General features: G+C 39.8%; 2 protein-coding genes across 4 annotated transcripts; one reads left to right on the forward strand and one right to left on the reverse strand.

The window, feature by feature from the left end:
- Window positions 1-859: 859 nt before the first annotated feature.
- On the forward strand, window positions 860-46,684 carry E2F5 (E2F transcription factor 5). 3 transcript variants are annotated; one of them, XM_010381746.2, is made up of 8 exons: window positions 860-1,352; window positions 34,496-34,605; window positions 35,461-35,622; window positions 38,091-38,134; window positions 39,339-39,403; window positions 41,055-41,322; window positions 44,030-44,077; window positions 45,923-46,684. In XM_010381746.2, the coding sequence occupies exons 1-8, from the start codon at window positions 1,122-1,124 to the stop codon at window positions 46,030-46,032; spliced, it is 1,038 nt and encodes a 345-aa protein (XP_010380048.1). In that variant the 5' UTR covers window positions 860-1,121; the 3' UTR covers window positions 46,033-46,684. The 3 variants fall into 3 exon arrangements, with proteins under 3 accessions (XP_010380048.1, XP_010380049.1, XP_030793757.1); XM_010381747.2 differs by having other exon boundaries at window positions 44,033-44,077; XM_030937897.1 differs by having other exon boundaries at window positions 880-1,352; window positions 41,193-41,322.
- RBIS (ribosomal biogenesis factor) lies at window positions 46,666-52,897 on the reverse strand. Its single transcript, XM_010381744.2, has 4 exons — window positions 52,756-52,897; window positions 49,851-49,967; window positions 47,087-47,203; window positions 46,666-46,800 (listed from the first exon to the last, which is right to left on the reverse strand). Exons 2-4 carry the CDS (start codon window positions 49,962-49,964, stop codon window positions 46,729-46,731), a joined length of 303 nt encoding a protein of 100 aa, XP_010380046.1. The 5' UTR covers window positions 49,965-49,967; window positions 52,756-52,897; the 3' UTR covers window positions 46,666-46,728.
- Window positions 52,898-72,089: the final 19,192 nt, after the last annotated feature.

The raw sequence follows: 72,089 nt of genomic DNA on the forward strand, positions 1-72,089 counted from the left end.
TGGTCTCATTCACCTAATCTTTATTGTCTACTATATTCAAAGTGTTCAGTGTGACACCAAGTCATTTAAAATTTAGTCTGGATTCTCAAGAGTTTGTAATATCATGAGGAAAAAATTCCCAACTTTCTTTTACTCATATCTCCATGATGTCATTTGCCACCAAAGGTTTGGAATATCACTGAAGTCCAAAGGCCTGTGGCTACCCAATATTCCAAATACAATATAATTTGGTTCAAATAAGATACTAAGAACTTTGGTCAAACACAGGAGATCTGGAATCTAACGGCATGTCTTTGTCAATTCACAACTTCTCTCTCTACGCGTTTCTCTATGTAGAAAGTAAAGGCCTTAGAAAGGACTGATGAAAACTAACCTAACACTCCACGATGCCTTTTCCTGTACTCGGAATCTAAAAGGATGAGCTATGAAGTAAAACGTTGCACTTGGTCCAAGTCATTGAAGTATTTGCAAACGATGCTAGAGCTCGAAAAGAGCAAGATAGCAGAAACCGTCCAGAGAAAGTAAGTAACCGACTGCAGAAGCTCTGCAAACTGAGCAGTCAACCAACTTCACGGCTCAAAAAAGTTTGGCCGCTGGGCGTTGTGACTTTCTGCCCAGATAAAAGTCTTTTTTCTTTTGTTTCCTTTTTTTCTTTCTCCCTGCTTTGCCGCGAGATTACCATTCCTCGGGTCAGCTCGCGAAAGCCAGGGAGGCGAGTGTGAAACACACGCGCCGACACCCCTCCTCCTCCTCGTGCGCTCCTCCTTCCTACAGAAAAATGTGTTTCTAGGCAACGGCGGGCGGCGGCGTCACTTCCTGCCATTTAAACTCAGGTCCCCACCCCTCGCAGCCCCTTCTCCTCGTTTCTACCCCCTCCCCCCACGGTCGTGGGCCTCATTCACGCTTCCCCGGGCTTGGGGAGGGGGCGGAGGCCCGGCGTGACAAGCGGCCCAGACTCCCGTGGGCTCCGCACACCTGTTGTTTGCAGCAGGCAGCGACCCGTACTGCCGCTCTCGACCGGCCAGGAAGCGGCCGCAGCGGAGCCGACCCGGCAGGTGGCCGCGGGCGGGGCCGGCGAGCGAAAGTGCGCGGGGGCCCGACCACCGAGGGGCCGGGACGCGATGGCGGCGGCAGAGCCCGCGAGCTCTGGCCAGCAGGCGCCGCCAGGGCAGGGGCAGGGCCAGCGGCCGCAAGCGCAGTCTCCGCAAGCGCAAGCCCCTCAGCCGCCGCCGCTGCAGCTTGGGGGCGCCGGGAGCGGCAGCAGCAGGCACGAGAAGAGCCTGGGGCTGCTCACTACCAAGTTCGTGTCGCTGCTGCAGGAGGCCAAGGACGGCGTTCTGGATCTCAAAGCGGTGAGCTCGGGAGGCGGGGACGGGGGCGGACTTCGGAACCCGTGGGTCCCGGGGAAGCCCAGCCCCTTGCCGCGTGGGTCTAGCGGCGTGGTGTAGACGCGCCTAGCGGGGACCCAGGACCGGACAGTCCGAGGACCATGTGGCCAGCGCCCAGGTCCTGGACGCCGGGATGGGGGAGGGACGAGGGACCAGGATGGCCCCGAGCGGACGCGTAACCAATAGGGCCCGGCGCCACGCCGGGCCCTCGACAAAGAGCCCAGGACCTCGAGCGCGCCCGCGTGGCTTCTGTCTCCGGGCGCAGGGACCTGAGGGCAACCCTGTGTCTGTTGCTCTGCGTCCACCTGTGGCAGAGGCTCACGGGGTAACGGGCGCTTTGCCCGGAGACACCGTGGATATCGATTTTGCTGTTAAGAATGGATGGTTTTAATAGGCGATTCCAGTTGGAACCATGTTCCTGTAGTTTAAATAAAAAGGAGGAAAAACAAAACCCAGTCTGCCATCTCTACCAGATGAAAGGAAAAAAAAAAAAAAGACTACTTCTTTCCACACCCCTCCCCGATAAAATAGTATTGTCTTCCTTATGCACTTCTTTCATCACCCTGATAGTTAGGAGGGGTATTTGATTTGTGACTTCATGTGGCATGTGGCATGGGTTTCTAAAAATGAGATCTGCTGTCACACAAAAAGGGCATATTTTACAGCTTTCACCCAAAGAGGTGGAAGTGCTCAGTAAACTTTCTCCTTGCGTCGTCCTTTACTGCGTTCAGATTTTTCAAACAGGAGCAGGCATCAAAAGCTGTTCTGTCATACAGAATGACTTAACCGATCTAGGAAGGATTTGGAAGAATTCAACAGCGCTCAGGATAAAGAGAATGTGGTCACTCTGCGCGCCAAGTTTAAGAACCAAAGTTTTAGAAACAAACAAAAAGTACTAACCGGTCAGCAATCACTGCAAATCCCCTTTGACTCCCTAAATGTGGCCTTACTTGGAGGATTGGGACCAGCACCCAGGGGAGTGCCTGGACCACCTTACCTGGCTAGAGAGTGTCACTGCATCCTCCAGGCTCTGCATAAAGCAGTGGCAGCTCCCTGAATGTAAGGGCCAAGACTTGCAGGGGCCAACTCTTTTGCTAGAGGCCCTCCTCCAGTGTAGCCCAAGGGGAAGTAGATCTTTCAGTCCCCTCTCCGTTCCCTGGATATAGTTGATGTTCAGTCAGTGATTGTTGAACTGAATTATCTAAATTGTTCAACTTCATACAAGTGAGGCATGCTGCACATAATTTGCATTTTGGTAAGTAATTTCTACAATTTTCTTTTTGAAATATTATTCCTGGAATTTTTTTTCCCACCTCTAGAAATTCCTCGTTCTCTTTTTTCCACCACAGCCCCTTTTTCCTTTCTCTCCCTGAAAGTGATGTATGGCATGTGTAGTATTTAAACTGTAGTGAATTAAAATGGATTCTGTTTAAAGAATTTCACAGGAAGTCATGACGTTATCAGAGAAAGCCAGGAATGTTACAAAGTACAGGTTGCAAACTGCTGTTCAAAATCTAGAAATTCAGTTGTAGCCTGTGACTTTATTGTAAGAAAATCAGGGAAGTTTGGAGTTTTCCGGATGAAACTGAACTCTGATGACCAGACTTTGAGGTCTTCTCCCTCAGCTTGCCTCAGGATATGGTGTAACTTTGCCCTTTCTTGACTTGAAATTCTTTAGCTTCCTCCTGTTTCATCTGTGGCCATATAATTGCCCTACAGAAGTCACAGAGGCAGTAAGTGGGATATAAAGTTTGATATTTCATAACAATAATTGCTTTATTCATTCTGGAACTCTCTTAAAAATTCGAAGGTTTCTACAATAACACTATGTCTCATATTAATGACTTTATACTCCTAGAAAAGAGTTTGAATGTCATTAGTTTTTGTATATATGTATGAAAAACATACATTTTATGTATTTTACATCTTTTTCATTTATTTATATATACTTATATATGTAAAAATCTTACATTGAAATCTTTCTAATGATATTTCTTATTGTACACCATAGTAAAAGATCGTTAAGAGGTTTTTTTTTTTTTGGAGATGAAGCCTCACTCTGTCGCCCAGCCTGGAGTGCAGTGGTGTGATCTCTGCTCACTGCAGCTTTTGCCTCCTGGGTTCAAGCAGTTCTCCTGCCTCAGCCTCCCAAGTAGCTGGGATTACAGGTGCCCACCACCATTCCCGGCTCATTTTTGTATTTTGCATTTTGTATTTTGCATTTTTGTATTTTTAATAGAGATGGGGTTTCACTATGTTGGCCAGGCTGGTCTCGAACTCCCAACCTCAAATGATCCGCCCGCCTTAGCCTCTCAAAGTGCTGAGCCACCATACCCGGCCCATTAAGACATGTTTGATAATACATATTAAAGATGGACTCCCACTGACAATTATAAATTTCCTCTAATTTGAAATGATAAAGACACATTTTCTTTTTCTTGTATTCTTACTTTGGTAAGACATGTTTGATAATACATATTAAAGATGGACTCCCACTGACAATTATAAATTTCCTCTAATTTGAAATGATAAAGACACATTTTCTTTTTCTTGTATTCTTACTTTGGTAAGACATGTTTGATAATACATATTAAAGATGGACTCCCACTGACAATTATAAATTTCCTCTAATTTGAAATGATAAAGACACATTTTCTTTTTCTTGTATTCTTACTTTGGTAAGACATGTTTGATAATACATATTAAAGATGGACTCACACTGACAATTATAAATTTCCTCTAATTTGAAATGATGAAGACACATTTTCTTTTTCTTGTATTCTTACTTTGGTGGGGGCATATATCAGCATAATTTTTTTGAAACTTTTAAGTTATACACTTGACTTTTTAAAAGCAGTTGAAGGAACTATGTATATATATGGTTTTTTGGTTGGTTTTATTTGTTTGTTTGTTTTGAGACAGGGTCTCATTCCGTCGCCCATGCCAGAGTGCGGTGGTACAATCTCAGATCAATGCAACCTCCACTTCCTGGGCTCAAGCGATTCTTCTGCCTCAGCCTCCCAAGTAGCTGGCACTACAGGTGTACACCATTATGCCTGGCTAATTTTTGTATTTTTAGTAGAGACAGGGTTTTGCCATGTTGTCCAGGCTGGTCTCGAACTCCTGAGCTCAAATGTATTCGCCCACCTTGGTCTCCCAAAGTGCTGGGATTACAGGCATGAGCCACCTCACCCAGCTTTGAAGAAACAGTTTTTGAATATCCCAAATAATAAAAAAAAGTATATCAAACTTCAAGTAAAATATTCAAATATTTTGGATATCATAAAGTAGCCTAGACCACATAGATGCTATTTCTTTTCTGTCTTATACTGCTGGAGAATAAGAATGTAAGGTTGTATATTAGTGACACATTTCTTCTTAATAGTATAATTAATTGAAAACATGGCTTGGCCAGGCGTGATGGCTCACACCTGTAATCACAACACTTTGAGAGGCTGAGGCGGGCGGATCACCTGAGGTCAGGCGTTCGAGACCAGCCTGCCCACCATGGCGACACCCCTCTCTACTAGAAATACAAAAAAATTAGCCAGGTGTGGTGGTGGGTGCCTATAATCCCAGCTACTTGGGAGGCTGAGGCAGGAGAATTGCTTGAACCCAAGAGGCGGAGGTTGCAGTGAGCCAAGATCGCACCACTGCACTCCATCCTGGGCCACGAGCAAAACTGTGTCTCAAAAAAAAAAACATGGCTCAACACAGAAAATCAATTTTAATAAAGCTGTTATAGTGTAACTTAACAATTAGGAAGCAATAGAAAGAAATTGAAAGTGATTTGAGGAAAGTTTATTCATTATCTCTGCAGCTTCACCCACACCATATAGTCTCATTTACAATAGTGGAGGTGGGATAGTTATTATTTCTTTATTCCAGTGAGATAAGAAATTATATCATGGTTATTTCAAGCTATGTGGTTTGCCAGTTTATGCTGTTAATAGCTAATATATATCAAGAACTTACTATATGCAAAACATTTTACATGCCCTTAGCTAATGTTATCCTCTTAACAACAGTGAACATTTTGGCAGAATAGCCCCATTTCACAGCGTAAGAAACTTCTAGTTAAGTAGGCCAAGATAGGTTAGATAACTTGCCTGAAGTTATACAGTAGAAAGTGAGAGCTAAGATTCAAAACTAGACCATTTATTGTTATTCTCTGTGTTATACCATCTTTCAGTCATCTTCAAAAATAAATGTATGTAGGTAGGTTTCCATTTGTGTAAGGGCATGGAAAAATGCATGATTATTCTTATTCCTCTGCCCATTGTGGAAAAGAGGGAGGTACTGTGCTCCTGAAAATGAGGGTATTGGTGGCAAATTCTGTTATTGCATAAATTAAGCTAGGATTCCACTTGTTCACAGTTAAGAATTTGAATAACTGTTAAGATAGTCATGACTATGTATCTGTATGTTGTTTTGAAAATTCCTATTAAATGTAAGTTATAACTAAATTTATACATCTTATTTGCCAGTTTGGTGTCACCTTGAGCTTTTTTAAGCTTGATGAAGATTGCTTATCTCCTTTATTATAATTCTTTAACTTACAAATTACCTGAATGATACCTGAGTTAATGTGATAAAGTATGGTGCGTCTTATCTGACAGGTCCCTGATGCATACCCGTTTATGATAGCCTGAGTTACATACATCCTGGGATAAATAAATAATTTAAGACCCTAGTTTGGCCGGGCACGGTGGCTCATGCCTGTAATCCCAGCACTTTGGGAGGCTGAGGCGGGCGGATCATGAGGTCGGGAGATCGAGACCGTCCTGGCTAACACGGTGAAACCCCGTCTCTACTAAAAATACAAAAAAACATTAGCCGGGCATGGTGGCGGGCGCCTGTAGTCCCAGCTACTCAGAAGTCTGAGGCAAGAGAATGGCGTGAACCCGGGAGGTGAAGCTTGCAGTGAGCCAAGATCGCGCCTCTGCACTCCAGCCTGGGTGACAGAGCGAGACTCTCTCTCAAAAAACAACAACAACAACAACAACAAAAGATCCTAGTTTATAATACCAGGCAAACATTTTAAGGTAGAATTAGCCTAAGGAGAGATATGTGGGTACTACAGCCACAACTTTAGTGTGTGCTTACAGATTCTCAGGACCCTTCAACTCCTGGGTGTATACCCAAAGAATTGAAAGCAGGGCCTCAAGAAGGTATGTATACACCTGTGTTCATAACAGCAGCATTCATAATAGCCAAAATGTGGATGGAATCCCAATGTCCATCAATAGATGAGTAGCTTAACAAAAGATGGTATATATACAATGGAATATTCTTCAGCCTTAGAAAGGAAGAAAATGCTGACATATGCTGCAACATAATGAACTTTGAGGACATAACGCTAGGTGAAATCAATCACAAAAAAAGATAAATACTGTGTGATTCCACTTATGTGAGGTACCTAGAGTAGTCAAATTCATAGAGGCAGAATGTAGAAGGGTGGTTACCAGGGGTTGAGGGAAGACAGAATGGAATTTGTTGCTTAATGGATGTTAGAGGCTGAAATATGTCCCCCAAAATTCATATGTTGAAGACTTTACCTCCAAACTTAAGAATGTGATTGTATTTGGAGATAGGGCGTTTGAAGATAATTAAGCTAAAATTAAGTTGTGACCTGATCTAATCTGACTGGGGGCCTTATGAGAAAGGGGAAATTTGGATATACAAAGAGACGCCACGGACGCTCCCACCCGGAGAAAAGACCATGTGAGGACACAGCAGGAAGGTGATCATCTGTAAGCCAAGGAGCAAGGCCTCTGAAGAAACCAAATGGGCCAATGAATGCCTTGATCTTGGACTTCTAGCTTCCAGAATTGTGAGAAAATAAATTTCTGTTGTTTAAGCCACCCAGCCTGTGGCACTTTGTTTTGGCAGCCCTAGCAAACAAATACAATGTGTATAGTTTCAGGTTTGCAGGATGAAGTGTTCTGATGATTGGTCGCACAATATTGAGAATGTACTTAATACTACTGAACTGTACACTTAAAATGATTAAGATGATAAATTTGATGTTTTATGTATTTTGCCACAAACTATCAACAAGGGGATACCACTGCATATTTATTAGAATGGTGAAAAATCCAAAAGACTGACAACACTAAAAGCTAGCAAGGATGTGGAGCAACAGCAACTCTCATTCATTGATGATGAAGACTGCAAAATGGTATAGCCACTTGGGAATAAAATTTGGCAGTTTCTTAGAAAACTAAACATACTCTTACCATACAATCCAGTAATTGTGTTCCATGGTATTACCCAAAAGAGTTGAAAACTCATGACTACACAGAAACCTACACGTGGATATTCATAGCAGCTTAATTCATAATTGCTGAAACTTGGGAAGCAACCAAGATACTCTTCAGCAGGTAAAAGTATAAATGTTGTACATCCAGACAATATAGTATTATTCATGAAAAGATATGGAAGAACTTTAAATGCATATTACTAAGTGAAGGAAGCCAATCTGAAAAGACTGTGAACTCTATGATTCCAACTATATGACATTCAGAAAAAGGCAAAACTAAGGAGACAGTAAAATATCAGTGGTTGCCAGAGGCTAGAAGGTAGGGGGAATGAATAGATGGAGCACAGACTGTGTTTAGGGTAGTGAAGCTATTCTGAATGGTACCATAATGATGAATACATGTCATTATGCATTTGTCAAAACTCATAGTGTAAAACAGCAAGAGTTAACCCTAATGTGAACTATGGATTTTGGATGATAATCATGTGTAGGTTCATCAACTGTAAGAAATGTACCACTCTGGTGCAGGACATTGATAATGGGGGAGGTTGTGCATGAGCAGGGACGGGGGCATATGGGAGCTTTCTCTACATTTTGGTCAATTTTGATGTGAATTTAAAACTGCTTAAAAATACAAAGCCTTTGTTACCTGTAGAAATAGAACTAAAATAAAATATGAAGCCTATTAAAATACATAGATAAAGATACATCTATTCCAGGGTCTAATCATTAAACATCTATCAAATGCAAGGCGTTTGGCTAAATGGAAGAAATAATTCTCAGGAGACAAAAGCTATATCATAGTGAAAAATATGATACTATTACTAAATGACTGGCACTATGCCAGGTACTTTCCTTGTGTTCATTTAATCCTCATAGCAAAAGTATAAAGGAGATACTATATCTCCATTTTCTGATTAGAAAATCAAGTCATAAAGAAGTTAAATGGCGTACCTGATATCCACAGTAAGTGAAATATAAACTCCAATAATCTAATGCCAGAATTGATGCCATGAATCAACATGCTAAGCAAATGGTATACCTACCTCTGAAGTTTTTTTTTGTTTGTTTGTTTTTTTATGAAATGGAGTCTTGCTCTGTCACCCAGGCTGGAGTGCAGTGGTGCCATCTCAGCTCTCTGCAACTTCCACCTTCTGGGTTCAAGCAATTCTCCCACCTCAGCCTCCTGAGTAGCTGGGATTACAGGCTCATGCCACCACACCTAGCTAATTTTTGTATTTTTTTTTTTTAGTACAGATGGGGTTTCACCATATTGGCCAGGCTGGTCTCAAACTCCCAACCTCAAATGATCCACCCACCTCAGCTTCCCAAAGTACAGGGATTACAGGTGTGAGTCACTGCTCCTGGCCCTGAAGTTTTGGCATGATTTGAAAAAACAACTTTAATAGATAAAAGAAGAAAGGGAGTCAGCCATCTCATTTTTCTAGTTCTGGACAAGATAAATTGACTTAAAACTTAAGACACCAGTTCTGAGTTTTTGGTCCTTATCCTGGCACTTCCCATCAGTGAACATGGCCACAAAATGTTTGGATGAGATACCTATCAATGTGCTTACACATATATTTGACTGGGTATGTATATTGTATTATGCCATTTCTTTAGTATGATAAATATTGGTATTTTAAAAAATATTGCTTTAGTTTTTCTGTTTGTATTTTTTAAATTGATAGATAAAATTGTATATATTTATCATATACTGTATGATGTGTTGTATATATACATTGGAGAATAACTAAATCTAGCTAATTAATATATGCATTGCCTCACATAGTTACGATTTTTGTGGTGAGAACACTTAACATCCAGCATTTTTTTTTTTTTTTTCTTTTTGGGAAGAGTGATTAAAAAACTTTATTACAGAAAATCAGTGCATCTAGCGTCCCCAGATACATTTGTGACAAGAACAGACACACACAGGAGACACAGACAGTAGTCACTACATCGTAGCCTTGTTCTTTCCAAGGGATAAAACATCAAGAATGGGGTGAGGTGGTTAGAGGGAGCAGGTACTATCCTTTTAAATGAAAAAAAAAAAAAAAAAAAACAAAAAAAAAAACAGGTTGACATCTTAAGAGCACATATGCTGGACCCAGAAATCAAACTAAGCCTAAGCATTAGGTAACATCATGCCACTTACAGCATCTCCGAGAAACTAGGGCATTACTCCAGTAGAGGAGCAATCTTGTGGCAGTATGAAAATGTTGAGTAGTGGTCTTGCTGCACCAGCTAATGGACCAAGTGGCCTCAACTTGACAGCCTCTTTAAAACTCGGTGTTTGCCTAATCAAAGATCATTTGACAAAACTGCTTCCCCACTTCTGCTTAGCTACTTTGGAAGCACAAAAGTTACCCCATTCCATGCTTTGCCCTTCCCTGGTTGGTACGTCTAGTTATGAGATAGACAGGTACCACTTAACAAATCACTCCCTTTTGACTACAGGTTGTTTCTCTTCCATATTTGATGAGGCTAACATCCTGCATTTTTCTTAGCACATTATAGGCTGGTGCAAAAGTAATTGTGGTTTTTGCAATTTAATCACAAAAACCACAATTACTTTTGCACTAACCTAGTACAATATGTTATGATCTACACTCACCATATTTTACAATAGATTGCTTGAACTTCTTTCTAATTGAAATTTGTATCCTTTGACCAATACCTCCCCAACCACTCCTCCCTGCCCCATGCCAGGCCCAGGTAACCATCATGCCACTCTCTACTTCTGTGAGATCAACATTTTTACATTCCACATTTGGGTGAGATCATGTGGTGTTTCTCTTTCTGCGCCTGATTTATTTTGTTTAACATAATGTTCTTTAGGTTTATCCATGTTGTTGCAAATGACAGAATTTTCAGATTTTTTTTAAAGGGCTTAATAGTATTCTGTTGTGTATACAGGCATACCTTGGAGATATAGTGGGTTCAGTTCCAAGCCACCACAATAAGATGAATATTGCAATAAAATGAGTCCCACAGATGTTTTTGTTTCCCAGTGCATAGAAAAGTTACATTTACACTATACTTTATTAAGTATGCAGTAGCATGTCTTAAAAAGAAGTGTACAGACCTTAATTAGAAAATCCTATATTGTTTAAAAATGTTAATGATCATCTGAGCCTGCATTAAGTCATAATCGTTTTGATGGTAGAGATCTTGCCTCAATGTTGATGGCTGCTGACTAATCGGGGTATGGTGGCTGGAGGTTGGGGTGGCTGTGGCAATTTTTTAAAAGAAGACAAAAATGAAGTTTGCAACATCAATTGACTCTTCCTTTCACAAAAGATTTCTCTGTAGCATGTGATGCTGTTTGATGGCATTTTACCCACATTAGAACTTCTTTCAAAATTGGAGTCAGCCCTCTCAAACCTTCTTGTGCTTTATCAACTAAACTTGTGAAATATTTAAAATCCTCTGTTGTCATTTCAATGGTGTTCACAGCATCTTCACTAGGAGTAAATTCCATCTCAAGAAACCACTTCCTTTGCCCATCCATCATAGGCAGGTATTCATCTATTAAAGTTTCATCATAAGATTGCAGCAATTCAGTCACATCTTCAGGCTTCACTTCTAAATCTAGTTCTATTGCCTTTTTTTTTTTTTTAACTGAATCTTTAGTTTCTTCCTCCACTGAAGTCCTGAACACCTCAAAGTCATTCATGAGGGTTGCAATCAGCTTCTTCCAAACTTCTATTAATACGGATATTTTTGCCTCCTCTCATGAATTGTGGATGTTCGTAATGGTATCTAGAATGGTGAATCCTTTCCAGAAAGCTATACTTTGTCCAGATCCATCAGAGGAATCAATATCTGTGGCAGCTATAGGTTTACAAAATGTGTTTCAAAAGAAAACTTGAAAGTCAGAGTTACTCCTTCATTCATGGGCTGGAGAATGGAGGTTGTATTAGCAGTCATGAAAACAACATTAATCTCTTTGTTCATCTCCATCAGACCTCTTGGGTGATCAGGTGCATTGTCAAAGAGCAGTAATATTTTGAAAGGAATCTTGTTTTCTGAGTAGGTCTTAACAGCAGGCTGAAAATATTTAGTAAACCATGTTGTAAACAGATGTACTGTCATCCAGGATTTGTTGTTCCATTTATAGAGCACAGGCAGAGGAGATTTAATATCAATCTTAAGGGCCCCAGGACTTTTGGAATGCTAAATGAACATTGGCTTCAACTTATTAAGTCACCAACTGCATTCAACCCTAACAAGAAAGTTGGCGTGTCCTTTGGAGCTTTGAAGCCATGCATTGACTTCTCTAGCTATTAAAGTCCTATATGCCATCATCTTCCAATACAAGGCTTTTTTGTCTACATTGAAAATCTGTGGTTTAGTCTAGCCACTTCATCAATTATCTTAGCTAGATCTTCTAGGTAACTTGCTACAGCTTCTGCATCAGCACTTGTTTCACTACATTAGCACTTGTGGTTTGCACATTTATGTTATGGAAATGGCTTCCTTAAACTTCATGAACAAACCTAGCTTCCAACTTCTCTTCTTCAGCTTTCTCATCTCTCTCAACCTTCATAGAATTGAAGAGAGTTAGAGCCTTCCTCTGGATTAGGCTTTGGCTTACAGGAATATAGTGGCTAGTTTTATCTTCTATTCAGACCACTCCAACTTTCTCCATATCAGCAATAAGCCTTTTTCACGTTCTTATCATTATTGTGTTCACCTGGAGTAGCACTTTTAAGTTCACTCAAGTACTTTTCCTTTGCATCTACAACTTGGCTAAGTGTTTACCTCAGTAGGTCTCGCTTTCAGCTTGTCTTGGATTCTGACATGGCTTCTTCACTAAACTTAATCATATCTAGCTTTTGATTTAAAATGGAAGACATATGACTCTTCCTTTTACTTGGACACTTAGAGGCCATTATAGGGTTATTAACTGGCTTAATTTCAATATTGTTTTGTCTGAGGTAATAGGGAGGCCCATGGAGACAGACAGAGACAGGAGAATGGCCAGGAGTGGAGCAGTCAGAAGATATACAACATTTGTTGAATTAGTTCATAGTCTTATATGGGTGCAGTTTCTGGTACCCCAGAACAGTTACAATAGTAACATCAAAGATCACTAATCACAGATCCCAATAACAGATATAATAATAGTGAAAAAGTTTGAAATATTATAAGAATTACCAAAATGTGATACTGAGACATGAAGTGAGCACATGCTGTTGGAAAAATGGTGCCAATAAACTTGCCTGATGCAGGGTTGCCACAAAACTCCAATTGGTAGAAAACACAGTATCTGTTAGCACAAAAAATAGTAGTGCAATGAAAGGAGGTATGTCTGCATATACCACATTTTCTTTCTCCATTCATTCACTGATGGATATTTTAAGTTGATTCCATATCTTGGCTACTCTGAATAATGCTGCAGTGAACACAGGAGTGCAGCTATCTCCTTGAAATACTGATTTCATTTTCCTTGGATATATATTCAGCAGTGGGATTGCTGGGTCATCGGTAGTTCTAATTTTAGTTTTTTTAAGAACCTCCATACTGTTTTTATAATGGCTCTGCTTATTTCCATTCCCATCTCCAATATGCAAGGGCTCCATTTTCTCCACATCCTTGTCAATACTGTTATCTTTTGTCTTTGATTATAGCCATTCTAACAGGTATGAGGTGATATCTCATTGTGGTTTTAATTTTCATTTCCCTAATTATTAGCGATATTAAGCATTTTTTCCATATACACATTGGCTTCTTTTGAGAAATGTGTAAAAAAAGTTCATAAACTCATAAACAAATTCTTTTCGACCTACAAAAAGACAAGCACACAATAATAGTGGCAGACTTCAACACCCCACTAGCAGTGTTAGATCACTGAAGAAGAAAAATTGAGGAGGAGAGGCTCCTCCCTAACTCATTCTATGAAACCAGCATCATCCTGATACCAAAATCTGGCAGAGACACAATGAAAAAAGAAAATTTCAGGCCAGTATCCCTGATGAACATAGATGCAAAAATTTTTAACAAAATACTAGCAAACCAAATCCAAAAGGACACCAAAAAGCTAATACACCATGATCAAGTAGGCTCTATTCCTAGGATGCTAGGTGGGTTCAACATATCAGTAAATGTGATTCATCACATAAACAGATTTAAAAGCGAAAACTATATGATCATCTCAATAGATACAGAAAAAAACTTTCCAGAAAATACATCTCCTTATGATAAAAAAAACAGACAAACAAAAAAACAGGTTAGGTGTCAAAGGAACATGCCTCAAAATAATAAGAACCATCAAGACACACTCACAGCCAACATCATACTGAATGGGCAAAAGCTGGAACCATTCCCCTTGAGAGCCAGAACAAGACAATGATGCCCACTGCCACCCCTCCTTTTTAATATAGTAGTAGAAGTCCTAGCCAGAGAAATTAGGCAAGGGAAAGAAATACAGGGCATGCAAAAAGGAAAATAAGTCAAAGTATTTCTCTTTGCTGATGACATGATGCTATACCCAGAAAGCCCTAAGACTCTGCCAAAAGGCTCCTAACACTGATAAATGACTTCAGTAAAAGTTTCAGGATTCAATAATCAATGCAAAAAAAAATTAGTAGCATTTCTGAACACCAGTAACATTCAAGCTGAGACTCAAGAACACAATCCCGTTTACAATCACCACAGAAAAATTCAATTACCTAGGAATACAGCTAATCAATAATGTGAAAGATCTCTTACAAGGAGAACTAGAAAACACTGCTGAGAGACATCAGAAATGACAAAAGTGAATGGAAAAACATTCCATGCTCATAGACTGGAACAATCAGTATCTTTAAAATAGGTGTGCTACCTAAGGCAATTTACAGATTCAATGCTATTCTTACCAAACTACCAATGTCACAGAATTACCAACAACTACTCTAAGATTTATATGGAACCAAAAAGCCCAAATAGCAATCCTAAGCAAAAAGAACAAGGCTGAAAGCATCACATTACCTGACTTCAAACTACACTATAAGGCTACAGCAATCAAAACAGCATGGTACTGGTACAAAAACAGACACATAGACCAATGGAACAGAATAGAGAACCCAGAAATAAATCTGTACACCTACAACCATCTGATTTTTAACAAAGCCAACCAAAAAAAGCAATTGGGAAAGGATTCCCTATTTAATAAATAGTGCTGGAATAACTGACTAGCTGTATGCTAAATAATGAAACTGGACCCCTACCTTTCACCATGTAAAACAAGATGGATAAAAGACTTAAATGTAAGATGTCAAACTATAGAAATTCTAGAAGAGGCCGGGTGTGGTGGCTCACGCCTGTAATCCCAGCACTTTGGGAGGCCGAGGCAGGCGGATCACGAGGTCAGGAGATCGAGACCATCCTGGCTAACACGGTGAAACCCTGTCTCTACTAGAAAAATACAAACAAAATTAGCCGGGCATGGTGGCAGGCACCTGTAGTCCCAGCTACTCGGGAGGCTGATGCAGGAGAATGGCGTGAACCCTGGAGGTAGAGCTTGCAGTGAGCCGAGATTGCGCCACTGCATACCAGCCTGGGCAACAGAGCGAGACTCTGTCTCAAAAAAAAAAAAAAAAAAATTTCTAGAAGAAAACCTAGGAAATCCCCTTCTCAACACTGGTCTTGTAAAGAATTTTTAGCTAAGTCCCCAAAAGCAATAGCAACACAAACAAAAATTGACAAGTGGGACCTAATTAAACTAAAGAGCTTCTGCACAGCAAAAGAAACCATCAGCCTACAGAGTAAACAGACAACCTGCAGAATGGGAGAAAATATTTGCAAACTATGCGTCTGACAAGGTGAGATCTATAAGGAATCTATAACGAACCGTATAAAGAATCTATAAGGAACTTAAATAAATCAGCAAGCATAAAACAACCCCATTAAAAAATGGGCAAAGGCGGGAGGCAGAGGTTGCAGTGAGCCGAAACTGCGCCACTGCACCCCAGCCTGGGCAACAGGGCGAGACCATGTCTTTAAAAAAATAAATAAATAAAAAGGCAGCAAAGGATATTAACAGACACTTCTCAAAAGAAGATACACAAGTGGCCAACAAACATGAAAAAATGCTTATGATCACTAATCAGAGAGATGCAAGTCAAAACCATAGTGAGATACTATCTCACACTAGTCAGAATGGCTATTATAAAGCCAGATAGTAACACACACTGGCAAGACTGTGGAGAAAATGTAATGCTTATACTCCGTTGGTGGGAATGTAAATTAATTCAGCCACAGTGGAAGGCAGTTTGGAGATTTCTCAAGGAACTAAGAATTGAACTACCATTCGATCCAGCAATTCCATTACTGGATATATACCCAAAAGAAAACAAATCATTCTACCAAAAAGACACATGCACTCACAACTTCATTGCAGCTCTTTTCACAGTAGCATAGACATGGAACCAACGTAGGTGCCCATCAAGGGTGGACTGGATAAAGAAAGTGTGGTACGCATATGGCATGGAATACTACATAGCCATAAAAAGAATGAAACTATGTTCTTTGTAACAACATGGATGCAGCTAGAGGCCATAATCTTAAGTAAATTAATGCAGGAACAGAAAACCAAATATGGCATGTTCTCATTTATAAATGCGAGCTGAACGTTGAGTACAGATGGACATAAAGATGGGGCCAATAGATACTGTATACTACTAGAGAGGAGAGGCAGGCAGGGGAGTATGGATTGAAAAGTCACCAATTGGTTATTGTGCTCACTGCATGGTTGACAGGATCTGTACCCCAAACCTCAGCATCATGTAGTATACCAGTGTAACAAACCTGCACATGTATCCCCTCTGTCTAAAACAAAGGTTGAAATTCAAAACAAACAAACACAGAAAACAACTCAGTTTTGTTGATCTATATTTCTAGCTTCTATTTCATTTATTCCTGCCCTGATCATTATTATTTTCTTTTTTTCTATTAACTTTGAGCTTAGTTTGTTCTTGTCTTTCTAGTTCCTTGAAGTATGTTAGGTTATTTGAGATATTTTTTAACGTAGACATTTGTTGCTATGAAATTCCCTCTTAGTTTTCTCTAACAGTCCAAGTATTTTTTTTTAAATCCTGTTAGAACTGCTTTCGTTATATTCCATAGCTTTTGTTATGTTGTTTCTATTTTCATTTGTTAAGATACGTTAGGTTATTTGATATATTTTTTGATGTAGACATTTGTTGCTATAAAATTCCCTCTTAGAATCCTCCCTAACTAATTTTATGACGCCAGCATCATCCTGATACCAAAACCTGGCAGAAACACAACAAAAGAGGAAAATTTCAGGCCCATATCCCTGATGAACATTGATGCAAAAATCCTCAATAAAATACTGCAAACCAAATCCAGCAGCACATCAAAAACCTTATCCACCACGATCAAGTTGGCTTCATCCCTGGGATGCAAGGCTGGTTCAACATACGCAAATCAATAAAAGAGATCCATCACATAAACAGAACCAATGACAAACCCACATGATTATCTCAATAGATGCAGAAAAGGCCTTCGACAAAGTTCAACAGTCCTTCATGCTAAAAACTCTCAATAAACTGTAGGTATCAATGAAACGTATCTCAAAATAATAAGGGCAATTTATGACAAACCCACAGCCAATATTATACTGAATGGGCAAAAACTGGAAGCATTCCCTTTGAAAACTGGCAGAAGACAAGGATGCTGCCTCTCATCACTCCTGTTCAACATAGAATTGGAAGTCTGGCCAGGGCAATCAGGCAAGAGAAAGCAATAAATGGTATTCAGATAGGAAGAGAGGAAGTCAAATGGTCTCTGTTTGCAGATGACATGATTATATATTTAGAAAACCCCATCATCTCAGCCCAAAATCTTCTTAAGCTGATAAGCAACTTCAGCAGTCTCAGGATACAAAATCAATGTGCAAAAATCACAAGCATTCCTATACACCAATAACAGACAAACAGAGCACCAAATCATAAGTGAACTCCCATTCACAGTTGCTACTAAGAGAATAAAATAGCTCAGAACACAACTTACAAGGGATGTGAAGGACCCCTTCAAGGAGAACTACAAACCACTGCTTAAGGAAATAAGAGAGGACACAAACAAATGGAAAAAACATTCCATGTTCATGGATAGGAAGAATCAGTATCGTAAAAATAGCCATACTGCCCAAAGTAATTTATAGATTGAATGCTATCTCCATCAAGCTACCAATGACTTTCTTCACAGAATTGGAAAAAACTACTTTAAACTTCATATGGAACCAAAAAAGAGCCCACATAGCCAAGACAATCCTAAGCAAAAAGAACAAAGCTGGAGGCATCATGCTACCTGACTTCAAACTATACTATGGCTACAGTAACCAAAACAGCATGGTACTGGTACCAAAACAGATATATAGACAAATGGAACAGAACAGGGGCCTCAGAAATAACACCACACATCTACAACCATCTGGTCTTTGACAAACCTGACACAAGCAATGGGGAAGATTCTCTATTTAATAAATGATGTTGGGAAAACTGGCTAGCCATATGCAGAAAACTGAAACTGGATCCCTTCCTTACACCTTATACAAAAATTAACTCAAGATGGATTAAAGACTTAAACATAAGATCTAAAACCAGAAAAATCCTAGAAGAAAACCTAGGCAATACCATTCAGGACATACGCATGAACAAAGATTTCATGACTAAAACACCAAAAGCAATGGCAACAAAAGCCAAAATTGACAAATGAGATCTAACTAAAGAGCTTCTGCACAGCGAAAGAAACTGTCATCAGAGTGTACAAGCAGCCTACAGAATGGGAGAAAATTTTTGCAATCTATCCATCTGACAAAGGGCTAATACCCAGAATCTACAAAGAACTTAAACAAATTTACAAGAAAAAAAAATCAAAAAGTGCATAAAGGATATGAACAGACACTTCTCAAAAGAGGACATTTATGCAGCCAACAAACATTTGAAAAAATGCTCATCACCACTGGTCATTAGAGAAATGAAAATCAAAACCACAATGAGATACCATCTCACGCCAGTTACAATGGTGAACATTAAAAAGTCAGGAAACAACAGATGCTGGAGAGGTTGTGGAGAAATAGGAATGCTTTTACACTGTTGGTGGGAGTGTAAATGAGTTCAACCACTGTGGAAGACAGTGTGGCGATTCCTCAAGGATCTAGAACTAGAAATACCATTTGACCCAGCGATCCCATTACTGGGTATATACCCAAAGGAGTATAAATCATTCTACGATAAAGACACATGCACACGAATGTTTATTGCAGCACTATTCACAATAGCAAAGACTTGGAACCAACCCAAATGTCCATCAATGATAGACTGGATTAAGAAAATGTGGCACATACACACCATGGAATACTACGCAGCCATAAAAAAGGATGAGTTGATGTCCTTTGCAGGGATGTGGATAAAGCTGGAAACCATCATTCTCAGCAAATTATCACAAGAACAGAAAACCAAACACAGCATGTTCTTACTCACGAGTGGGAGCTGAACAAGGAGAACACATGGACACAGGGAGGGGAACATTACACACTGGGGCCTGTTGGGGGTTGGGGGGCTAGGGGAGGGATAGCATTAAGAGAAATACGTAATGTAGGTGCAGGTTGATGGTTGCAGCACACCACCATGGCACGTGTATACCTATGTAACAAAACTGCACGTTCTTTACCCCAGAACTTAAAGTATATATGTATATATAAAACATTCCCTCTTAGTTTTCTCTGACAATCCAAGCATTAAAAAAAAAAAAAATCCCTGTTAGAACTGCTTTTGCTGTATTCCATAGATTTTGTTACATTGTTTCCATTTTCATTTGTTATTTTTCAGTTTCCCTTTATATTTTTTCATTGACTCATTAGTTGTTTAAGAGCATGTTGTTTTTAAATTTCCATATATTTGCGAATATTCTGTAGTTTCTCTTGTTAATGATTGTGGTCAGAAAAGATACTTGTAATTATCTCAGTCTTTTAGAATTTGTTATGATTGGTTTTTTGGCCTCATATATAATCTAACCTGGAGAATGTTCCATGTGCAGTTGAGAAGAATGTGTATTCTACTACTGTTGGATGGATGTTAGGTTCATTTGATCTAGAGTATAGTTTAAGTTTGATATTTTCTTATTGACTTTCTCTTTGATCTTTCCATTATTGGAAGTGGACTGTTGAAATCCCCTACTATTATTACTGTTTATTTCTCCATTCAGATTGATGCTTTCTTTATATATTTAGGTGCTGAAATATTGGGTTCACACATATTTACAATTGTTATATCTCCTGTTGCTGAATTGACCCTTTTATTATTAGTGACCTTTGTATCTTTTTATAGTTTTTGACTTAAAATCTATTTAATCTGATATATGTATAGCCACACCTGCTTTCTTTTGGTTTCTATTTGCATGGAGTATATTTTTCCATTCCTTCATTTTCAGTCTGTGTCCTTACAGGTGAAACAAGCCTCTTATAGGCAGCATAAAGTTGAGTCTTTCTTTAAAAATCCATTTAACTACTTTGCCTTTTTATTGGAGAACTTAACACTTACATTCAAGGTTATCATTTATAGGTGAGGAGTTAATACTTTCATTTTGTTGTTTTGTAGTTGTTTTGTAGACATTTTCTTCCTTTACCTCTATCTTCTTTTGTGGCTAAATTATGTTGTTGTCTAGTGGTATGTTTTGATTCCTTGCCTTTTTTATGTATCTGCTATAGGCTTTTGCTTTGTTGTTACCATGAGGCTTACAAAAAAATATCTTACGATGGGGTATTTTAAGCTGATAACAACTCTGATCACAAAAAAACAAAAACAAACACAAACTTAACAACAAAAAAGCCTCTACGCTCTTATTCCAGTCCCCTCCTCACATTTAAAATATTTGATGTCACAAGCGTTATCTTTTTATATTGTCTATTGCTTAACAAATTATTGCGGCTATTATGATTTTTAATAATTTTGTCTTTTAACTTTTATACAAAATCCAAAATACTTTAATTCTGTGATGATGCTGCATAAATTGTTTATATCTTTAGTCAGTGACTTACTTTTAACAGTGAGTTTTAGACTTTGAGATTGTTTTGTGTTACTCCTTAGCATCCTTTTTTTTTTTAATTTTTTTAATTTTTTGAGCTTGAAGACCTCCCTTTACCATTTCTTAAACAGTTCTGGTAGTCATTAATTCCCTCATCTTCTGTTTTTCTGGAACAGGCTTTATCTCTTCTTCATTTCTGAAGGACGGCTTTGTTGGGTTTGGTATTCTTGGCTGGCAGGGTTTCTTTCAGCACTTTGAGCACTGAGACAGGCCAGAAGCTTGGGGCAGATGTGGCCAGCATAGGAGTGGTACACATCTGAAGCCAAAGTTCACTGAGATATCCCTGGTGTTGTGAGATGTCCAGACCCCTGGACTGCTGACATCAGCCTGGCATTGGTGCAGCCCAGAGATTGAGTTTGCCATGAAAGCCTGAAGCCTGGGGCTATGTGATCCTGCTTGGCACCAGGCTGGGTCTAGAGCTTCAGTACATGGGTACTAGCCTGGAACATGGGGTTGTGGTGGTCTCACCAGTGTTGGGTTTTACTTTGGCAATCCTAGCATTGGAGCTAAAGGGATGGTGTTTCTCTTCTTGCCATGCTTCCTAGGGTTGAGGGAGGGATGACGGGGTAATATAAAACTTCCTTTCTTACCCTCTTCAATGTGACTTTTCTTAATATTGTGCTGCATCCAGATAGTATAATCTCTCATATGGCTTATTTAGCTCTTGTGAAGGTATGTTATAGCATGGATACTTGTTCAAATTGATGTTTCTGCTGGGGAAAGTTGCTGAAGAGTCCTACTCTGCCATCTTGCTCCATCTCTTCCTAAATAAATCATTGTTTTAATTTTGCCGGTGAAGACTGACTGTTCTCAATTAAGAGTCCATAAGTTTCCTTTTACATATTAATATTTTTGTGAAAGTGAGGATATATTTTCTGATGTTCCTTTTCCAACCTTAAATACAATTACTGAAGTAACATAGAAATAGTAGAAAGCTTGGGAAAAGGTTAATATAGTCTAGAGTAAAACTTGCCCAGTATACAACCACTCACAGAGAACTACTGTCAACAATTTTTAGTATTTCCCATTTCTTACATCTTTTTATAGCTGAGATCAAATGTTTATTTTTCCTACTTATTAATATTATTATTTTTGAGGCAGAGTCTCTCTCTGTCACCCAGGCTGGAATGCAGTGATGAGATCTCGACTCACTGCAACCTCCACCACCGGGGCTCAAGCGATTGTCCTGCCTCAGCCACCCAAGTAGCTGGAATTACAGGCGTGCACCACCACACCTGGGTAATTTTTGTATTTGAGTAGAGACGGGGTTTCGTCATGTTGGCCAGGCTGGTTTTGAAGTCATGGCCCCAAGTGATCCGCGAACCTCAGTCTCTGAAAGTGCTGGGATTATAAGGCATGAGCCACTGCACTCAACCTCTTTTTCCAAATTGTAAGCATGATTTATAATGTCTTCATAATTTTGATCTGTCATATTACCCAGAATTAGCCATTCTTATTAGTAGGTATATACGTTTTTATGTTTTTTTCCTATTTCATACAACAAATGTATTCACAAATATGTGCCCCATTGTTCTTTATTTTAGTAGTTTCCAGATTATAGTTATCAGAAAAAGAGAAATGGGCAGTTCCACACTTTTCACACTGTGAGAGGTGTTTGGAAGCACCTACCTGAGCCTTGAGGATTGGTGATACAAAAGCCATAAAAGGCTTCAGGGAGTAGCTGGGAACTGACCTAGGAATTCCGATGTCATCAATATATATCAAATTTAAGAATGTAAGGTTATATTACACCTCTACTTAGAACAACATTCAGACACCTACAAGATCCTGCCTAGTCTGGCCCTCGTTCCTCTCTCACCTGGTCTATGCACTCCCTCTTAGATGACTCCAGTCTCACTGACTATTTCAGCACTCTCACATGCCCTCTTCTCCCACCTCAGGCCTGCTGCACAGGTGTTTCCTGCTGTCTGAAATGGACTTCTGCACATGTGTAAACACACATGCACACACACTACCGCCACTGTACCACACATATACAAACACACAACTGGCCACTTCTCTAAACCGTCTGATGTTTTTTTTTTTTTTTTCCCTTCTTTTAGATGTTTTTGTAGGCAGAACAGTGGTCCCTTGAAGATGTTCATGTCCTAATTCCCAGGACCTGTGAATATGTTCAGTTACATAGGAAAGGGGAACTAAGGTCAAAGTTGCTAATCAGCTGATTTTAAGATGGGGAGATTATTCTTTCTTTTTTTTTTTCTTTTTTCTTTTTTTTTTTTTTTGAGACGGAGTTGCCCAGGCTGAAGTGCAGTGGCATGATCTCGGCTCACTGCAACCTCCGCCTCCTGGGTTCAAGCAATTCTCCTGTCTCAGCCTCCCAAGTAGCTGGGACTAAAGGTGCCCGCCACCATGCCTGGCTGATTTTTGTATTTTCAGTAGATACAGAGTTTTACCGTATTGGTCAGGCTGGTCTCGAACTCCTGACCTCAAGTGATCCTCCCACCTCGGCCTTCTAAAGTGCTGGGATTACAGGCGTGAGCCACCACGCCCGGCCAAGATGGGGAGATTTTTCCTGGAATATATGGCTGGGCCTGTTGTAATCAGAAAGTTCTTAAAAGTGGAAGAAGAGAGTGAGAACCAAAGAGGTGGAAGCTTGAAAATGACCTTTCTGCTGTTGGAAGATGGGGTCATGAGCCAGGAAGTGTGATAGCCTCTAGAAGCTGGAAAGACAAAGAAATGGATTCTTCCTTAAAGCATCTAGAAGGAGCACAGCCTTATCAATATTTTGATTTTAGATCAGTGAGATCCATTTTGGACTTCTGATTTATAGAACTATAAGATAATAAATTTGTGCTACTATTCAACCATAAGAAAAGAAGGAAATCCTGTCAGTTTTTGACATCATGGATGAACCTGGAGGATATTTTGCTAAGCATATAAGCCAGGCACAGAAAGACACATAATCTCACTTATATATAGAATCTAAAATAGTCAAATTCATAGAATCTAAGAATGGGATGGTGGTTACCACGAGCTTGGGGAGATGTTAGTCAAAGCATACAAAATTTCAGTTAGACAAGAATAAATTTGAGAGATCTAATGCGCATCATTGTGACTATCATTAAAAACAATGTATTGCATTCTTGAAAATTGCTGAGAATAGAATTTGAGTGTTCTCACCACAAAAAAAAATGATCAGTATGTGAGATAATGCATGATTAACTGGCTGGATTTAGCCATTCTACAATGTATACATATTTCAAAACAACATTTTGTAAATGATAAATATATACAATTTTTAATTGCCAATTTTATTTTAAAAATTTGCATTGTCTTAAACAACTACATTTCTGGTCATTTGTGACAGTTAGCAATGGAAACTAAGGGAATACAGTGCATACAGATGCTTGTCCTGACTCTTTCCTTAATCTGAAGTGACTGAAGTAGATTCCTGCTTATTCTCCTTCTCAGCAACCTGGGTTTTTTTGCCTTACTATCCTTTATCACAATATGGAATTACTTATTCCTTTGTTTGCCCATGTTTCGCTGTATGCCAGGGACTGTCTTCTGTGTTACCAATGCTGACCCAATCAGTCCATTATAAGCTTTCAACAAATAGCTATTAGTTTTTAGTTAAGTGAGAGGACATTCCTAGTCAGCAAGACAGTATATGACAGAATCAAGAGGCAGAGAAAGATGTGGGTACATTTGAGAGGCTATAAATCAGGTGACTGTTGCCTGAAGAGAATATTGGATTTACAGATTTACAGACCTAAACTAGGTTAGAGGCAGGGAGAATAAGAAATGGAGAGATTCTGGTGACTTCACGTTGTGGAAGTGACAGAACCTGGTGCTGAGTCTATGGGAATAGGAAAGTGGAAATGACAGAACCTGGTGCTGAGTCTATGGGGATAGGAAAAATTATCAATGACTGCCATATTGCTGGCTTGGTCAATGGAGTAGATAGTAGTGATTTTCACTTAGAAGTTATCAAAACAGTGAAAGAATTGAGAGGAATGGTAAATTCAATTCTGGACATGAATAAGATGCCTGTGGAACATCCTAGAGTAGGTCTCTGGCAGCCTATCGGAATTACAGATTTGGAACCCAAGGTAAAGTTGAGGGCTTCCTGTCTGACTTGGATATGGTTGATTTATGAAGTTTATGTAAGGAAAATGGTGTTTAGCAGAAAGAGGAACAAGAATGGAACTCTGAAACACTAGTAGTTCAGTAACAAAGGGCAGAAGAAATGGAAAATAAGGTAAGAGAAAAGCCTGAGGGTATGGTAACACCAAGACCAGGGAATGATGTTTTAGGGATGAGGGAGTAGCCAGCCAGTGTCGAGTGCTACAGATGGTGCAATAGGACTTCACAGTGTCCACTGGTTTTAGTAACAGAGGTAATTAATGTTCCAGAAAACATTTTGGGCTTTTAGACAGTTTATACTAAAGAATTACTGGAGCAGAGCATAATAACCGTTTTTAAGTCCTTTACTTAATGTTGTCAAATTACAAAAAGATGAAATTAGTTTTCAGTCTGATAGCAGCATATGATTGTGACCAACCATCTCACAGCATCAGAAGTAGCATGGTATCTCTGAGTTTATGTCCTGACTTTATAATATTTAGTGCCTTTGGGCAAGTTACTCAGCCTTGGTTTCCTCATTTGCAAAAATGGGACAATAATATTACCTATCTCATGTGGTTATGATTAAAGAGGTTATCAGAATGAGTTTTTACTTTTAAAGCACTTAAACAGCATCTGGCACATAGTAAATGCTACCTTGAAGTGTTTGTTGGATAAATGACGGATACGTAGATGGATACATAAAATAAATGTTGGGTATTCTAATTTTCTCATATTTTGCAAATTTGAAAAGTAATGAATAGTACTTTTTTTAGTCAACTTTATATATATAATTTACAGACATTAAAATGCTCCTGGCTGGGTGCAGTGGCTCACGCCTGTAATCCCAGCACTTTGGGAGGCCAAGCGGGCAGATCACTTGAAGTCAGGAGTTCGAGACCAGCCTGGCCAACATGGTAAAACCCCATCTCTACTAAAAATTAAAAAATTAGCTGGGCCTGGTGGTAGGTGCCTGTAATTCAGCTACTCGGGAGGCTTAGGCAGGAGAACTGCTTGGACCCAGGTGGCGAAGGTTGCAGTGAGTGGAGATCACGCCACTGCACTCCAGCCTGGGCAATAGAGAGAGACTCCATCTCAATCAATCAATAAAATGCTCCTATTTTAAGCGAACAGTTAAATGAGTTTTGATAAATACTTGTACCTGAATGACCATCACCTCAACCAGATGTGGAACATTCCCATCACCCCAAACAGTTCCCTTTTGTCTCCTCCCAGTCAGTCCTCAACTTCATCCTCAATCCCAAACAACCATTGCTCTGCTTTCTTTCCTGTGAATTAGAATACTCTTTTCTAGAGTTACATGTCAGTGAAATCGTACCATATGTACTCTGTGCTTAGCTTCTTTCACTTGGCATGTTTTTGGGATTCATTCACGTTGTAGCATGTACCACTGGTTCATTCCTTCCACTCCCCGAGTGGTATTTTGTTTTACAGAGGTACCACATTTTGCTTATGAATACATTTACTCTACTAAATGTATAGTTTTGACTGTTATGAATACTGCTATGAATTCATGTATAAGCCTTCGTATAGATACACTTTTATTGTTTCAATGTATATTCCTTTATTATTCCTTTATTAACTCATTAAAAGTCTGAAAACTTTTTCAAGAATATTAACCTTTTTTTTGTTTTTGTGAGTTCTGTATTTTGTCCATGTTTTATTTTGTGGTTTTTATATTTTCTTTTATATGTTTTAATTATTGAGATAGTCAAATCTTTTTTATTCTATATATGTAACATAAGTTCCCATGAAGGAAATTTTTGACATTTTGCTGTATACGCATGTATGTTTGTGTATGTGTGTGCACAGTAATTTGGGGGGTTTTAATCAGTTTTGAGAATGGGCTGTTGGCAGTTATGAAGACAGCTAACATGAAAGTTGGGGTAAACTCAAATCACAGTTCATATTCAATATAATTTCTTCAGGATTTTTTAGATTATTTAAAAATCCATCTACATTCTAGTAGATTCTGTCTAGTACATTTTTCTTGAATATGACAAGTCTAGGTTCCTGACACCATTTGTTATCCTTTAGGCAATGAGATTTTGTATATAACTTAGTTTTCTGATTAGCTTAGGTTTATCCCTATTTTTTTTTTGTTTGTTTGTTTTTCTTTTCTTTTTGAGACAGAATCTCTGTCACCCAGGCTGGAGTGCAGTGGTGCGATCTCGCCTCACTGCAACCTCTGCTGCCCAGGTTCAAGCGATTTTCCTGCCTCAGCCTCCCAAGTAGCTGGGATTACAGGCACCTGCCATCGCACCTGGCTAATTTTTGTAGTTTTAGTAGAGACAGAGTTTCACCATCTTGGCTGGTCTTCAACTCCAGACCTCGCAATCCACCCGCCTCGGCCTCCCAAAGTGCTGGGATTACAGGCATGAGCCACCGTGCCTGACTCTCTTTGTTTTTTTTGTTTTTTTTTTTAATTTTTAAAATTTTTGTAGAATTTAATACCATGCCCGGCTATGCCAGACACTCTTCTGTTTCAAATATTATACTCATTTAATCCTCACAGCAATAATATCTTCATAGTTACCTTACAGATGAAGAATTTGAGGCTAAGTAGCTTGCCCAGGGCCACACAGCTAATAAGTGGGGTCAACCTCAGAGCCCATGTTCCTAAGCTTTATGCTGTGTTGCTGACAGGGTAAGGTTAAATATGGAGGCCAGGCACGGTGGCTCACGTCTGTAATCCCAGCACTTTGGGAGGCCGAGGCGGGTGGATCATGAGGTCAGGAGTTCGAGACCAGCCTGGCCAACATAGTGAAACCCCGTCTGTACTAAAAATACAAAAATTAGCCAGGTATGGTGGCATGCGCCTGTAGTCCCAGCTATTCGGGAGGCTGAGGCAGGAGAATTGCTTTCACCCAGGAGGCGGAGGTTGCAGTGAGCCGAGATTGTGCCACTGCACTCCAGCTTGAACAACAGAGCAAGACTCTGTCTCAAAAACAACAACAACAAAAAAAGGAGGTGCAAATCTCAGTAGTAGAATAGCAGATTCACACTTAATCTTTCTCCTATTTTAGGAAGTTAATACTTAAGATAATTATTATTTATTTGTTCTTTTTTTCCTTTTTGAGACAGGGTCTCACAACCCAGGCTAGAGTGCAGTGGTGCAGTCATGGCTCACTGCAGCCTCAACCTCCTGGGTTCCAGTGATCCTCCGACTTTAGCCTCCCAAATAGCTGGGACCGCAGGCATGTACGAACTTGTCTGGCTAATTGAAAAAAAGTTTTTTGTAGAGACAGGGAGCTCCTCCCTCTGTTATCTAGGCTGGTCTGGAACTACTGGGCTCAAGCAGTCCTCACATCTCAGCCTTCCAAAGTGCTGGGATTACAGGCATGAGCCACTGCATCAGCCAAGAGAATTTTCAAAGTATGCAATTGAAAACGTAGGCAAGCAATCTCTAGATCTGAATAATTTATAGATTTCTGAGGTTCAGCAATATTTTCCTAGTTAAATAGGCACTTTATCAAATATCTTGTTTTCATTTGAGTCATCTTCAATGATTTCTATTGGTTAAGACAGACAATAGAAATGAATTTCCTTTTTTAAAAGTTTATACAAAGTTTATTAAAATTTTTTTAAAAAGATTTAAAGCTTGTGCATTTCAGAAATATCAAGTACAGTAGCAGTTAGTTTGGAGTGACAAGACGACCCCTGAAGATTTTTTAAGGAGAGATTTCCTTATGGTAGGGTAGTGACTGGGAATTGAAACATGCAGCTTCTGGAGGGAGTGCTTTGCGTCTTTAAAGTTATTTATTCTTTTATATTTAATTTCCTTATTGATTTGGTAGCCCCTACAGACCCATTGAAAACACATAGTGGCCTCCTCCAGGAACTATTTCCTGTTTGCTCCCACCTTAAGTAATCTCTCATTTTTCTATCTCTTACAACATTTTGTCTACTTTAGGTACTATTTCATTTTTTAAACCTCATTCTGTAAGGTGTTGGTCACAGTCCCAGAGCTTTAGACATGTATGCAATTTTTTGTTACTGTTTATTATTTTTCAATAAGTGGAAATTAAGATCTTTCTGTTTTTTCAGGCCATTTAATACACTTTATATGAAACTTCCTGTAGACAATTGTTATTTGAATTGCTTCTTCATTGCAGTTATATAACTTGGAAACTTTTGCCTGTGCACCAAATTTATTTAAAGTCATTTGAAATTATATAGGTCCATTTGAAAATGTTTTACCAAAAATGTATTTATGAATATGCAGTTAATGCTAAATTCCACCTTGATCATTCATTAGCTTTGTGAATCTGTTTCCAGTATAACAGGGAGAACACCAAAGCTGCCATGAGCATTAAATTAGATAATGTCTCTGTAAGATTCTGTTACACAATTATCCTGTTACTGGCTTATGAAAGGTTCCTCTTAATTGTGGATTGAAATCAAACATTCTGCATTAACATCTAAAGATATAAGTTATCTTTAACAGTGTTTAAAATTAGGTAATAATTAGTCCAAACCTCATCATGGAATAGATCAACATAAAGTACCATGTGGCTGAGTTGAAAGCAAGTTCTTTCAGTTTTTATTTTAATACTCATTAAAATACTCTACAGGCAGTTTTGGAGCATCACTTGGGGTCTTTCTCATCTTATTTTCAAGTGGAACTGACTGGTTTTATATAGTACTTCTGTTGTATATTTTCTATTTTGGGATTCTGGCCTGCTTCATTGTAGTGTTAGTTTCTGAATCACAGTAGCTAAACTATTGAGTGTACATGTATTGACTCTTATGATTTTGGAAGACAGCAAATAAAGTACCTGCTTTGCGGTGGAGAACCTGAAAGACAGGGTGTTTCCTATTATTGTTTTGATATTAGCCTTTTTAATACAACATCGTGGTCCATCAGAAGAACAACCCTGAGCCAATGAGCCTCAGCTAACCCTAATTCAAATAAAGCTACCATATAATGTCTCTCCCTATCCAGAGTTAACACCCAGTCCTAGTGGACTCATTTGTTCAAATGAAGGGATGTAGCCTCATGATTATTAAAGCTGTTTTTAGCACTGTCTCAACTTTCCTGGTTCGTCTTGAGCAACTCTTAGAAGCATTGCAAGCTTTAATTTTATTCCACCTATAGACATTGCTTTGTTCACCTTTGGTTATATTTTTAGAACAGGATTTAATATTTGGAGGGGAGATCTAATTCTTTCAGAGGAATATTTTTGTTTGTTTTTCTGTAAACTGAGTTAATGTGATACAATTAGATGCTTCCTTTATGGCTGTATAGGTAAAATCATATGAGAGTAAATGTAGCCTTTTAAAGTAAATGTGATTAAGACATGCATATACGTATTCAACAGTTACAGTGGCAAGCATGGGATGGGAATGGTGACTTGCTTTGCTCTCCACCTACCCCTTGTCTGCACCCAGACAGCTGTCCAGGCTGGAGGAAAATGGAAAATAATGCTGATAGGTCTCACTTTAAATTCATGATCGCCAACTACAAAGGGGCCAGTAGTGCTGTCCAACATTCCTTCCATGCTACCTATTGTCTTGCTTTTTTATATGAGTATTTCGCACTTTCTCCTCTCCTCTCAACCATTAATAGCTCCTTTCCTTTCTCCCCCATCCCAATGCTGGTGAGAGAATAAAAATCAATCAGAAGGAAATGTCTAACCTTTCTCCCTACCTGGTCTACTAATGTACCTATATCTGTACCCAGGTACTCTGCTGGACTTCGGTTATTAATATACCCTGTTATTATCTAAGGTCAATCCTCACTTATTGAATTCATATCCTGCCTTGCCTACTTATGGCCATCTCTAGCAGCTGTCCCTTCTCTCTTCTGCATTGTTAATGATTCCTCTTCCTTCTTTACCAGATCATTCCTATCAGCATACTCACATGTTGAAATAGCTCCCATCTTTAAAAGGAAAAAAAAAACTTCCTGGAGACCCCATAGTTCCCTAAAAATAATGCCCCATTTCTCCTTTCCTCTTGGCAGCAGAACTCTTCAAGAGTTGTCTACTCTAGCTTTCTTTCCATTCTTTCTTGAAATTTCTCCATTAAGACTTTCAGCCCCACCTCTCTGCCAAAACAGCTCTGATCAAGGTCACCCGTGATCTTTCCAAAGGCAAATCACTGATCACTTCTAACTTGCTCTGATAGCAGTACTTGACATGGTCACACTTTCTTACACTTTCTTTCCTTGGATTCCGAGACCCCACACTTTCTGATTTTCTTCTGATTTCAGTGGCAGGTTGCTCCCTCATTTCCTAGACCTTACATTTCCCGAAAGTTGGTTCTTAACCTTCCCTTCTATGCTCACCTCCTATATCAAACTAGTGTATTCCCTCTTGTGGTGTAAAATGTCTATTTGCTGAACACTACTGAATTTATATTTCTAGCTTGGATCTCTCCCCTAAGCCACACACTCTCATGTCCAGTGGTCTCCTTGATTTCTCCTCATGGATGTCAGAAGGTCCAAGGCCAGTTTCTTTATTTCCAATGCCCCAAACTGGTTCCTTCTGTAGTTTACCTTATCTGTAATTGCTCTTATCAAAACCTGAAGTAATTTCTGATTCCTCTCTAGAGACCTACTGCTTGCCATACCTTCAAAATGTATCCAGAATCTTAACATTTTTCACCATCTTCATAGCTACCCCTCCATTCAAGCCACTACCATCTCCTGCATGGATTACTGCCATCGCCTTCTTGTTGGTCTCCTTTCCTGTCTTTATCTCCTTTTTCCATTTTCCTTCTCATTATTCTGCCACACTGGCCTGCCTGCCTCTCCTTGAAGGAGCTAAGGACCCCACACACTTCAGAGCCTTTGTGCTTGCTGCTTCCTCTGCCCAGAATGTTCTGCCACCAAACATTCACAGGGGTCTTCTACTCCATTCAAATGTTCAAATGTCACCTTGTCAGAGAGCTCTTTCCTTGAAAATCCTATTTGATATAGCACCTTCCTCTTGCCTGCATTCTCTCCAAACATAATTATTTGTATATTATTAACTTCCCTCCCTTGAGGGCAGGGACTTTGTTCTGTCACAACTATATCTTTAAGACCCAGAACCAAGCCTGGAACATTTTGGTGTTAAATGAATGGAGGAAGGTAGTGGTGATGGTGGTGGTGGTGGTGGTGATTCGTGGTATGATTCTGTTAGGTGTTAAAGCCCCAAATTAGTTTTTAAAGAATTCACACACAACTTTTTCAAACACTATATAAAACAAGGTAAGTCTGTATACACACAAACTTTAACCAATCTAACCCGCAATCCGTTTCAACCTATATTTGATGATGAGGCTGACTAGCCAATATTTAAGTAATCACTATGCAGTAGACCTTGTGCTAAGATTATCCAGTTTAACTCCCACAATACTCCTTTCAGTATATGTTATACCATTTTATGAAAAAGGAAATGAGGCTTAGTGAGCATACGATGAGGCCAGCTGAAGATAGGAAGTGGCAGCCTTGGGATTGGATCTCAGTGTGTTTAGCTTCAGAATTTCTTAAGAATGATGGGACTGGCTGGGCACCATGGCTCACGCCTGTAATCCCAACACTTTGGGAGTTCGAGGCTGGTGGATCATCTGGGGTCAGGAGCTCGAGACCAGCCTGGCCAACATGGTGAAAGCCCATCTGTACTAAAAATACAAAAATTAACCAGGCATGGTGGTGCACACCTGTAGTCCCAGCTATTTGGGAGGCTGAGGCAGGAGAATCACTTGAACCCGGGTGGTGGAGGTTGCAGTGAGCCAAGATCACACCACTGCACTTTAGCCTGGGCAAGAGAGGGAGACTGTCTCAAAAAAAAAAAAAAAAAAAGATGGGACTTTCTAAAATAAAAGCCTCCTGGAGATTCTTTTACATATGATCTGTACATGTTAGTCATTTATATGTTTACATACTTAAATAGTAAAGTATTTGAGAAATAATGTTTAGTTTTAGAAAATGGGCTTAAATGTTGTGATTGTTAAGCAGTAATAAATATAAATGATAAACAAGACAACTTTTTAAAACTTTGAGCTAAAAGTTAATCTCATGGCACTTTGCCTAATGACCTAGGCTAGCTCTTGTGGTCTGGTTCATACAAACATGTTCTGATACCAAAACCAGTGTGCTGTTGCTATGGCTGTGAACGCTTTTGTGAGTACATAGATACCAATAACACAGAGCCATGGCTTGGAGTTCTCTGAGTTACTTCTCTAGAGAGAGGAAAGTGAGAAATGAAACCTCAGCTTCAGATTTGTACCGTTAATTTTGCAGTTGTCTATTGTTCTTCATAAAAACAGCCTTGAAGTTGAGAGTAAAAATTCTATGAAGGTAGATAAAGCAAGAAGGGAATTGCTAAGTACAAGGGAAGAAAGTATCAATGAAACAAACCATGGCTAGTCCTACTGTTAATTTTCTGGTTCTCTAGAAGGGACAGTGCCAAGTTAGAGTTGGAGAACAAAGAATTCCACTTTCCAGTTTTTCCTTCTTCTGCCACATCCTGCTTACTCTCCTGGTCCACTGAGGCATGAATCCCCTTCCTGAGGAAGACCTGAATGATGGGAAAGTAGTAACCTGGGGGTTTTGGTGGCACACACAAAAAAAATGGGTTTGAAGAGAACTGACATTTCTCTTTAGATCCCAAATGCCTGTACAGTGAGTATAGCTGTCAGTGGCACCTGCTCCAGGGGGAAGGAAGGTCCAGATGGCAAACACTGTGCTGAGCTAGGTTTTCACAGAATCAAGAAAGTAGTGATGCTCTCTGAGAGAGCTGTTAACCAATTATGTGAAACTAAATCCTTTTCATTTAGATATTTTAGATAATGTGCTGAAAATTGTCAGTAGAGATATAAATATTTGTAACACCATGAATCTTAAAATGTGGCTCCACATTCAAAATAGGCTATTGTCTAATCCACTCTGAAAACTTCTTTGAGGTTCTCTTTGTTCTTCTGGGAACAAACATCAAAAATGTGAATTGGAACTAATCAGAAGAATTGTACAGTGTTGTTTAATTCATAACATGATAGCATATATTGTTTTCATTGATCTTATCTAATGTGAATGTAACTACCAAGTTTTTGTATAAGAGCTGCTAGTGCAATCTTGAGCTGTTGATTCTGATTTCTTGTTGATGGGCTTTCTGTTAGGATGGCATGATTCATTCCTCTGTTTTCATTATGAGTTTAAAAATGTAGATATTGACTTTAAGGTACTATGAGTGTACATATAGTTCAGAATTTCCAAGTGTCTTAATTACCAAAATAAATTGCTGAGATGTAATTCTTTAAAATTTAAAAAATAAGTAATGCATCTTTAGATAAGACTGTTTATGAACAGAGAAATAAGATAGGAGGTGACATGGATAGGCAATTAGTAGCTCCTCCTCAGGATTAGTCCATAAGGTGACACAAAGTATTCTTATTGTGTTCTTTTATTTTTGCAGGCTTTGTGTCATGACCTTAATTTCTTTTTCTGTTCCAACATCTGCTAGCTTTTAAATGGAATACTTTCTTTGGTATTTGCAATGGTTGGGAGATGCTTTGAACATGCTCAGCTATTGTCCCCAAGCAACTGACGGGGTCAAATTTGAGATTGGACTTGCTGTGGACTTAATAATCAACCCTTTTTGGCTTTAAAATGTGACTTGCCCTTTATTTCACTGTTCTCATTGTCTTTCCTAAACAGGCTGCTGATACTTTGGCTGTGAGGCAAAAAAGGAGAATTTATGATATTACCAATGTCTTAGAGGGAATTGACTTGATTGAAAAAAAGTCAAAAAACAGTATCCAGTGGAAGTAAGTTGCAAACCAGCACCCTCTTCTGAAACCTTTATTTTTCTTCTCAGTGCTCTGTAAAATTTGACCTTCCCAATGTTTCTCTCTCTCAAATCTTCTGTTTCAGCTAGGCCCCTCAGCTTTCCCTGAACACACCTCTCTGGACCTCTTTGTCACTCCTGTATTGGGGTGTTCCCTTGCTCTCTTGGATGCTGGATTTTCACTCTTAAAGTTCAAATCTTACTTTCTTCCTCGAGGTATTACTCATTTGGCACACATTGTATACTATCTTGTATTAACCTCTTCCTAAGTCTTTACCCATCCTTGAGAGCAAGAACTACTTTCATAGGAATTTGTACTTTGTAAATAGTAATTGATTGAAATGCATGTTGTCATTAATTGTGGCCTGGTTATATGTTTGAATGTAACAAACAATTTCTGTTCTTCTAATGTGTCCCCTTTGACTATCGTTTTTGTTTTGTTTTGTTTTGTTTTGTTTTAGCCAAAATTCCAACAAAACATTAGAAGGTTGTAATTTATTTTACCAGCACCTCAGTCACATCCTGAGACTGCTAGGTGTGACCGCTGAGCACACTCTTTTGGCACCCAGTCACCAACCAGTCTGGCCTTCCAGATGACAAAAAAACATTGTAGGGAAGATTGAGAATTTTTATAATTTGGTTGTTCTTGTCAATAAATTTTCTAAGCAAGAGGTACGGTGTTTAAAATTTTTAACGTTTTTAGTGCTTGATTTTAAGAGTGTAAAGACTTCTATCTTGAATATATTACTAAGTAAGTCAGTTTTATTACAGTAAAAATTAAGTGATATTAACCTAGATCTGATACTGAGGATATTAATTCTCATATGTTTTTAAGAGGTGTAGGTGCTGGCTGTAATACTAAAGAAGTCATAGATAGATTAAGGTATCTTAAAGCTGAAATTGAAGATCTAGAACTGAAAGAAAGAGAACTTGATCAGCAGAAGTTGTGGCTACAGCAAAGCATCAAAAATGTGATGGACGATTCCATTAATAATAGATATCCTTTTAAATAAGTTATGCATATACATATAGCTTTGGAATATGTATGTATAAATTATTTCAGTCTGAAGATCATTCACTTTGTTTTTAGACAGTTAAGTTTTATAAGTAAATATAACATTTTAATTTTATGATATTCTTATAATATATACTAATATTTTTTAAATGTTACATTTTTAAGTTATATAGTACAGATCCATTAGCATTATTCCTCTGTGGTGCACCGAGGGAGAAAAAGAGATTAGTCGACTTTTGGTCTACCTATTGATAGAATGCGGTATGCTAGCCAGTGTGCTTAGGAGATCTGTGAGTATTAGAAGCCATTGTTAAGTATATATGTATTTTTAAATAATTATGTTCAGTGTTCTGAAGTATAAAATTCAGCAGCTCTCAAAGTTTTGAAAACTTTTCATTTAAAGATGAGATATCATGTGCCCACAATCAATCCTTGATACTTTCTACCTAATATGAACCCCAAAATAGTTCCTGCTGGAGAACAGGGGTCTAAGTCCTGTGTGCCTATCATATATTGGGGGAAAACATTATTGATCTATCCATGTGTTTCTTACAAACCACTGTCTTCTCTTAGATATCTGTGATTCTCTTAGTTTATAAACTTACCTGTACTCATAAGGAAACTAACCACATTTTACCTTGTAGCACCTCATGAAATTTTGACTAATGTATACAATATAATTTACTTTTCACATTTTTATGTATTTGGTGAACAAGTCCATGATCTCATTTGTTATTTCCTTTCTATGGATCAGAGCCCCTTAACAGTTGGAGAACAGTGGGAGTTTTCAAGCTGTGTTCTGTGGAGCTCTGAAATTCAAAAGTCATTGATCTATTTTATGTTGGACTTTGCTGCCCTGCTTTACAAGATGGCCATTCCCAATGCACCAACCATGATTATGTGTGATACATACAAAATTTTCTGTATATTACGGTATTTTGATGTCTCAATAAACCTTTCTGGCTGAGGAAAGACTGCCTATCCTGGGACTAGCCACTTCTTAGAAATAGCAAGGGCTCAGCCAGAAGCATCCCTTTGATATAAACTAACCAGTCCAGGTCCAGACCTCCTTTCTCCAGCCCATACACCCTGGTGGCAATATTCCTCTGCCTTAATCATCCCAGGGCCAGGTACCAGATAACTAGGGACTACCTGCATAGCTCAGAGCCCACCAGAATTATCCAAACTAGGCCAAGTGCAGTGGCTCACGCCTGTAATCCCAGCACTTTGGGAAGCCAAGGTCGGTGGATCACCTGAGGTCAGGAGTTCGAGACCAGCCTGGCCAACAGGGTGAAACCCCATCCCTACTAAAAGTACAAAAATTAGCTGGGCATGGCAATGTGCACCTGTAATCCCAGCTACCAGGGAGGCCATAGGAGAACTGCTTGAACCCAGGAGGCAGAGGCTGCAGTGAGCCAAGATCATACTACTGCAGTTCAGCTTGGGCAACAGAGCAAACTCCATTTCAAAACAAAACAAAATTATCCAAACTAGCTAATCGAAATGTCCTCCCCACCCCGCATTTTTTTTTCCCCGAAATGGAGGCCTGTTCTGTCGCCCAGGCTGCAGTGCAGTGACGCGATCTCGGCTCACTGCAACCTTCGCCCCCTGGGTTTAAGCAGTTCTCCTGCCTCAGCCTCTGGAGTAGCTGTGATTACAGGTGCTTGCCACCATGCCCTGCTAAGTTTTGTATTTTAGTAGAGACGGGTTTCACTATTTATAGACTCGACTTCTTTTTTCATCTGTCGATGTGTGGCAGTCCCTCTGTGCATATGGTCAGGCTGGTCTTGAACTCCTGACCTCAAGTGATCCACCCGCCTCAGCCTCCCAAAGTCCTGGGTGGTGTGAGCCACCATGACTGGCCACCCTGCATTTATTTTCCCAAGGAAACCCTAATAAAAGCTCTGGGCTAATGCTTTCCTCCCGCTCCTGTCTTCTGCCTCCTAACCACCCTGGTGTCTTAACCACGTGGCCCTGAGTAGCCTGCCTTGCCTCCTGTCACTAGGACCTGAGTATAATACTTTGCTTTTCTGAGCCTTTCCTTTCCTCTGTGTCCTCTTGTGGCCGTACCTGACCATTTAATACAAGAACAAAAACAATCACAGAAAATTCCTGATGTGGAAGCTGATATGGTTGCTGATGACCTTTTCCCAATCATTCCCTTCCCCCAGAAGCCCTTGCCTCCATGAAGAATGTGCAATGCTTTCCATCTCTCTCCTAAGGGTCCTCAAATGTCACAATCAGAATGGCTTCTTCTAAGAGCAAAGAATGGGAACTCCTTTGATTGTGATTGTCTTTACCTTGCTAGACTAGATTTATTTTGTCTGTCCATGTGTGGCAGTCCCTCTGTGCATATGGTCATTTAGTTATTTTGACCTTCAGATGTATTACCTTAATTTAAATGCCTAGGGCTTGATATAAATGTTGTTCCTTAACTCCTACGACAGTACATTTTCCTATGTAACTCATGAAGACATCTGTAATTGCTTTAATGGTAAGTACCATTAGACTTTTCCTTGCATTCTTCCTCTCCTCAACCTATTTAGTGGAGAGTGATTCAGAATTCCCTGTGTCTTCATCCTATCATTATTTTCAGAAGTTGTGGACATTGTGTCTCACTCCACCATGCTGTGTATTGATAGGCTGCTTTTGTTTCTGTTTTCATGAGAATAGCTACTTTTCACAGCATTCACTTCATTAGCTCCACTGGTAGGGATCAACTGTATGTGGAAGGGGAAGGAGGCAGGGGCAGAGGGCAAGCTAAATCAGAGTGGGATTAAGCAACTGTCATTGTCACACAGTCACAGAGTTAGTGACCAGACTTGAACTAGAACATGGTTCTCATCAGCACTGTTTATGAAACTATATGCAGTAAGTATGCTGGTCACAAATGAAACCCAAAGAAACCATGAGGAAAGAATTAGGTGAATCCATCTTATAACCAGGAAACCTATTCCTATGCAATTTGCTGCCCGTGTTTTCTCCTTAAAAATAACAATATCATTTTAGTAATTATAGTTATTAATATAACTAAAATGGGGGGTGTGTTCCCAAAATTACAGCACAAGTAAAATGAAATTGTGCATATTTAAATTTGTGTTATTATCCACCTATTTAAAAAAGCCAAGTACCTCATCAACAGAATCTGACTTTCTATGTAAGACTACGTTGGAAATATATATGGGCCTATTGTTCTATTTTACCACTGTATTTCCTGAGTTTTTAAAGGAAGTTTGCTGAGAGTTCTGTTAATCTGCAACTCAACAGAGATTTGTTGTAGAATTTGGCTTCAAAAATAATAAATTCATTTAAGCTCAACATTTCACTGTCTCATACCTAATATCCAGTATCCTCAATCCAATGAACAGTGTTATTTAATTGAGGCTAAATGGTTTAAAGAATCTCAGACTTTACAGGAGTCTTAGTGAAAGCAAAATCAACTTGAGCTGAATTTGTTAATGAGAATCATACACCTAACCCATGTATAATACTTATACACCTATTATCTCATTTAATGCTCAAAATACATCTATGCAGGAGGTTGTGTGTCCCACATTTTACAGAATTGAAAAACAAAGCTCGAAGTCACCTAGTTTGGGATGAACCAAACATTCTGATTCCAGAGCCCACATTCTTGCCATTGTATTCCATGATCAACAGTATTTTATGTAACTTTTTATATTTATTTTTTTGATCAGGTGATACACTTTTGGCCATTCAGGCACCTTCTGGTACACAACTGGAGGTACCCATTCCAGAAATGGTATGTAGGATAACTTTTATATAAGTGGGAAAAATGGATCTACTGTCTCAAGAAGGATAAATGCGTTTTCTTTAGCTGAATGTGAGCTAATTGTGTAAACACTTTTGAGTTACTCAAGTTTTTATCTGCAAGTATTGATACCTGAATTTGTATGTCTTTAATACCTTGGTAAAATTACAGAACTAAATCAATCATAAATGATTTTAAAGATTATTGACTATATCCTTAGTCATTTATTGATATCATTTAGCTCAAATAAAGTCAATTTTTAAGAAGTAATCAAAATGCTTTAACAAGTGATTTTTGTTTCATACAAAAAGTAAAACTATTATATAAAATTATCTTCAGGCTATGTGAATAAGGTGTGTATGAAACAAATGAATATTGTGTTTAGACTTGGGTCCTATCCCTAAGGTATCTATCCCCAAGTAACCAAATGATTTAACATTTTGATTACATTATTTTAAATTTGAATTTTTTAAGTTAGAAGATGTCAAGAAATGACTAATGATATGGCCAATAATTATAAAAATCAGTTAAAATGACCACATTGGGCCGGGTGCAGTGGCTCATGCCTATAATCCCAGCACTTTGGGAGGCCGAGGCAGGTAGATCACTTGACGTCAGGAGTTTAAGACCAGCCTGACCAACATGGTGACACCCCATCTCTACTAAAAATACAAAAGTAGCCGGGCGTGGTGGTGCACGCCTGTAATCTCAGCTACTTGGGAGGCTGAGGCAGGAGAATTGCGTCAACCTGGGAGGCAGTGGTTGCAGTGAGCCGAAATTGTACCATTGCACTCCAGCCTGGGCAACAACAGCGAAACTCTGTCTCAAAACACCACCACCACATCTACAACTGATATAAAAATTGCCACTGAGGAAAAAGTTCAATGTAAGTAAGGATCAACAATCAATCCCTTTCAATTAGGTCTTTTACAAAACATTGTCTGGCTTATTAAGTCAAAGACATTTATTGACTCTATAAATGAGTTTCATGATTTTTGTTTTCAGATTCAGATTTTTAAAAACAAACTAATTTGAAAGCAATAACCAAAAAAGGGAGTAGAAAAAGATTACTATATGCTCTGCCTCCTTCCCCGACCCCCTTATTCAAAAAGTTTACATTTAGGCATTTGTATTACTGGAGTCTGAAGCCTCAGGATACAGATTACTTTTTTCAGCTGGAAGAATGTTATATTTATTTCTTTGTAGGAGAAATTAGTCATCCTTGTGCTTGCAGATGGGCAAAAAAAGAGTTTGATCTGTGAAGCATGTTGAAATGATCACATCTGTGGTGGCCAACTCCAGGGGATAAAGTTCCTGTATATGGAGAATACCTGGAGCACTGCTGGGCCCCCTGACACGTTATGTAGTCACACATGGCAACAACAGATGGTTGCCAGAATTCTACAACAGAGTTTTTGATGATCAGTATTTGTGAAAAGCTTACTTTTCAGAAACTAATGGTTTAGAGCCCTCAAAATTACATTCTATTCTAGGTCTCTACTTTTGTGTTTTGACTTAATGACTTTATTGTGTTCTGTGAATTTAGTAAGTCCCTAACAGCTTTGCCTGTCTTATTTTACTGTCTTAAGTTAGCTAGAAATGTCAATAATTATACATTTGTTTATACCCAATAATTTCAAAGGGTCAGAATGGACAAAAGAAATACCAGATCAATCTAAAGAGCCATTCAGGACCTATCCATGTGCTGCTTATAAATAAAGAGTCGAGTTCATCTAAGCCCGTGGTTTTTCCTGTTCCCCCACCTGATGACCTCACACAGCCTTCCTCGCAGTCCTTCACTCCAGTGACTCCACAGAAATCCAGCATGGCAACTGAAAATCTGCCTGAGCAACATGTCTCTGAAAGAAGCCAGACTCTGCAGCAGACATCAGCTACAGAAATATCTTCAGGTGGGTTCAGAGCCTTTCTTTTGTAAGTTAGACAGGAAGAAATATAAAAACAGATTGGGTATCTCTTATCCAAAGTGCTTGCGACCAGAAATGTCCCAAGCACTTTCAACATTTTGGAATATTTGCATATACATAATAAGATATCTTGGGGATAGGACCCAAGTCTAAACACAGTATTCATTTGTTTCATACACACCTTATTCACATAGCCTGAAAATAATTTTATACAATAGTTTTACTCTGTGGATGAAACAAAGTATTGACTGTGGCTTGACTGCAACCTATCACAAGGTCAGGTGTGGAATTTTCCATTTGTGGCATATATAGATGTCAGCTTTTACCTGAAGTTTACTTGGTAAGGTTCTTTTATCTCTTACTAAGTCTAGGATATATTAGTGAAATATGTTCCAACTACCTTTAAGAAAAACTAGTATAAACCATAGTGACTTATGCCTTCTGTTTCTCCATATTCTTTGTTATACTTTTTATTTGGGAAGCTTAGTTTTATAGAATTGATAAATGGTCTCAACTCCAGTTACGTAGGAAATCTTACTTTCCTCAGTTGTTTTATCTATGAAATTGTAAAAAGCTAAAACAATTCACACTGGGTATCAGGAGTAGAGAGTGCAACTCTTAATTTGGCAGTACCTTAACTGATTCCAAATAAAGGGAGCATGGTAGGCAGTTTCTCAGTGACTAGGGAATGAATGAATGAATGAATTGTGCCAATATAGATATCATCTTGCAGATAATTTACAACTATATTGTATATAATCCAAATTGTTTATTTTACCTCTAGGATGTGTCTCATTGCTAAAATGGGAGTTCACAGGTTAAAAGTGACACTAACAAGATCTAACTGGACATGGAATGGTTTTTAGCTTCTTTTTGCCCACATCTATTCCTTTCCTTCCCCTATAAATATGTCTATACTATAGGCCATTAGGATGCACAGTAGAAAATGTAGTCCTGGCTGGGCGCAGTGGCTCACACCTATAATCCCAGCACTTAAGGAAGCCAAGGCAGGCAGATTACCTGAGGTCAGGGATTCGAGACCAGCCTGGCCAACATATAGTGAAGCCCTGTCTCTACTAAAAAATACAAAAATTAGCTGGGCATGGTGGTGCACACCTGTAGTCCCAGCTACTTGGAAAGCTGAGGCAGGAAAAGTGCTTTAACCCAGGAGTTGGAGGTTGCAGTGAGCCAAGATAGTGCCACTGTACTCCATCCAGTCTGGGTGACAGAGTAAGACTCCGTCTTAAAAAAAAAAAAAGAAAATGTAGTCCTTAAAAAGCGTACAATCTAGGATATAGAGCAGGCAAGCTTTACGTGGGTTTTACGTGGGTTAGCTTAGGCACAATTAACACATTGGCTTCAACAAAGTATTTTTAAAAAGTGAGTATTCCGTTTTTATGGTTTCATATTTGGAAATCCTAACTAAGGAAAGTAATTTTGGGCCAAATTAGAGCAGGCCTTCAATTTCAGAGTAGTTAGGACATTTATCCAATAAACCAGTGAAGATGTGTGACCAAGGAAATAGCATAATTACCTCTAATGATGTGCACAGAATATGATTAGGAAAGATGCTTTTGGCCCTGGGAAGCAGAATTCAGAGGCGATGGAAACTGTAGATGTTTGCAGTTATACAGCTGAGAACATTAGGGCTAAAACAAGGGCCAAGTGTGGTAGGGCTCATGCCTGTAATCCCAACACTTTGGGAGGTCAAGGCAGGTACACTGCTTGAGCCCCAGAATTTGAGACCAACCTGAGCAATACAGTGAGACCCTATCTCTAAAAAAAAAAAAAAAAATTAATTAGCTAGGCATCATGACGTGTGCCTGTGATCCACCTACTGGGGAGGGAGGCCAAGGTGGGAGGACGGCAAGCCTGGGAGGTCAAGGCTGCAGTGAACCATGATAGCACTTAATGTACTCCAGCCTGAGTGACAGAGCGAGACCCTGTCTCAAAATAAATAAATAAATAAAAAGGCTGAAATAGTGATTACAGTGAGATCAGGAAGAGACATAACAGATTTGACAACACTGTAGGCAAAATAACATTTGATGGGTGAGATCTGGAGATAAAGTTAACAGGAGGAATGGAAAGTGATGTTGAAGTTTTAAGGTTGAATAATTGGGAGAATTAGGAAACTACTGACTGTAAAACTGAGTCAGTTTTGGTAGAACGATGAGTTTTTTTTGTTTTTTTTTTGACAGGGTTTCACTTTGCCAGCCAGGCTGGAGTGCAGTGGCACGATCTCAGCTCACTGCAGCCTCAACCTCTTGGGCTCAAGTGATCTTCCCACCACAGTCCCCCAAGTAGTTGGGACTATAGGCACGTGCTACCAACGCTTGGCTAATTTTAAAATATTTTTTGTAAAGACAGGTTTCGCCATGTTGCCCAGGCTGGTCTGGAACTCCTGAGCTCAAGCGATCCATCCGCCTCACTCAGCCTCCCAAAGTGCTAGAATTACAAGCATGAGCCACCACACCTGGCAGATAATGAGTCTTTTGGGCTTTGTCTTGAGTTCGGGAGTTTAAAAGTAATGCCAGGCACAGAGTAGGTGCTCATGAAAACAACTTGTCCACAAAGTACTAGTACTTTAAATAAATGTGCATGTCAAGCTGCTGCTGTGACTACTTTTGTTTAAATATAAGTATCTTTTACTGTTAACAGAAATGTAACAAAACTTTGATACTGTTTCCAGCAGGATCTATTAGTGGAGATATCATTGATGAGTTAATGTCTTCTGATGGTAAGTAGGTTAAAAATTGTACTAACTCATATATCAGTAATGCTTTTGTGGAATTTATAAGTGAAACATGATTTAAAAGAAATGAACATATATTTGCTAACTGCTTTTCTATGAAGATTGATGAAAGTTCTCCCTTAATACTTACAGTAAGTGGGCCGGGCGCGGTAGCTCAAGCCTGTAATCCCAGCACTTTGGGAGGCCGAGACGGGCGGATCACGAGGTCAGGAGATCGAGACCATCCTGGCTAACACGGTGAAACCCTGTCTCTACTAAAAAATACAAAAAACTAGCCGGGCGAGGTGGCTAGCGCCTGTAGTCCCAGCTACTCCGGAGGCTGAGGCAGGAGAATGGCGTAAACCCGGGAGGCGGGGCTTGCAGTGAGCCGAGATCCGGTCACTGCACTCCAGCCCGGGTGACAGAGCGAGACTCCGTCTCAAAAAAAAAAAAAAAAAAAAAAATACTTACAGTAAGTAATAGGCATCCTTCAGAATTTATTTTTCTTTACTTGCATTTTGAGGGAAAGGAATCCATATGGGGATACTTCTCACCTTCATTGAAAATAAACTGTTAGCCCTTTCCACTCCTGAAGGATCTGGCCCAAGAAGAGTAAAATAACTTGTCTAAATCAGCAAATGATCTGAACACTTGCTTTTGTAAATAAATACCCCTACTCTGGCCAATTTCAAGCTGCCAATATGAAGTCACTGAATTAGTATTAACATTAACCACGTTGTCATCTAACCTGAAAAATTATTAAATATCAGTTAGCTACAATATGCTAATTACTTTAATAATTTCTCTCCTGTAAGTTCTTGGATCTGAGTCCTAGTTCCTAACAATATAGTAGAAACCTACGAAGTGGTAGCAGTTAAGTTAGCAAATGTTATGGTAACTAAAGATGTACTAAACATATATGTAGACGCAGAGAACATCAGCAAACTTTGTAAACCCAGTTCATTCTTCTGTTTGCAAAGTGGCAAACAAAGCACTTTTATTAGTGTTTTGTTGTGTGTTTTTTTAGACCGAGTCTCCCTCAGTCACCCAGGCTGGAGTGTGGTGGCACGATCTCAGCTCACTGCAACCTCTACCTCCTGAGTTCAAGTGATTCTCTTGTTTCAGCCTCCTGGGTAGCTGGGATGACAGGCGCCTGCCACCACACCTGGCTACTTTTTATATTTTTAGTAGAGAAGGGGTTTCACCATGTTTGTTGGCCAGGCTGACCTCAAACTCCTGGCCTCAAGTGATCCACCTGCCTCAGCCTCCCAAAGTGTTGGGATTATAGGCATAAGCCACTGCACCTGGCCTCATTAGTGCCTTTTAGTCATATTATCTTAGTGGTAAGTTCAACCAATGAAAAATTTAACTTCTAGGCCGGGCACGGTGGCTCACGCCTGTAATCCCAGCACTTTGGGAGGCCAAGGCGGGCAAATCACGAGGTCAGGAGATCTAGACCATCCTGGCTAACACGGTGAAACCCCATCTCTATTAAAAAATACAAAAACTTAGCCTGGCGTGTTGGCGGGCGCCTGTGGTCCCAGCTACTCAGGAGGCTGAGGCAGGAGAATGGCGTGAACCTGGGAGGCAGAGTTTGCAATGAGCGAAGATTGCGTCACTGCACTCCCGCCTGGGCGACAGAGCAAGACTCCGTCTAAAGAAACAAACAAACAAAAAAATTATATTTCTCAATCTAATATCAATGTATAAATTGTTACCAAATGAGAATCTTTCAAAATACACATTACACAAGTCTTTAATCTGGAATGATGTATTTGAGAGTATTTTGTTAAAGATCATTAACCGTATGTAGAAACCATCTTTAACACTGACTTTGTTTTTTGTTTGCAGTGTTTCCTCTCTTAAGGCTTTCTCCTACCCCGGCAGATGACTACAACTTTAATTTAGATGATAATGAAGGAGTTTGTGATCTGTTTGATGTCCAGATACTAAATTATTAGATTCCATGGAAACTTGGGACTGTTATCTACCTCTAACTGTGTAACATTTTAGACTTCTTAATAACCTAAGTATTTAAAATAATGAATGTAACACCTTTTTTAGTTCACTGATTCTGAAGTGTTCTTCCCTAATACTTTCTTTACTTCACAAAACTTCAACCATAAAAACAAAGGGCTCTGACTGCCTTAGGGGATAAGTGATTTAATATCCACAAACCTCCCCACTCCGAACTATATTCTGGATTTCAACTTTTCTTCTAATTGTGAATCCTTCTGTTTTTTCTTCTTATAAGAGGAAAATTAAAGGACACTACAGGTCATCAAAAACAAGTTGGCCAAGGGCTCATTACTTGTTTGTCTTATATTTTTACTGCCACGAAACTGCCTGTATTTCTCTGTGTCCTTCTATCCAAACAGACATTCACTGCCACTTGTAAAGTGAAGGATGTAAACGAGGATATATAACTGTTTCAGTGAACAGATTTTGTGAAGTGCCTTCTGTTTTAGCACTTTAAGTTTATCACATTTCGTTGACTTCTGACATTCCACTTTCCTAGGTTATAGGAAAGATCTGTTTATGTAGTTTGTTTTTAAAATGTGCCAATGCCTGTACATTAACAAGATTTTTAAAAATAAAATTGTATAAAACATTTAATTTATTGGTCTTTGTGGAGAGTTTGATGCATCGCCACTATATTACAACAGAGCCATTAATTTTGTAGCTTCATCAACATTAACTGGTTTGCTTTCATGACGCTGCTGAGGAATCTGAAAGGAGAAAGTATTATATTTAAAAATGTAGACAATAGCAGACTAATGACTTACATAATCTGTTACTCAATTTTTCTAGTCATATCTTTGGAAGTAGAACAATAAATCTGCATATTCAGACAATGTTTTAGAGTCTGAATATGCTATTAATACTATAGAGCCTAGTACTAGAGAGCCAAGTACTAAAACTTACACTCAACTTCCAGGCTTTGAAAACTTGGAGTTTAATTTATTAGCCTCAATTTGTTAGCCATAAAAAAAAAAGCAAATGATTTCTGCTTACCAATTCTTTCTGCAGAGGTTCAACCGAAGGGCCTTTTGAGAAATGTGCAAGTTCCTTTTGTACATTTACAAAAGCTTTATTTACTCTGTTAACTTTTTCATCATTCATAATGTTTATCTTTGAAAAAAGAAAAAAAGCATTAATCTATGATCTCATAACCACTAAAGATAAGATATATTCGACCTTAACCTGTTAAATCTAAAATCTAAAAACTCTTACCAACAAATTAGGGATAATTCACTCAAAAATTCTTACAGTCTTATTGGGAAATTTTAGACAAAGGTTTTGGTTTTTAAAAAATGGAATTTATGGCCGGGCGCAGTGGCTCAAGCCTGTAATCCCAGCACTTTGGGAGGCCAAGACGGGTGGATCACAAGGTCAGGAGATCGAGACCATCCTGGCTAACACGGTGAAACCCCGTCTCTACTAAAAAATACAAGAAACTAGCCGGGCGAGGTGGCGGGTGCCTGTAGTCCCAGCTACTCGGGAGGCTGAGGCAGGAGAATGGCGTGAACCTGGGAGGCGGAGCTTGCAGTGAGCTGAGATCCGGCCACTGCACTCCAGCCTGGGCGACAGAGCGAGACTCTGTCTCAAAAAAAAAAAAAATTAAATAAAAAAATAAAAATAAAAAATGGAATTTATGTGGATATGCCTCAGACTTACTGGTACAGAAGGCCAAAAATATGTGACTGTGATATTGTGATTCATAATAAGATATACATATTTGGTCTTTGTCCTCATTTCCTGTCATACAGCTTTTTAAAGCATTGTATCAAGAGGGATGAGTGTCTTTTGAATGCTGATGAGATGGCTGGTAGCTGGGAGTCTCTAGATAGCTTCAGGAAGAGGGCTGGTCAGATAAAAAACACAGGGTTAGAAGATTAGGACTTTCTGCTCCAGGGAGAGGAGTGGGGATAAACGTTAAGCCCATCACTAATGGCCAATGAGTTAATGAATTATGCCTTCATAATGAAGCCTCCGTAAATCTACAAAAGACCTGGGTTCAAAGAGCTTCTGGATAGTTGAACACATGGGGGCTCCTAGAGAGTGGCATGCCCAGAGAGAGCAGGGAAGCACCTTGCGCCTTCCTACATACCTTGCCCTCTGTACCTCTTTCATCTGGCTACTCATCTGTCTCCTCTGTAATATCTTCTACAATAAACTGGTTAAAGTATTTTCCTGGGTTCTGTGAGCTGCTCTAGCAAATTAATCGAACCCAAGGAGGTGGTCATGGGAACCCTTATTTATAGCTGGTTGGTGAAAAGCACAGGTAAAACATCTGGGGCTTGGCGATTGTCACTAGAAGCTGGAGAGAGACTTAGGACTCAACCTGTGGAATCTGATGCTATCTCCAAGTCAGCAGTGTCGGATTTGAATTAAAAGACACCTACTTGCTGCCTGCTGAAGATTCATCTGCAGAATTGTTAGGTGTGGGGGCAACCACCCCACAAATACAGTATTGGAAGTGACTGTATGAGAGTGAGAATAAGAAACTGAGTTTGTTTTTTCCTGTATCCTTACAGTGACCAAAATCTTTCTAGACTACAGTGCTGTTATCCCTCATCTATACAAGAAACCTGGATCAAATACTTTTAGTCCCTTCTAACATAATACTACATCTCTGAATCCTTCCTTGACCTTCTTGTCTTAATGGAAGACCCCTGACGACAGCTTCCCTTGGAGTCCTCCTCAGAAATTCTGAGTGTAAGAGAGGTAGGGGTAGTGCTCTTGTTCTTCACTGCTGCTGCCAAACAGTTTCTCCTTCAAAACCTTACCTCCTTTGCACCTTATGCTACCTACCCATAGATCTCTCTCTTAGATCCTACCTGGTGGCATATATAAAAGTTCTAGTACCTCCTGTCCAAATAAAATAATCTTCCTCAAATACACCAAGCTTTTCCCTAGCTCAGGGCCTCTGCACTTGCTATTTCTCTGCCTCAAACCCACCACTCCCAATGATTCCTAGCTCTTTATCATTCTAGTCTTGGTTTCAGTGTGTCAGCTATGAAGATCATCCTATGTAAACTGTTATCCCCAAAACCCCCATCATCTGCTTAATTTCATTCTTAGCATTTATAAAATCATAAAACTATTCAACCAAAAAGCTTAACTCAGCTAGCTCATGCAAGTTGAAAGATGAAATGTTAGATTTCTATGGACTATTATAATTAAACTGAGTCCTGGAGAGCTGACTCCACCTACTACTGAAACTTGAAAACATTTTTTTAAAAATGTTTCTTAAAAGAATCTAGTTAATCTTGATGAAGAAATTTCTCAGGTATTTTGAAATATAAACAAAGAAACCCCTTTCAAATTGTGCATTTCAATAAATATTTTTTATCTTCATTTTACAGGTTTTTGTTTGAATTGCAGATGTCTTCAAAGAGATAATTACTGAGGAGAAAAAGAATGGGTGCTCACTGACATCCCAAGTCTTGCCTCTATTAATACATTCTTGTATTTGAGTTCAGAGATAAGAACTGTTTCCCATACTATGGTTTTTAAATGAGTTCTATGCTTCAGTAAAACTATTAAATTGAAGCTTCACACATTTGTAGTTAAAATTTTTTTTCTTTTCAACGTTTGTTTTCAACAAAGGGAGGTTATTTTTCTTTTTTTTTTTAGACAAATGCATGAAACCATCCTTACCTTTCTAGGAAAAACTAAGAACCTTTTTAAAAAGTAATAGCATACAGTTGTTCAGTAGCTTACAATGACACTTTGCTTGTAAACAATACAGTCAGAGTGCTTAACTAATACTTACCTTCTTAAGATTAGTGGTAACTGGTTTTGCTTTGTTTTTAGCCTTAAAGTTTTTTTGGCTGGCTATGTGAAATACATTCCTGGACTTTGGCCCTCTTAATTTGTTCTTGCCCATTGTCTAGAAAAGAAAACAAATTCAATTAAATTGCCCACATTTATGAACCGTAAGTCAATTTTAAGCTTTTAAAGGTACCAATTAAATCTAAGAAATTCCATCTTACTCTTATTTTTAAAGTTGGTGCATATATTATTTCCATGTCTCTCACTCCTAGATTTTCTGCTGTTTGAGTACAGAGTATGTATCTAATTCTTTCCTGTATCCCCAGTACTGGGCCCATAGGAGGCATCCAATTAATATCTGCTGGTTGAATTCATTAATATCATCAACACAATAACTGTTATTCTCAGCAGTACCCATCCTTCTGTTAGTCCATATACTACTATGCTATTCTGGTTCCTATCATACTTTAGAGACTGATTCTGCCTCCTTCTTGACTTCTTTTTTATTCCTCTTTACTCTCCCTACTTTCTCACCTGTGCATCCCATCAAAATCAGTCCTTAATCCTCCACTTCCTACCTCCCTCTCTCCCTTAAATTACTTTTATGACTTCCATATTTCCTCTATGTGAATGGCCCTTGCCTTAAAATGTTAGATACTGTCTTTCCTCCGTAGCTAGAGATGTATTAAGCCAGTAGATTCTACCTTAAAACATCTCTCAGATCTGCCTTTAATTATGTATATGAGGAATAATTTTTAAAATATTAGATTAACATGTATTGAGCTTTTATTATATGTACAAGCACACTAATGTGCTTTAACTCATTTACTCCTTACAACAACCCTTTTTAAGAAGTACTATTATTCCCATTTTAAAGATTAAAATTAAAACACTGATGCAAAGAGAAGTTAATCTGCCCAATGTCACACTGTCAATAACCAGGAGATGCCAGGACTTACAGCCAGGCAGACTAGATCAGAGCTAACGTTATGTGGTATTGCACTTCATGTATAAATATAAAAGCTATACAAAAACATGATATAGTATTGCTTAGCTCAGCACTGGGTTACTGTTGAAGTCCGTAGGTCCATTTGTTCAAACCACTGTTTGTCAAACTATGCCCATGGACCAAATCAGGCCAAGCATCTGTCCTTGTAAGTAAAGTTTAATTGGAGGCCAAGTGCAGGCGCGGTGGTTCACACCTGTAATCCCAGCACTTTGGGAGGCGAAGGCAGAGATCAGCCTCGCCATGGTGAAACCTTGTCTCTACTAAAAACAGAAAAATTAGCTGGGTGTGGTGGCACATGCCTGTGATCCCAGCTACTTAGGAGACTGAGGAAGGACAATCACTTGAATCCGGAAGGTGGAGGTTGCAGTGAGCCAAGATTGCACCACTGCACTCCAGCCTGAGTGACAGAGCAAGACTCTGTCTCAAAAATATTAATAAAAAATAGCTTAATTGGAATACAGTTATATCCATTCAATTGTGCTGCTATGGCTGCTTTCCTGCTAAAACTGTGACCCACAAAGTCCAAAATATTTAGTGTCTGACCTTTTACAGAAAGTCTGCCAACCCCTGGCTTAAGTCATCTGCACAGTGGCTATCTGGCACCAAGCTATGCGATCGACCTTCCCAATGTTAAAAACCTTTAACAGCTCTCCCAATGTATAAGGGGCAACGTGCCTTGGCTTGGCACATTACTGGCACGCTGAATCTACCCTAAATCTGCCACACATATCTCCTGCTACGTCTCTATAAACCCTGCTCTAGCCAGCCTGGTCTAACTGTTCTCTTGCACAGACATCTTGAACATTCTTCCTTTTTTTCCTTTGCTCACTCGTAGCCTTGGCCGAAATTGTATCTTCCTTCAATGCAGCCTTACTACATTGTAAGTAGTTAAGGAACTACTTAACTAAAACAGCAATGCTTTTGAACCCCAACAGTATTCCTCCTACTTAAAAAAGAATGCCATAGAAAATACATGGTTATTACAGAAGATGCAAAAAATAAAATACACATAATAAAACCCATCAAATGAAGTAATCTAAAATCATTCCAGGCCGGGCACGGTGGCTCATGCCTGTAATCCCAGCACTTTGGGAAGCCGAGGCGGGCGGATCACTTGAGCTCAGCAGTTCGAGACTAACCTGGCCAACATGATGAAACCCCGTTTCCACTAAAAAAATAAAAATTAGCCCTGCGTGGTGACGCGCGCCTGTAATCCTAGCTACTCGGGAGGCTGAGGCACGAGGAGGCGGAGGTTTCAGTGAGCCGAGATATCGCCACTGCACACCAGCCTGGGCGACAGAGTGAGACTCAGTCTCAAAAATAAATAAATAAAAATTTTAAAAAATCATTACAATAGTAACCAAAATCCAATAATTCATCTAGTATATATTAATCAATTGCTATATGCCAGGTGTGGTAGAGAACTTATATTTCATACACAAAAAATATATATAGAACATACATAACGACAGGCCATATATGGAACATACACAGACATGATAGGTATTAGATTGCACATGACACTACCTATAATATACACATGGACCATGCATAGAGAGCACACAAGTGGAGGAGAGGTTTACTAGAGCTGCAGACCTGAGCAAGGTTCGTGGAGAAAGTAATACACTAGTGGTGGTGTGCGAGTGGAGGGACATTCTCTGACAACCACGTGGAAACTGATAATGAAAGACACAGCTCCAAAACTGGGATCCTGTCAGGAGATGAAAGCCCAACAAGCACCGGGGATTCGGGCCTGCTACCCAGTACGGCTGCCCGAGGCAGAGCTCGACGGAACCGAGTCTCCAGGCCACAGCGGTACGAAACCGGCCCAATCCAACCCCGACCCCTGCAAACTTCACGGCAGCCCTCCAGAAAACTTAATTTATTAAACTCTCACCAGAAATTTAATACTTGCGTGCAGCTTCCTAAGCTCCAGGAGACACCATCTGGCACGTACGGCGTCTAGGAAGTTCCGGGGAGAATGAACCAGTCAGGATTCCGCTCACGAACCGTAGCTCCGCCCGACGAACGGAGCCCCGCCCACAGGCGGAAGTCCCGCCCATAGAGCGGGTTCCCACCCACCTGGCGTAGTCCCGCCCATAGAGCCAACTACGGAGCAGGGTTTACTGAAAGAGTGAAGCCCCACCCGTAAAGCGAGGTTCGGAAGTCCAGTCTCATTAGCGTCCCTTGTCTTCCGCGGTGTTGCAGACTTTTCTTCAGCTCAAGCGAGCTTGGGGCATTATAGAGCCAGCCAAGTCTCCCCTTCCTGGCGTGGGTACTTGTGCAGAAACTTCCCGAGGTGCTTCTGAGACTGCACAGTGAAGACCGCCGCACTGGAGGTCAGCGCTCCGCCGCGAACTCCGGGCTGACTCTGCCACGCTCCCAGGAGGAGGCGCTGTGCACTTCTGGGTGGTTTCCAGGGCGCTGCTGACGTTGGAGGGAATCTTGAGGTTGGAAAAGATCTAGGGCTATAATCTCCGAAAGGAAGATTTGTAATGCACTGCCAGTTAGAAATGCTTTTCTCATTGCAACTTCCTTGTTTCAAAAACAAAATTTTTGGCAGCACTGCAGAGGCACAAGAAACCAGGCACAATATAAAATATACAAGTAAAGCAGGTACCAAGGAACTTAAAACATTCAACCCATAACGTTGTCTAGGTTTTTCTGTTTTAAGAAAATTGACTCAGTTCTTCCAAGAGAATAACCCTATTAAAGCTAACTTTTCACATGTGCCTCTATTTATTTTGTTGAGGTCATAGGAAAAGCTGGATTTCAAACAAATGTAGATGTAAGAAATAAAGAGGAGAGAAGCACGAAGGGTGACTTTATATTCAACAGGGACAGTTTTATTTTAAATAAACCTGAGAGTGGCGGCCACACTCTCACAGACTAAGAGTTTTTAAGGATTCGGGGTTGGAGAGTTTATCAGAGGCTTGGACTGCTTCTGTGTCTCTTTGTTGTGCTTATCTGGGAGGGAGAGTTGTGTGTCTGTTCCCATACATCTTTCTACAGCTGCAGGCATACTGGCAGCTAAAAGTCTGCTTTTAGCTTCCCTATCTTAGTGCACCTGAAGGGAAAGGAATGTGCTTATTAAGGCCTGCTGTTTCACTGGGGTTTGGTAGTTACCCAAGAGACTTTCCCCTTACTTCACTCTGTGCCTGAGCTGTCTTATCTGTGTTTTACTGACTGCTCTTTGTATCTGCTTGTAGTTAGAAGAGAAGTGATTTCCTTGAAATGCACGGGGCTAGAAAGGGAGCTGGAACTTAAAAGTGGCGGTGTTTGTCCGAGATGACGGTGCTCCTGCTCTGTCAGTAAAACTGACATTTATATGCCATTTTGTAGCTTACAAAAGATTTCAGCCCAGTCTATGCTCAAAATAAGGTGATAAAACCACTCCTCTTTTGCAAGTGATGATACTACTGAGGTTCAGAGTTTAAGCCGTTTGCTGGCAGCCATACAACTAACTAGTAAATGACAAAGCCAGACGGTTTTGTAAAACTAAGCATTTTTTTAAAACAATTTTTTAGAAGTTTTTGTAAATTTAGTAATTCGCAAATCCACATTGGTTAGCACTTGGTCGAGTCCTCTTTCCAACAAACCAGGCACTTGCCTACTTACAGAAAGATAAGCAATTTTTGTGATAAATCATTTAATTATGTTTATGCCCATCACACAAAAAAATTGAGGAATAGAATATACTAAGGGGAGAGGAATAATTGCTTGCCAATATATGTTTATTCAAACTTTTATGTTCGTCCTGAAGATCCACCTGTTAAAAACACCTAAAAATGCTGGTATAAAATGCCCATAAAGTGTAAGAGCAAAACAAATACAAAACCATTAGACTTTTTATAAGGCCAGAGTTATTCACAAATACTGAGGCGAATAAGTTGGGTATAATTATTTGGTTCTTTGAATGTGAAGCTATTGATGTATATACAGAAGGCAAAGAAATAGATGTAACAGAACGACATTACAGTGTTTTATGGAAACTGGTACGTCTCACTTTTATTTTGAAGTGGCAAAATAACATAGTTATTCAGGCAAGAGCAGAGATCTAAGTGAGGAGGCCTGGGTTTTTGATTTTCCTCTCCCACCAACCAACAGTGTGACCTTGGAAAAGTTACTTCATTTCTCTGTGCCTCCCTTTCCCATATGCATGTAAACAGTCATTATACCTACTTCAGAGAACATTGATTATCTGCTCAGCATCCCTTTCTGGATAACCATTCTTCTCTGATCAAGTGGTCCTGGCTGGGCTGATAGCTACAGTCCTTCTCTAAGGATTTTCCAGCTAGAGCTGGTGGGAAATGCTCTCTCTTGCATTTGGTGTCTTTGTGCTGGGATGATATAAAATGGAGGCTACTAGTGGCCATCTCCTCCAGCAACTTGGAAGAAGTCTTCCTACAATGAGAGTAACACACACAAGAAGACAGAACTGAACAGAGCCGAGGACTCTAATGCGATCATTTGAGTCCTTGGATTCAGCCATAGATGGAAGAAAGATCTATCCCTCTATTTCTCAAGTACCTGAACTAAAATATTACCTTCTTTGAGCTTAAACTACTTTGGGTTGTTTTTGTTTTATTTTATTTTTTAGTCACTTTTACCTGAAAGAGTCTTGACTCCACTGTCTTACCTACTTCACAGGATTATTGTGCAGAGTTAGTGAAATATAAAACCTGAAAGCATAAAGTATTACTAAAACAAAAGAAAGGATCATGTTAATTTTCTAAGAGCCATATTTACCCATGTTCCAAATGAACCATGCATAAATAAAATAGCTTAAAGATTTTTCATCTTTAAAAATATATGCAAAAATTAAATTTCCAGTTTTTCTAACAATCTTAAAGATGAATAAAATCATAAATAGAAAAATAATCTTTCAGAAACTTTACTTTTCCTGGGATAGACTCAGCAGTGCCGAGTTCTTTATACAGACCTGAACCTCAAATAATTGTCTTGGAAGCAATTCAACAAGTAAACAAAGATAATTAAGGAGAAGAAGAAAATGAGAACACCACATAAAATTACAAACCATCTATAACAAAACTCATAGTCCTCTAAGGGAACAGAGCCAGCCTTGTATATATGATACTCCATAATAAATTTGTCTCACTTATTCAGCCTCCATCTCTTCTCTCCAACACACAGTTTCATTAAGTCAAAATAGTTTGGACACCTAGGCTCTGTGGGTGCTCAAAGGAAGAACATAACACATTTCTATCTCTCAGGGCACAATTGTCTGGATTGTAAATGCACAGGGAACAATGATTCTTGACAAAGTGATAAGAACTATGATATATGCACAAAATATGCTATTTATGAGTAGAGATAATTCTGAATTCTGGAAATACTCATGTTAAAGCTCTCATTTGATTGTCTCAGAACAGAAATAGGCAGACTTCAGCCCAAAGGCCAGATCCAGCCCACTACTTATTTTTGTATAGCCTGGGAGCTAAGAATGAAGTTACATCTTAAGATGAGGAGGAACTCAACATAAGAATGATACATAGTGACACATGCATATTCTTTTAAATTCATGTTTCAGTGTCCACAAAGAGTCATTGCAGCACAGCCATGCTCATTTGTTTACATCTTATCTGGCTGCTGTCATGCTATAATCGTAATGCTGAGTACTTGCGACAGAAACCCCATAGCCTGCAAAGTCTGAAACGTTTATTATCTGGTCCTTTACCAATTTAATTTTTTTTTTTTTTTTTTTTTTTTTTGAGACAGAGTTTTGCTCTTTTTGCCCAGTCTGGGGTGCAGTGACACAATCTCAGCTTACCACAACCTCTGCCTCCTGGCTTCAAGCGATTCTCCTGCCTCAGCCTCCTGAGTAGCTGGGGTTACAGGCATGCGCCACCATGCCCGGCTAATTTTGTATTTTTAGTAGAGATGGGTTTTCTCCATGTTGGTCAGGCTGGTCTCAAACTCCCCACCTCAGGTGATCCACCAGCCTCAGCCTCCCAAAGTTCTGGGATTACAGGCACGAGTCACCACGCCCGGCCCTAATTTTTTTTTTTTTAACAGGGTCTCACTCTGTTACCTGTGCTGGAGTGCTCACTGCAGCCTCCACTTCCCAGACTCAAGCGATCCTCCCACCTCAACCCCCCAAGTAGCTGGGACTACAGGTGCACACCACCATGCTTGGCTAATTTTTGTATTTTTTGCAGAGACATGGTTTCGCCATGTTGCCCAGCCTGGCCTTGCATTCCTAAGCTCATGTGATCCACCCTCCTTGGCATCCCAGATTCTGTGGTTACAGGTGTAAGCCACTGCACCCAGTCACCAATTTAAAACTTTAAAACATTGCCAATCCCTATATTAGAGTTGAGCAGCATGGTGGTGTTATTCAGAATATTGCTGTTTTGTACTCAAATACACAGGCAGCTTAAAAGAATTTTTCCTCCCAGCATTTCAAGAAGGTAGAAAAACCCATGAGTTTGGGTTCCCTTTCATCTGATGGTTATCAATAATTTTCATTCTTCTGGGCTAAAAATGGAAGCTCCCAGTTATGTAGAAGATATTTCCACCTGGATCTATCTTAGAAAGTGGAAACAGGAAATGGCTTAATCCTAGAGGAGAAGATGAGACTGAAGAAATGATTGGGGAAAGGGTGGTTAAGGGCTTTCTGCAAGTGCATGAGACTATCCCTGTGGCACCCCCTACCACAGCCCTAGGAACAGTAGCATAAGATCCTTGCACCAATAAACGTCACAAAAGGGATGGAGCTTTCTGCCTTTAAATGTAACCTGGACTTTGGCATTGAGCAACTCAGCAGCCACTGTGATGAATTGAAGACCAGAGAAAGTTTCCTATTTTCTGGGCATTGGGTAAACCACCCACTTCCATATATTTGAGACTGAGATCACATTTTTATGCCAAATTAAAAAGGGAAAGTCGGAGTCAGATTTAATTTTATCTAAAATTTTAAGTTTTATGATGTTTCTAACACACTTATACTCAAGTATTGAAGTGTTTTGATGATCCTCGTTTTGGAGACAAGGTCTTGCTCTGTCACACAGGCTTACTGCAACCTCTGCTTCCTGGGCTCAGGTGATCCTCCCGCCCCTCCTCCTGAGTAGTTCGGATTATAGGCACATGCCACCATGCCCAGCTAATTTTATTTTTTGTAGAGATGAGGTCTTACTATGTTGCTTAGGCTGTCCTGGAACTCCTGGGCTCAAGCAATCCTCCTGCCTTCATCTCCCAAAGTGCTGGGATTACAAGCGCAAATCATCATACCCTGCCATGAAGTTTCTTAAACTCAAGCATTTTAACTGGCAAAAATGGAGTTGTAAGGCCTTGTAGATACACATACATATGGCCAGGCGCGGTGGCTCATGCCTGTAATCCCAGCATCTTGGGAGGCCGAGGCCGAGGCCGAGGCAGGTGGATCACCTGAGGTCAGGAGTTTAAGACCAGCCTGACCAACATGGAGAAACCCCATCTCTACTAAAAGTACAAAATTAGCCGGGCGTGGTGGCACATGCCTGTAATCCCAGCTACTCGGGAGGTTGAGGCAGAATAATTGCTTGAACTCGGGAGGCAGAGGCTGCGGTGAGCTGAGATCATGCCATTACACACCAGCCTGGGCAACAAGAGCAAAACTCTGTCTCAAAAAATAAATAAATAAATAAAAATTAAAACGATATATATACATATATCTGTGTACATACACATATACATACGGCATAACATGAGCAAGCCCTAGACCCAGAGATGGACATGCTATGATTGTGGGAAAGGTCTAATATGGGCAGAGGATGGGGTTGTGGAGATACTGTTGAAGATGAGACTGGTAAGATAAACTAATGAAGGGCCTTAACAACCAGGAAGGGTTCATTTCACTTTAGTATTTTAAAATACTTTAGTATTTCCAAAAAATAAGGATATTCTCCCTCATAATCACAATGCAGCCATCAAAACTAAAAAAATGGATACTGACATATTACTGCTATCTATTCCATAATTGTCATTCAGATTCCATCAGTTATCCCAATAACATCTTTTATAGCAAAAGAATCCTATTCAGGATAAAGTGTTGCATCAAGTTGTCATGTCTCTTTAGGTACCTCTTACCTGAATAGAACCTCAGTCTTTCCTTGGCTTTCCTGGCTTGATGCTTTTGAAAATAGCCATTCAATCATTTTGTTTGAAATGTTCTAGAATGTTTCTTTTTCTATTGTTTTCTCATGATTAGATTTAGTATATACTGTTTTGAGTGATGGGGGAGAAAGAGAGACAAAAATACCAGAAAAGTAGTGCTGTGATCTTTCATTACATCCTATTACTTGGTACATGATTTTATTTGTCCCTTTACAGGGAAATGTGAATTTTGATCACTTCATTAAGACAGTATCTATCAGGTTTCTCTCCCATGAAGTTGTCCCTTCTCAGGCCAGGCTCAGTGGCTCACACCTGTAATACTAGCACTTTGTAAGGCTGAGGCAGGTGGATCACCTGAGGTCGGGAGTTCGAGACCAGCCTGGCTAACATGGTGAAACCCCATCTCTACTAAAAACAATACAAAATTAGCCAGGCATGGCGGTGCGTGCCTTAGTCCCAGCTACTCGGGAGGCTGAGGCAGGAGAATCACTTGAACCCAGGAGGCAGAGGTTACAGTGAGCAGAGATCACGCCACTGCACTCTAGCCTAGGCAACAAGAGCGAGACTCCATTTCCAAAAAAAAAAAAAAAAAAAAAAAAAAAAAGAAAACCAGAAAGTTATCCCTTTTTTAATCAATAAGTATTTTTTTAAGGAGACAATTTAAACTATGTGAATATCCCATTATTAATCAAACTTTTGTCTTTGGTACACATTGATGTTTCTTGGCTGAATTGTTACTATGATGATTGCCAAATTTTAATTTTTGTATTTCCATCTTTTCTGCAGTCATCAGTTGACATTTTATTACTAGTAAAAGCTTTCTCCTCCACTTATGTATTTATTGAGATCAGTATGAGCTCATAGGTTGCTATCTTATTCAACAGATTGTAGTGTTTTTTTTTTTTTTTTTTTTTTTTTTTTTGAGACAGAGTTTACCTCTGTCATCTAGGCTGGAATGCAGTGGCTCAATCCCTGCTTACTGCAATCTCTGCCTCCCAGGCTCAAACGATTCTCCTGCCTCAGCCTCCCGAGTAGCTGGGACTATAGTCATGTGCCACCATGCCTGCTAATTTCTGTATTTTTAGCAGAGACACGGGTTCACCATATTGGCCAGGTTGGTCTCAAACTCCTGACCTCAAGTGATCTGCCCACCTCAGCCTCCCAAAGTGCTGGGATTACAGAGGTGAGCCACCACGCCTGGCCTCAGACTATAGTCTTTTATTATAATTTATTTTGATGTTCACATTTGGACAGTGTGGACCCACATGTGGACCCAGATTTGGACAGTGAGTGCTGCTTCACCTGCCCCACTATTTTGGTCCATCCCTACCTTTCTTTGACCACTTCCTTATTTTCTGGCACAACAAAGCATTCCAGACTCATTTTGGACCTATGCTTTGCCAATCTTAGAATCAGTCATTTCTCCACAGAGCCCTGGTTCTTTTAGGTGACAAATAATACTTAGAAACCAAGATCTGGGGCCAGGTGTGGTGGCTCATGCCTGTAATCCCAGCACTTTTTGGGAGGCCAAGGCAAGTGTTGTATTGCTTGAGGCCAGGAGTTCAAGATCAGCCTGGCCAACATGGCAAAACCCTAAAAACATTAAAATTAGCCAGGTGTGGTGGTGCACACTTGTAATCCCAGCTACTTGGGAAGCTGAGGCATGCGAATCACTTGAACCCAGGAAGCAGAGGTTGCAGTGAACAGAAATCACACCACTGCACTCCAGCATGAGTGAGAGAGTGAGACTCAGTCTCGAAAAAAGAAAAAGAAAAAAGAGAAGAAAAGAACCCAAAATCCGGGCCAGGTATAGTGGTTCATGTCTGTAATCCCAGCATTTTGGGAGGCCAAGGTGGGCGGATCATCTGAGGTTTAGAGTTCGAGACCAGCCTGGCCAACATGGTGAAACCCCGTCTCTACTAAAATACAAAAAAAAATAGCCAGGCGTGGTGGCAGGTGCCTGTAATCCCAGCTATTCGGGAGGCTGAGGCAGAAGAATCACCTAAACCTGGGAGGCAGAGGTTGCAGTGAGCTGAGATCGTGCCATTGCACTCCAGCCTGGGCAACAAGAGTGAAACTTCATCTCAACAAAAAAAAAAAAAAAAAAAAGAAGAAGAAATAAAGAAAAGAAACCAAGATCTGGGAATTTGATGCTTCCATGTCTTTGCAGTGAGCATGGCTAGGAAATACATGCATGTATGTACGTACTATTTGTCTATCTACCTATCAATATTCACACACCAACTGTATTTATTTATGTACACAACATGAGTTCATGCTGATATCTCCAATTTTATTTGAATACTACAGGTTTTAGTTTTCTACCTTTCCATGTTTGTCATTTTATCCTGGCTCCCTGATTTGAAATATAGGTACCCATTTGGTTTATCTTTCTGTATGTAACCAGTCTTCTTTCACTGTTGCCACCTACTTCCCCTACCTCCATGCCATGCAGGTGTCCTCCACACCACCCATGGACTCTCATCATCCACCTGGGCTGCTGCCATCTTCATGTGCCACCACCTGAATAGGTGGTTTCCCCATCCTGTTCAGGCTCTGACTTTCTGTGGGCTGATGCCATCTCTGTCCTCCTTATAAGACCTAATGTCTTTTAGACTGAAGAAGGAAGGAAGGAAAGAAGGAAGGAAAGAAGGAAGGAAAGAAGGAAGGAAGGAAGGAAGGAAGGAAGGAAGGAAGGAAGGAAGGAAGGAAGGAAGGAAGGAAGGAAGGAAGGAAGGAAAGAAGGAAGGAAGGAAAGGGAAGGAAAAGAAATCTACATTTCTTATGAGGAACCAATCAGACGAACATTTTCATGATTGTGGAAATGGGGAATCTTTTTTTAACCCCCTAATGACAGGAGCATTTATTTCTAGACTATAAATGAAAATTTATAACACGGCCTATATAAGAAAATGCAGCAGAATAAACAGGATCCACCACCTTTCTATCTAGGTCAAATTCCTGGAAATATCTGGAGGGTAAGAACCAGTTAATGAAAAGAGATGTTAATGCTTTGCACTGAAGGAAAAGTGACTCCCATCAGTAGATTACTATGAAGCTGCAAGAGGTGAATCACAGGCTTTAGCTTTTCATGGTATGGTTTCTGTATTCAAATACCATGTTACTTTTATGCATGCTTTTCTCTCGTGCTCTTTTCAGGGCCCAGAAAAAAAAAGTCACCTTGGATTTCCATTCATGAACACATACTTCCGTGACATAGGAGCTGTGAAAGAAGCATTTGCTGAATGAAATAAAACTTCCTGAAATGTAAAAAGTAGGCAAGGGTTTGTAGCCATACACTAAAAATGATTAGTAAAGCACTATCACTGTTAGCACGGCCAAGATATACCTAGAAGAACACTATTTTTCTTCTTGTAGCACTGCTTCTTGGATGTGATAGGTGCTCCACAAATATACTATTAATTTAATTAAGCAAATTTGATTTAGAATCATCTCCTGGCCAAATGCCTAGGGATCTTGAACCTGAACTAATTACAGTCACAAAGAAGGACTTGCATTTGAATTATTCGAGGGTTAAGAATGGTCAAATACACATCACAAAGACAATAAAAATATTCCAAGGGCATGCCTCATCCTTTTTCACTATGATACTTGGTTAAAATGTGAGTAATGGTTAAAAATTAGAGGAACTGTGAAATATTTAGCAGGTGCATATTTAAGACTCAGAAAGTTGGCAAAGGCAAAGAAGGCAGTGTGCTATTAAATTTAAAAAAATGAAAGGATGCAGTGCTTTATAATTATCAAGTTTGATAATGTAAATTCTCAGCTAAGTCTCAACTATGATTTTGTGTTTCAGTTGAAAGTATGATTTTCAGAGTTTACATAAACCAAAGCAGACAGTCAAAAACTGAGAGAATACTGGAAAGAGGAGAAGGAGTGGGTCTTGCAGATATTTAGGGGGAGGGTGCTCTAGGCAGAATGGCCAAGAGCCAGAGAGAGCCTGGCATGATTAATGAACAGAGAGCAGCATGGCTGAAGGCGGTCACATAGTCACATCGGGTTCTGCGGGTCATTGCAAGTACTTTGCTTTCATTAATTCATTCTTTTTCTTTCTTTTTTTTTTTTTTTTTTTTATTTTTGAGATGGAGTCTCGCTCTGTTGCCCAGGCTGGAGTGCAGTGGCGCAATCTAGGCCCACTGCAATCTCCACCTCCCGGGTTCAAGTGATTCTCCTGCCTCAGCCTCCTGTGTATCTGGGACTACAGGCACGCACCACCACGTCCCACTAACTTTTGTATTTTTAGTAGAGACAGACTTTCTTCATGTTGGCCAGGCTGGTCTCAAGCTCCTGACCTCAGGTGATCCACCTGCCTTGGCCTCCCAAAGTGCTGGGATTACAGGTGTGAGCCACTGCACCCAGCTTTTTTGATATATTTCTTTACAATCGTTTCTTTCTAGGCATACATACTATATTGCTTATTAAAATTAAAATTTCTGTGTAGATAAAATTTTATAATCTATGTATCTATATATACACATTAATAAGTAGTTTAGAAATACGGCATTTAATGTCTTTCAAAAATTGTATCATTTTGATATACATAAGGTGTTTCAACCCTTTTCTTATCATTATCACTTCTGTTGTTTCTAGATCTTTTTTCTGTTATAAATACAATATAATTAACATCCTTTTGCATAATCTTTGACAGAATCTCTTAATATTTTCTCAGGCAGCATGTTTATCAATAGGATCTAGTCATGAATACACTTAAAATTCTTGATTTAAATTACCAATTTTTCTCCAAAAGATCATATATTCTACTTTTCTACCAATAGTGTATGAGCATTCCTGTTTCGCCATATTCTCATTAACACAAATTGTTTATAGGTTTTTGGTGGTTTTTTTTTTTTTTTTTTTTTTTTTTTTTTTTTTTTTTGAGATGGAGTCTTGCTCTGTCACCCAGTCTGCAGTGCAGTGGTACAATCTCAGCCTACTGCAACCTCCGCCTCCCGGGTTCAAGCTATTCTCCTGCCTCAGCCTCCCGAGTAACTGGGACTACAGGCACGTAACCAGCACACCCAGCTAATTTTTGTATTTTTAGTAGAGATGGGGTTTCTCCTTGTTGGCCAGGCAGGCTGGTCTCGAATGCCTGACCTCAGGTAATCCACTTGGCTCGACCTCCCAAAGTGCTGGGATTACAGATGTGAACAACCGCACTTGGCCACTCTTTTCTTTCTTTCTTTTTTTTTTTTTTTTTTGAGACAGGATCTTGCTCGTTTCATTGCCCAGGCTGGAGTGCACTGGTGAGATCACTGCTTACTGAAGCCTCCATCTCCTGGGCTCAAGCGATCCTCATGCCTCAGTGAGTAGCTGGGGCCACAAGATTGTGCCATCACACTCAACTAATTTTTGTTTTTTCTTTCTTTTTTTGTAGAGACAGGGTTTCACCATGCTGCCCAGGCTGTTGTCAAATTCCTAGGCTCAAGTGATCCACCTGCCTCGGCCTCCCAAAGTGCTGGGATTACAGGCATGAGCCACTGTGCCCAGCCCGATACTTTTTTAGAAGCAGAAAAAATTTGATTAGGAAGAAAGGGCAAACAGATTGTTTTAAAATTATACATCTTTTGAATTTTGTTTTAGGCTTATAGTATAGTGGGGTGTTTTTGGTGTGTGTATGAAATTAACTGATTGCTTAGGAGTTAAAATAGACAAAATTTAGAGGTGAGGAGAAAAAGAGAAAATCAGAAATTAATGTGACTATGAAGTTTCTGGTTTGTGCATCTGGTGGATGGTGGTACCATTGGATGAGATAGAAATGTGACAGAGAAATTGGGACAGGGAAAAAGTATATAATTCCATGTGAACAATTTAAGTTGAAGTCATTGGATATAATTCAGTAGATCTAGAGCTGTGCCACCAGCATAGTGGCCACTAGCCTCATGTGGCTATTAAGCTGTTGTAATGTGGCTACCCTGAATTGACATGTGCTGTCAGAATAAAATATACACCTTATTTGGAACTCTTTGTAAGTAAAAAGAAGGTAAAAGATATGATAGTATCAGTTAAGATCCAATCAGGAGACAAATCACACAGTAATTTGAACAGGGAAAGTTTACTGTAAAGAATTATTAAGTATAATGGGGCAACAGTAAAGATGTAAAAGATAACTCTAAAGAATATCTTGAGGCTAAGGAAGTTTCTAATGAGGGACAAACTTGGATGCCAGCCTCCACTCCAAAGGGATTCAGATCACTGGAGAAGATACGGTTGTAACCCAGTGGATGACAGAGAATTTTGCTGGGTTGTCCAGGTATGAGCTGGTCCACAGTTACTAGACAAGCAAGAAACAGGGTACAGGTGGGCTAAGACTGGTGTGCAAGAATGCAGGTGTGCAGAGGGACTCAAAGCATTGGGAACAACTCTGGCTGACAGATGCATAGCCTAGAGTGCACAGCATCCGTGTGAGGAGGCCATGGGAAACACTCTTTGGGGTGCAGGCAGACTAAGGCTGGTGGGCAGGTATGCAGAGGGAGTTGGGGCATCTGCTTGCCAATAGGGTGGCATGAGGCCTGGAGTATGTGGGGTTTGTTTTGGGAGGGGCAGTGAGGTGGTCACTGGGTTGGGGCTAGGGTTGTCAGCTTGCTGAGAGACTGCATACTCTGGGTGTACTGCTGGGCCAGAGTGCCTGGATGTCTCTATACATGGCCACATGTGGCTGCTGAGAGCAGCCCAACAGGAGCAAGAATAAAACAAAAAATACAGCATTCAGGAACCAGGAAGACAAGTTCCTTTCTCTAGCAATGACCTTCCACTGAAGAAAGCTGAACATTATGCTTGCTGCAAAAAAGAAATGCTTAAAGCTTCATTATCACAGAGCTCGTAATGCAGGGTAAAATTAGACGTGAAAGACAATAAATTGATAACTGAAACACTCATTTACTTGTTTTTTTTTTTTTTTTTTTTTTTTTTTTTTTTTTTGAGACAGAGTCTCACTCTGTCACCCAGGCTGGAGTACAGTGGCATGATCTCGGCTCACTGCAACCTTCACCTCCCGGGTTCAAGCGATTCTCCTGCCTCAGCTTCCCAAATAGCTGGGATTAGAGGCGCCCACCACCATGCCCAGCCAATTTTTTGTATTTTTAATAGAGACGGAGTTTCACCATATTGCCCAGGCTGGTTTCAAACTTCTGAGCTCAGGCAATCCGCCCCCCTCGGCCTCCCAAAGTGCTGGGATTACAGTTGTGAGTTCATTAAATTTTTTTTTTATATTGACTAATGTTGAAATGATATTTTGGATGTATTAGGTTAAATAATATATATCATTAAGAATAATTTCACTTTCCTTTTTAGTTTTTAAAGTGTACCTAGTCAAAAATTTAAGTAACATATATGCTTAGCACTTGGACAGTTCTGGAATAGATGTCTAAGCTAGGTCGATTCCTTCCATAAGAACTGACGGAAGGGCCTAGGAAGAGAGTGTAGAGAGAGGAGAGATTCTAGTAGAAAGCCCCAAACCCCCAAATTTAAAGGTTGGTGTGATGATTAATTGTATGTGTCAATTTGGGCCATGAGGTACTCGGATATTTGGTAAAACAGTATTCTGGATGTTTACATGAGGGCATTTTTGGAGGAGATTAACATTTCGACCAGTAGACGGACTAAGGCGGACTGCCTCCCTAAGGAGCTGGGCCTCATCTAATCAGCTGAAAGTCTGGAGAGAAAAAAAAAAGCTGACCCTCTTCCAAGTAAGGGAAACTCCTTTCTGCCTGATTGTCTTTGGGATACGGCATTGGCTTTTTCCTACTGTAGAATTCAAACTGAAATAATGGCTTTACCTGGGGTCTTGGGCCTGCTGGACTCTGGACTGAAACTCCACCAGCAGCTCTCCTGGGTCTCCAGCCTCCAGCTCGCCTACTCACTCTGAGGATCTTGGGACTTGTCAGGCTTCATAATGAAATGAACCATTTTTAGTAATAAATCTCGTTTTCTCTCTCAATACATATACATGATTTTGAAAAACCCTAACTAACACATAATGCAGTTGAGTATAGAAAGAAGAACTCAAGGAATTCCAGAGAGGATGGGTGGGTATCAAGTGGAAAATGTAAATTCAGGAATAAATTTTCCTCCTAATGGGAAGAAATTCCAGAACATGTTTATATGCTGATGGCAATATTGAAGAAGAGTGAATGGAGTTGGCAATGGAGGCAATAAAGGATAAAACAGTATACATTCAGCAAGAGTGCAAAGTTTTGCTAGGCACATAGGGCTAGTGCAGCAAGCTTTCAGTAGTGAAATGGTGGCATCCAGGTCAGAACTTCTTGGAATGAGGGTAAATCACACCTTCACACCTTCCTCAGTGGTGAGAGGGGGATATGGGTACTGCTCTTCATAGAACAAACTGTTCAGCCAGGGGTGCGGTGGCTCACACCTGTAACTCCAGCACTTTGATAGTACAAGGCAGGCTGATCACCTGAGGTCAGGAGTTCAAGGCCAATGTGGTGAAACCCCGTCTCTACTGAAAATACAAAAATTAGCCAGGCGTGGTGGTCCATGCCTGTAGTCCCAGCTACTCAGGAGGCTGAGGCAGGAGAATCGCTTGAACCCAGGAGGCAGGGGTTGTGGTAAGCTGAGATTGTGCCACTGCACTCCAGCCTGGGCAACAGAGTGAGATTCTTTCTCAAAAAATAAATAAATAAATAAAAAGAACAAACTTTCCTTTTCTAGAGGACAGAAAGGGATAGATAAACCTCACAAGAGCTGATGACAGAATGCCTGCCACGCCCCTAATCTCTCTCTGTGGTTATATTTCAGAGTTGACAGCAATAGAATGACATTGACTTATTCATTCTAGGCCAAGGAACCACTAAATTCTTTAACAGCTGAATGACTTTGGCATGAATTATCTGGACTTTTCAACACTGATCTGATGTTTATACACGTGTATTTCCCTTTAAGTAGTCTTGATGCTTCCTTTTTCTCTTTCACACTTTACCTTCTTTTGTAATATGCTCAAATAAGATACGAAACACTACAAAATAGGGTCTGGATAAATTTTGATTAGAAAACTGTATAAAATTTAAAAAAGAACAAAATTGTAGAAATTGGGTATTAGCAATGTGTTCTTATCTGACGACATACGACAAAGAAATGTTTGGCTCTAGTTTCTGAAAGCTATCATTGGAGAGGTGACTGGAGAAGAGTTTTACTGAAATTATCCTTTCAATTTTGGTCTGAAAATCCTTATCTTGGCATGAAACCTTGGTCACCTGAGTAAGTCCTTTAACCCTTTTGGGTCTCAAATTCCTCTTTGGGAGATTGCATTATGCAAGCCTAACCTTAGGAATAAGAAAATAAAGAAATCGAAACCCCATATAGTATCAGTTCCATAAAGTCAACAATCTCCACAAGATATCAAGTGATGACATTCTTGTGGTTAATAAGTCCTGGTTGTACAAATCACAGGACTCAATGAATAAAGGAAGCTGGGCACAAATTGGAAAGCACCTTGGACTTGGGACTCTGCAGACTGGGGCTATGTCCCTGACTGTGTGGCTTGCCTTTCTAGGGGACTGGGGAACCTTGCTCATCTAAGTTTCGTGCTTGATAAAAATCAGATGATAATAGCTACTTCGGTTCACATTTAGAGTTTTTAAAAAGAATACCTTGGGGCTGGGCGCGGTGGCTCATGCCTGTAATCCCAGCACTTTGGGAGGCTGTGGCAGGCAGATTACCTGAGGTCAGGAGTTTGAGATCAGCCTGGCTAACATGGTGAAACCCCGTCTCTACTAAAAATACAAAAATTAGCCAGGTGTGGTGGCACAGGCCTGTAATCCCAGCTACTCGGGAGGCTGAGGCAGGAGAATTGCTTGAGCCCAGGAGACAGAAGTTGCAGTGAGCCAAGAGGATGCACTCCAGCCTGGCCAACAGAGCAAGGCTGTCTAAAAAAAAACAAAACAAAAAAAAGAATACCTGGAAAAATGTGCATCTCAGGATCTCAGGAGAGTCTGTATACATGCCCTAATAAAACAATATGAATTTATACTTTGATTACTTTGATATTTCCTTAATATGTTACTGTTATTTTTATGGCTAGATTTGTAATCTACAAGTGCTGCTTTATTATGACACACAGTGTCATTGAAGAGGAGAGTGGACTTAGGCACATTTTGTTCCTTAAGGGAGCTTAAATTGGATCTAACTGGTTCAAAAGTGAAGTGAAAAAAAAAAAACTCCACACCTCCACCCACCCCAAAAAAAGTGAGATGGAGATGATGACCATATTGTGGGTCAGCATTTCTGGGTTATTTGGTGAGTGTTAGTCTTTTTGTTTTTGTTTTCTGTTTGAGACAGTGTCTCACTCTGTCACCCAGGCTGAAGTGCAGTGGCATGATCACGGCTCCCTGCAACCTCCGTCTCCCAGGCTCAAGCAATTCACTGCAGCCTCCACCTTTCAGACTCAAGTGATTCTTCTACCTCAGCCTCCCAAGTATGTATATATATATATATATATATATATTTTTTTTTTTTTTTTTTTTTTTTTGCAGAGACAGGGTCTCACTGTGTTGCCCAGGCCGGTCTGGACTCCTGGGCTCAAGCAATCCTCCTGCCTTAGCCTCTCAAAGTGCTGGGATTACAGGTGTGCCCAACCAGTGTTAGTCTTCTTTTACTTGATTACACTTAATGGTTGTGAGCCTGGAGACAGAGGCTCTTTGTTAAGGAGAAACCACACAAATAGTTATGAAAGGTTATTTGGTAAGTTAATGGATTCATTGATTTGATTTCTAGGCTCATCTTGGTCTTTCTCTGCTCTAGACCTGAAACCGTTACGTAGATGCAGCTGGCATCAGGAAAAGGCAGTCTCCTCCTCTTTCGTTTCCTCAGTTGTTTTTTTTTTTTTTTTTTTTGAAAAAATTTCAAACCCACTGAAAAATAGTAAGAATAGTGTCATGAGCTCCCAAATATCCTTCAGCTAGATTAATCAATTATTTACTGAGACACTTGGAAGTCAGTTTCAGACATCAAGATATTCAGCGCCAGCACTTTAGGAGGCTGAAGCGGGTGGATCACCTAGGGTCAGGGTTTCAAGACCATCCTGACCAATATGGTGAAACCCGTCTCTACTAAAAATACAAAAATTAGCGGGGCGTGGTGGTGTGTGCCTGTAGTCTCAGCTACTCAGGAGGCTGAGACAGGAGAACTGCTTGAACCAGGGAGGCGGAGGTTGCAGTGAGCCGAGATTGCGCCACTGCATTCCTGCCAACAGAGAGACACTCAGTCGCAAAAAAAAAAAAAAGTACTTCAGCCCTGTAGCTTTAGTGTTGAACTCTTAAATCATTCTCAGTACCATTATCACACCTGAGAGAACTGGTATCAATTAATAATATCACATAGATGCTGTCCATATTTAAATTTATCCAAATAGCCCCCAAACATTTATTACAGTTTTTATGTAACCTAGAATCTAATTAAGTGTCATACATTGCATTTGGTTGTTACATATCTTTTGTCTCTTTTAATCCTAGACTGTATTCTATTCCCCAATAACCTTTCATCCAGAAGTTTTAGTACCCATTACTGATCCTTGCCTGAACCAGAGATTATACAGAGATTATATAGGCCTTGCAAAAATGGTGGTTTTAAAATTTTGTCATTTCATCTGTATTTACTAGTGGACATAAAGAAGATCTCTCATTCTCTCTCAGCATCACTATGCATTGATGGATATTCGGTTGGTGGGGAGTTATAATCTATTACTATCATTATTTCTTTTGATGGTCAAATCATCCCAAATTTGTCAGCAGGTCCTCCTTTAAGCTAGCTTATTTGTGCGTATCTGTGTATGTATGTGTGTGTGTGTGTGTTTGAATGCTTTCTAGCTTTCTGGCATAAGAAATATGTTCTAGGCTCATCTTGGTCTTTCTCTGCTCTAGACCTGAAACTGTTACATAGGTAGTCAGGCAGACATAAGCAAGGCAGGAGAGCCCCTACTGCCCCCCAACCAAGAATGTCAGACAACCATCAGGTGATGGTCAGGCGGTTATTAAAAGGCTTCTCTAAAATAATAATTGGTTGCAGCTGGCATCAGGAAAAGGCCGTCTCCCAATAGATAGAAATACTTAAAGTTGGTGATCAGCAACTTCCTGATAGGATCTCAGGAGTTGGTTGAGTGGTCTCAAGCATGCACACTAAGAGGCAAATGGCAGAGTTTAACTGGTATATGATCTTCCACTAGGAACACTCAACTGGTAAGGGAAAAAACCCTCAAGTGAGCATGTGCACAATTTTGGTAAACACACTGTGCATGCAGCCCCTTTCAAGTGCTGGCAGTTCACTATGCCTGCGGACAGCCCACCCCAAAGAAGAATCAGGGAAGAAGGATTGCAAGACCCCAGAAGCATGCCGATGTATAAAACCGCAAGTCAAAGGTCAAACAGTGCACTTCAGTCTCTCAAGTTGCTGGCTTGGCCCTCTCCCAGGTGTACTTTACTTCCTTTTGTTCCCTCTATACTTGTTAGTAAACTTTCATCCCTGCTCTAAAACTTGCCTTGGTCTTTCATTCTGCCCCTGTGCCCCATGGTCAAATTCTTTCTTCTGAAGCGGCAAGAATTGAGGTTGCTGTAAATCTGTACAGATTCGCAGCTACTAACAAAACTAGTCACTTCTTCAAGTAGCTCTGGTTCCTTCGAATGGGGACTGGTGTTTAGGAAACAAGATCTGGGTGCTAGCGTTTAAATCACCTTTGCAAAAATCGTAATAGTGAGAAAATTATAACAGTGAAAGAGGTCTGACCTAACCAACTTCTTCTTGCTTTTCACCTCCAAACTGCCCTTGATCATTTCTGAGTGTGAACCAAGCTAACTTTGGGAGAAATTTAGTTTATAATTTCAATGGTAATAACCCTTCCCAAAGCCATTTGTTCCGGAGCTCACGAAATTTGTAACTTCCCCAATTACTCCCATAAATAACATCACTATTGTAGGACCTGAGATTGACCTTTTGAGATGTTTTTTCAGGCTTTTGCATTTATGATGACCATGTAGCCCTACCCCGACCAGCAACTCCTCTGTGGCCCCCACCCAAAAGTGGACTCAGCTCATGAGGACCATTTCATACACCCCTATAATTGCATTTCCAACCAATCAGCATCACCCA

Source organism: Rhinopithecus roxellana, chromosome 9 (assembly GCF_007565055.1).
Source record: "Rhinopithecus roxellana isolate Shanxi Qingling chromosome 9, ASM756505v1, whole genome shotgun sequence".
NCBI classification, from domain to species: Eukaryota; Metazoa; Chordata; class Mammalia; order Primates; family Cercopithecidae; genus Rhinopithecus; species Rhinopithecus roxellana.

Bases quoted from the DNA above. Each gene is read 5' to 3' on its own strand.
- E2F5 (XM_010381746.2), top strand. From the start codon at position 1,122: ATGGCGGCGGCAGAGCCCGCGAGCTCTGGCCAGCAGGCGCCGCCAGGG. The intron at 34,606-35,460 runs GTAAGTTGCAAA...TATGTTTTTAAG, and splicing joins AAAAACAGTATCCAGTGGAA to AGGTGTAGGTGCTGGCTGTA. The intron at 39,404-41,054 runs GTATGTAGGATA...ATAATTTCAAAG, and splicing joins AGGTACCCATTCCAGAAATG to GGTCAGAATGGACAAAAGAA.
- RBIS (XM_010381744.2), bottom strand. From the start codon at position 49,964: ATGGGCAAGAACAAATTAAGAGGGCCAAAGTCCAGGAATGTATTTCAC. The intron at 47,204-49,850 runs GTAAGTATTAGT...CTTTTTTCAAAG, and splicing joins TTACCACTAATCTTAAGAAG to ATAAACATTATGAATGATGA. The intron at 46,801-47,086 runs GTAAGCAGAAAT...TTCTCCTTTCAG, and splicing joins AACCTCTGCAGAAAGAATTG to ATTCCTCAGCAGCGTCATGA.